Source organism: Phoca vitulina, unplaced genomic scaffold (genome assembly GCF_004348235.1).
Source record: "Phoca vitulina isolate PV1807 unplaced genomic scaffold, GSC_HSeal_1.0 scaffold20, whole genome shotgun sequence".
Lineage (NCBI taxonomy): Eukaryota > Metazoa > Chordata > Mammalia > Carnivora > Phocidae > Phoca > Phoca vitulina.
The window spans coordinates 30,848,491-30,917,586 of NW_022589723.1; the positions used below are offsets into that span (position 1 = coordinate 30,848,491).

General features: G+C 50.5%; 5 protein-coding genes across 7 annotated transcripts in view; 2 read left to right on the forward strand and 3 right to left on the reverse strand.

The window, feature by feature from the left end:
- Positions 1–796: 796 nt before the first annotated feature.
- SLC51B (solute carrier family 51 subunit beta) lies at positions 797–8,411 on the forward strand. The gene is made up of 4 exons (XM_032417965.1): positions 797–1,033; positions 5,574–5,786; positions 6,706–6,796; positions 8,140–8,411. Exons 2-4 carry the CDS (start codon positions 5,690–5,692, stop codon positions 8,336–8,338), a joined length of 387 nt encoding a protein of 128 aa, XP_032273856.1. The 5' UTR covers positions 797–1,033; positions 5,574–5,689; the 3' UTR covers positions 8,339–8,411.
- Positions 8,412–8,422: 11 nt separating this feature from the next.
- On the reverse strand, positions 8,423–21,873 carry RASL12 (RAS like family 12). Of its 3 annotated transcripts, none has more exons than XM_032417962.1 (5): positions 21,625–21,873; positions 19,443–19,499; positions 13,877–13,950; positions 12,990–13,180; positions 8,423–10,334 (listed from the first exon to the last, which is right to left on the reverse strand). In XM_032417962.1, the coding sequence occupies exons 1-5, from the start codon at positions 21,725–21,727 to the stop codon at positions 9,959–9,961; spliced, it is 801 nt and encodes a 266-aa protein (XP_032273853.1). In that variant the 5' UTR covers positions 21,728–21,873; the 3' UTR covers positions 8,423–9,958. The 3 variants fall into 3 exon arrangements, with proteins under 3 accessions (XP_032273853.1, XP_032273855.1, XP_032273854.1); XM_032417963.1 differs by having other exon boundaries at positions 10,012–10,330; positions 21,625–21,872; XM_032417964.1 differs by lacking the exons at positions 19,443–19,499; positions 21,625–21,873 and adding an exon at positions 19,285–19,415.
- A 6,620-nt stretch (positions 21,874–28,493) lies between these two features.
- KBTBD13 (kelch repeat and BTB domain containing 13) lies at positions 28,494–29,873 on the forward strand. The gene has a single exon (XM_032417321.1). The coding sequence runs from the start codon at positions 28,494–28,496 to the stop codon at positions 29,871–29,873; it is 1,380 nt and encodes a 459-aa protein (XP_032273212.1).
- Positions 29,874–46,983: 17,110 nt separating this feature from the next.
- UBAP1L (ubiquitin associated protein 1 like) lies at positions 46,984–60,825 on the reverse strand. The gene is made up of 5 exons (XM_032417358.1): positions 60,618–60,825; positions 55,086–55,667; positions 52,985–53,191; positions 48,372–48,473; positions 46,984–47,453 (listed from the first exon to the last, which is right to left on the reverse strand). The coding sequence occupies exons 1-5, from the start codon at positions 60,735–60,737 to the stop codon at positions 47,319–47,321; spliced, it is 1,146 nt and encodes a 381-aa protein (XP_032273249.1). The 5' UTR covers positions 60,738–60,825; the 3' UTR covers positions 46,984–47,318.
- A 7,727-nt stretch (positions 60,826–68,552) lies between these two features.
- Positions 68,553–69,096, reverse strand: part of PDCD7 (programmed cell death 7) — a 13,010-nt gene continuing 12,466 nt past the window's right edge. The window contains exon 5 of the mRNA XM_032417357.1: positions 68,553–69,096. This exon is cut by the window's right edge and continues 1,249 nt beyond it. The gene's annotated coding sequence lies outside the window, so the exon portion shown is untranslated.

Genomic DNA, 69,096 nt, shown 5'->3' on the forward strand with positions numbered 1-69,096 from the left:
CTGTTGGCTCCTTTGTGAAATGGGAACTCCTTGCTGACCCAACTCCAAAGGTTGCTGGAGATGCAAGGAGCCAGTGGGTGGAGAAGCCCAAAGCCCAGCAACAATCAGAATCTAATGAGTCTGGCCTTGCTCTGCTTCCCCACCAAGTCCTTCCCCCTACATGATCCTGTTCAACCTAGCCTAGCCCTTAAAAAGTATTCACAAGGTCATGACCTTCACTGTGAGAAAGCACAGGCTATAAAAGGCCAGGCTTGGCTCCCTGCTCTGTGGTTAAATATTGATAATAGCAGGAAATAGTGGCCTGGGGTGGGCACACTACATACCCCCTGCAACAACGGAACACCCAGTCCAAGGGTCCTCCCCCACCCATTCCCTGGGGAGTCTAGATATTTTTTTTCTTTTTCTTTTTTTTTAAAGATTTTATTTATTTATTTGACAGAGAGAGACACAGCGAGAGAGGGAACACAAGCAGGGGGAGTGGGAGAGGGAGAAGCAGGCTTCCCGCGGAGCAGGGAGCCCGATGCAGGGCTCGATCCCAGGACCCCGGGACCATGACCTGAGCTGAAGGCAGACGTTTAACCCACTGAGCCACTCAGGCGCCCCTAGATATTTTTTATTTACTCGAGGCCAACATAAAAGAAGGAAAGCTTGGAGCTTCTGGTTCTTTGGGATCATGAAAGAAGGAAAGCTTGGAGCTCCTGGTTCTTTGGGATCGTGAAAGAAGGAAAGCTTGGAGCTCCTGGTTCTTTCAGATCCTTAAAGTTAGGTGGAGCCAGTTTGCCATCCGGGGCCGCTCATTCAAGAGGTCATTCACCCTGGAGTGACGGAGGAGGTTCCAGGCCTGGGCGTGTGCTAAGGGCAGAGCTCCCAGATGGGCCCCACTGCCACAGGCTCGTAGCACTGCCCCGCGGGTGACAGCTGTGTGGGGTGCTCAGGTGCAGAGACCATCGGGTGCTCCTTTGAGAGAAGGATCTGGAAACTAGTGCTTGCTCTCAACAGCAGATCAAGGTGGGACCCAGCAGCGGGATCCAGGGTGAGTGTCTTCCATCTCCCATGGGGATGGGTGGCTCAGGGTCTTTGGCAGGAGTGACAGTGCAGTGGCAGATGGTTAAGCCCTGTGTAAAAAGCAGGGATCTCCCAGAGGGGCCTAAGGAGACAACTAAATGCAATGTGATATCCTGGATGGGGGCTTGGAATAGGAAAAGGACATGAATGGGAAAACTAAAGCCAAATAAATCATGAAGTTTGGTTAATAATTTTTTAAAAGCAGGTGTATTAATACGATGCTCACTCTAGAAGGAACCTGGGTAAGTGCTCTAAAGGAAATGTGTCCTCTGTTCTTGTGGCATCTAACACAACCAGGGAGGGCCGACTCTCCGTTCGAGACTTGGATTCATGTTGTCATTTGGGTTTTTTGTTTGTTGGTATATGTTTATTATAACAATGTTATACAATTTAAAACAATTAACTTTTTTTTTTACCATTAATAAACAAGGATTTATTTGGAAATTTCCAAACCTGCCAGAAGTGGCACTTGCCAAGCCCTGGGGTCCACCCTCCTACCAAGCTCCAAAGGGCAAAAATGGTCCTTCCCACCTCCCCCCTCACGCCCTCCTGCCCTCCACCAAGCACGCACACACAAACCTCAGGCCCTGCCAGAGAATCGGAGTCCCCTCCGAGGAGGCTCTACCCACCTGGGCTCAAGAGGCAGCCCCCTGGCGTCCGAGGGGATGATGGAGGCCAGAGCCACTTTGCATAGATGGAGGAAAGAAAATACAGAAGGATGCACCAAACAGGGCTCCCTGAAAACCCCAACTTATACCTGTACCAAAAAAGTGGTTCCCCCCTAGAAAAGCCTGCTTCCCACATAGTGAAAATACCCAAAGAAAAGGAAAACCCAGCAGCAAGGCTGGGCTGGTAGGCGTGGCAAGAACTTTGGTTTAGGAAGGCTAGGAAGAACATGAGCTGTGTCCTCTTCCTCACCCAGCGCCCCAGACCCAGCTTGGACGCTGGCCCCAAGGGGTCGGTAAACAAAAATGCCGGCAGGCCTGGTTCTGAAATGTCTCTGTGACAATGTCGAAGTACAGCCTCCCATGGACCCACTTGGGCCTGCCTCTGCCTGCAGGGGAGCTGGGGAGTGTCTCTGGCGAACCCATTTAAAGCCAAAGTATAACGTAGGTATAAGGCTTTGGGGACCAAGCAACAAGGAATCCTAGCACTACATTTATGAAACTATAGCTGGGGAGCAGAGGGTGACAGGAGACGCCCCTCACCCCATCCTTAGCCTAAGTGTCTGTGGCCCCACATTCCACTGTGGACAGCAGCCAGCAAATTTGTACACACCTCTGATTAGTTTCAATTACACTCTGTCTTGCTCACTCCAGCTTTTTTTTTTTTTTTTACTTTATTTATTTGAGAGAGAGAGCAGGAATGGTGAGGAGAGGGAAAAGCAGACTCCCCGCTGAGCAGGGAGCCCAATGTGGGGCTCGACCCCAGGACCCTGGGATCATGACCTGAGCCAAAGGCAGACGCTTAACCAACTGAGCCACCCAGGCGCCCCTCACTGCAGCTTTATAGGAAGTTTGAAGTTGGGTAGCGTCGGTCCTCTGACTCTGCTCTTCTCCTTCAATATTGTGTTGACTATTCTGGGTCTTTTGCCCTTCCGTATAAACTTTAGAATCAGTTTGTCCATATCCATAACATAACTTGCTGGGATTTTTGATTGGTATTGCATTGGATCTACAGATCAAGTTGGGAAGAACTGCGACATCTTATCAGTTCCATTAATTAAACATCCAAAATTGGACTGTTCTCCCAAAAGGTAAATACAACATATACAAACATTAAAAAATACATGCAAATACATCAAATATATATTCAAAATATACATACATTAAAAATATAATTACATGTATTGTTTCCATGAAGGTAGTGTATACTCATGACAAATGTATACAATACAGAAATGTTCCAAGTGAACATCCCATGTGTCTAGGCTCCATTCCACTTCCCCAGAGGGAGTCAGTGTTGGGTATCTTGACCTTCACACTCTTTTCTCTGTGGATCTGGGGCAGGGGGGGTCTGCATATGTGACAGGAGTCTATGGCCAATGTTACTAATTAATCCAGATGCTCCTGCCTCTGAGACTGGACAGAAAATCACAACCCTTCTTAAGGGCTCTGGACAGACAGTTGGAGCTGGAATAGCAAATCACATAGATTAGCCATTCCTGTAACTTTGTCCTTCCATTATTCTACATATATTCGGTAAGTCATGAGTAAGTAGGTAATATGCAGCCAAGTCCCAGAAAGTCTAAAAAAGATCTTTCTCCCTGATCTTCCATCTCTATCTTGACACACAAATGATGATTCATATATAAAAAACTTAGCTCAGTATTATATTTGTGTTAAAATATTTTCCCTCAAAGTCTATAGATGCTTCTTCAGTTTTCTCAGAGCATTTAGAGCATTGACACCTCTGATGTCAATCCTTTTATTAGTACTTTGCTTTTCTGTTTGGCTGTTTGCCATGCAGCTGTTTTGGGATGTTCCTGGCTGAGCCTCCAGAGGCTATTACAGAAGGCACATCAGAGTAGGGGCCCTTGAGATCGTCTCGGGGACCCTCCTATTCTCTTTCTGCTTTTGTCATTGTTATTAGTGCCATGACGTTTTCATGATTGGTCTACTCAAAACCCTTCTCCAGTTTTATTTCTTTAGTTACTCTCATTTCCATTCCTGCTCCCTTTTTCCTCTTCCCCCCAAGATAACTATCCTAATGTGTGTAATGTGTATCTTTTTAAAAAATGTGTTTTTGTAAAATATGTATTATTTTGTGTGCATATTTTGAATTTTCATAAATGGTATGGCATACCCCCTTATGATCCTTGGGCATAATTTCTTTGGGATACACACACACACACACACACACTCGGAGCGTGTTGCTGTGTTGTGGGTTGTGTATACTTACTTTGGGTGATCTGCGCTCGAGATGGCTGCCTGTCTACACTCCCTCTGTTAGTACCTAAGGCTATAGCCCCAGAGCCTCACCAACACACAGCATTATCTACCTTCCAAACCAAGTTCATCTAATAGATGCCAAGTACTATTTCATTTTTCTTTTAATTTTCATTCTTTTTTTTTTTTTTTTTTTTTAGTTTTCAGTCTTTTGATTACCAGAGAGATTGATCATTTCTTCATGTGCTCACTAGCCTTTTGGGTTTCCTATTTTGTGAATTGCCTGTTTACATCCTTTATCTTTTATTAGGGTTCCTGTCTTTTTCTTGTTAATTTGCAAGAATTCTTTGTATACTCTAGATATCAGTCTTTTCTTGATTTTGAGTATCGTTAAGTATCTTATCCCAACTGGAAATGTGTTTGTTACTTTATTGATGGTATTCTTCATTGAACAGATAATCTTATTTTCCCTATTATTTCCTTTTCTGTTCTTCAGAGGACCCAGTGATTTGCTTAGACAAATTAACCAGAGGCAGAGCCAGATGAGGCGCCAGCTCCTTGGCCCTCAGCCCAAGGCTCACTCCCCATGGCCTGCTGTCCTCAAGCTGGGAGCCCAGAGCAGCCGGGAGAATCAGCTGCCACAGCCTGGCCCTGGCCTGGGCACAGACCTGGGCTGTATCATACAGTAGCCTCATGAGCCTACTGAGCACTTGAAATGTGACTAGTCAGAACTGAGATATGCAATACGTGTAAAATCTACACCCAATTTCAGAGACTTGGTATGAAAAATGTAAAATATCGCAACCATTTTTATATTGATTACACTGAAATGAGAATATTTGGGTTATGTTGGATTAAAGGAAATATATTGCCAAAGTTAATTGCACCTATTTCTTTTCATTTGAACGTGGATAGTGGGATGTTTTAGGTTAAGTAAAAATAGTACAGGCAGTACAAGAATATGTCAAGATTTGTGGCTGTTTGGGGACGGACTGAGGTCTGGTAAACACCGCTGAACCTGCTTTGTTTTATAGGAATGGGAACAGGCTCAAATTAAGGAAGGGATTTATCCAGGGAGCATGAGTTCAGGCTCTTGTGTGGCGCCCGGCTCTCTGGCAGGTGCTAGCAGGTACCTCTCTCTGGCATTTTCCTATTCTCAGCTCCGGGTCACAGGTATGCCCATGTCCAGGAGAGAGACTGACAGGCCTGGCCCTGGTGGGGACACAGGGGCCTGTGAGATTGGCTGCCACAGGAAAATCAATGGCGAGAGGTGGGACAACTCGCTAAGAAACCAGAGTGACGGAGGGCACTGGGCTGCAGAAGCTAGTTGGGGATGCTGGACAGGCAAAAAACGGACAATGTTCCCCGCAAGGGTCCCATAGCCCGTCAGTGACTCAATCCTCCTCACTCCCAGGTCAACGCTCTTCTCCACACATAATGAATCTTACTAAAGACTTGAATGACTCCTACTTCGATGGTTTCTGCCTCTCCAGACTCCACCTGCCCTGAGTCCCAGCCGTCTTGGTCCAGTAACTGTGTGCCAGAGGAGAGCTGGGTTTGGGCAGTAAGGGAGGTCAATCTGGGATGGGATATCTGGTCATGCTCTCTGCTTTGTTTCAGGGGTCTTCAGGGCTTTGCCCAGAGGCCGGAACCTAGGAAGCCAGGAGGGCACCTGGGGAGCCAAGAGACCTAAGGATTTCGTTGGCAGAAACGTATCCCAACCAGGAGCAGGGGGCATGGACCACAGTGAGGGGGTCATCCAAGCCCCAGCTGGTACCACGGTGCCTCAGGAACTGCTGGAAGAAATGCTTTGGTTTTTTCGGGTGGAAGATGGTAAGTGGGGGGGATCGGGGAGGGGGCATATGGGCCTCAGCACAAGGAGTGGAATCTGGCTGAAATCCCCGACACAGTTGCCTCCTCCAGTACTGGCTGCACATTTCCCCCCAAGGTGGGGACTGAGGCTGAGGGGGGTCTTAATTCCCAGAGGGGTCTGGCCTCACCGCACCCTCTTCTCAGGGCTTGGTCATTCATTTTCTTCATTTATCGGATCGGTCACAAATATTCATTAAGTTCCTTCTGCGCACCGGGCACCGTTCTCAGCAGTGGGCTTACAGTCGTGAATGAAGCACAAAAGTCTCTGCCCTCCGTGCAGCACACATTCTAATGAGAGAGAAAATCAACAAGACAAACGACTAAAATGCAGAGCATGTGGGTGATGAGCAGTATGGAGAAAAATTAAGCACAGAAAGGGAAGAGAAGGGTAGGTATCACGGTCAAGGAAGGCCTCACCAAGAAGCTGACATTTGAATAAGGGCTTGCAGGAGATGAAATGATGAGCCCCGCAGATTATGTGGGGGAAGAGCATTCCTGGTAAGGGGAACAGCAAACGCAATGGCTCCAGGGCTGGATCCTGCCTCATTTTGGTACGGTGTGGACACATCTCATTATCCAAATTCAGATTGGCCACTTTATGTATTCTCTGTTGGCAGTTGTCGGACACAGTTTCACTGCCACCCCTTCCCCCCCCCCACTTAGATTAGGGCTTCTGCAGAGCAGAAATTGCCCCTCCCCCTCCCCCACACTGGAGGTCCCGCAGGGCAGGGGCTCATCTTCGTTAGTCTCTACAACACCTGGCTCACAGCAGGGGATGACTGATGCCATGAGCTGAGTCTGAGCCCAAGCCCCAACTGCTAGTGGGCCTGAGGGGCACCCAGCCTCTCCTCAAGGCTCTGTTCTGTGTGTCCTTCCCCAGCATCTCCTTGGAATTATTCCATCTTTGCCCTGGTGGGTGTGGTGGGCGTGATAAGCTTCGTCCTCCTGGGAAGGAGCATCCAGGCAAACAGGTGAGGAGCTGGTCTGGGGGTGGTCTCTGGGGGGTGAGGGACCTGCCCTCCCAAGGGAAATCTAGGGAGCGGGCATCTAGAGGTCTTGGCTAGCCACCCTTTGGGACAGCAAAATGCAGCCTTGTAGAATTTACACTTTGGTGGGGAGCCAAGTGTAGTTTAGAGTGACAGATGCTCAGTGTGGGAGATACAGAGAGTGTGGGAGCTCAGTGGTGGGATCTGGGGCCTTCTGGGCAAAGAGAGAAAGGGAGAGTGGGCTGAGGAAGCCTTCTAGACTGAGGGACAATAGGCACCAAGCTTGAGGTGCTGGAGGAGGAGGCCTGGCCCATATGGCTGTGCAATGTGACGTGGCATGGGGATGGAGGGAGGACAAGAGGAGGGAAGGACCCAGAATGTATGGGTCCCAAGGAATTCAGGTTCTAGCTCATGGGCACTGGGGAGCCAGAGGATAGCTTTGCACAGGGACATGAAAGGTCTGTTTTAGCAAGATTAGTCTGGATGTAGGATATAAAAGGAACCAAAGGGGTGTAGCTCCTAAAAATGTGACCTTGCCTTTCTTACCCTGTCAGGAAGCATCGCCCTCAGCAAGGTCAACTCAGGGACAAAGTGGCTGTCCATGGGAGCAGCAGACACTGAGCTGCTCCCCCTGTGGCCCGAGCAGATTCTCTGGGCAGTCAGCCGTTACCACAACTGGGTTCCTCCACAATGGCCAGGAAGCCTAGGGGTACCTTGAGTAAGACCACCTTCGGAGGGAGGACACTTGGGGGAGTTACTGGAAGAAAGGCTAGGTCTTGAACACCAGCTTAAGGACATGGGCAGTGGGGAGCCACTAAAGGTGCTTGAGCTGAGGAGTGATGTGTGCACACTGGGGTTTTAGAAACATGACTGCTGTGTGTGGGCTGGTTTGGAAAAGCAAGCACCTAGAAGCAGGAAGATTAGTTAGGAACTTCCTGAAGTAGTTTGGGGATGAGGTGGATGAGGGTGGGAATGGGATAACAAGGACACAGAACCCAGAGTCAGGAGACTTAAATGCATGTCCAAGGTATGTGCATCTTTGACCTTTTTGAACCCCATTTCACCTGTAAGGGGAGCAAGGGGTGAGAATAGTTGAGCTCATGGTGGCAATGAGGATTTGCTGAGATGATACACGGACGAGAATAAGCCATTTCTCTGCCAAAAGAACACCAAACTATCTGGGCTTTCTCCCCTAACAGTTCCCAGGACTGCCTACTGGATTTTCCCCTCCAACCCGCTAATCTACTTGGGAGACCCAGTCTTGCCCCCAATCACTCAGTACCCCAGCTCAGGGAACCCAGATTCAACAGTGTTTTCTCTCCTCCCAGAAATCAAAAACTCCTGGGGAAAAACAAACCAGAACTCCAAGACTTGGCTGAGGCTGAAACCAGAGATGACAATAACCTGAACATCCTAAGAGAGACTTTGCTCTCAGAAAAGCACAATTTAGCCCAGGTGGCAATTGAGTTAAAAGAGGCAGATGCGCCACTAGCTCTCCTTCCAGACCCACAAGAATCGGAGACCTAGTAAGAGTTCAGAGCCCTGCCCCATGTTGCCAGCAGATAAGATGAACGAACTGCAATCAAACTAATATTCTGTTATGGGGGAAAAAACCACTTTTTATTAAAAGGTTTCTGGAAGTGGGCATTTAGAATTGCATAGTTTGTTCGAACGGCCGTGTTCCAACACAAGCGGCTTGGAGCAGGAGCGAGAAATCCATAGTCGGCCTGTGGGTCAGGAAGCCTGGCTAGGACTCCTCGTGTGCTCTTGAGGAGTTCACAGCCTCCCTCTCACCTCAGCTTCTCCATCCACAGAATGGGGCTGAAGGCCGGGTTAGAACTGTTGTTCCTAATCCAAGGTCCTGGAATTGCCAAGAGCAGGATTCCGGGCTCAGAATCCCCTTCACATCCCTTTGCTCCTAGCAGAGCCCTCTCCTTTACCTGCGTATCTGCTGAGGGCCCACGAGAGACTTCCTTTGGGCCAGGGGCCCCAAGGTAAAGAGAGGTGTGGAACTGTGGAACTCCCTGTGGAGTTCTGGAAAACTGTGGAACTCCCTGTGCTGACAATGGGATCCCAAGAGAGTGTCCTGATCCTGTGTCTGAGCCACAGTGTTGTATCAGCTGCGGTGGTGACCCCAAATAATTTATGCAAAAAATTGCTTTCTGAACCCCAAATGCCTTAGCTTCTATCTTTCAAAAGTGGACTTAGAACACTCAGACCCACTGTCGAAGGTACTGGGTCCTGCTACACTAGACTACAGACGGCCTACTGTGTTTCCACCTACGAGCCTCAGGCCGGCAAACAGTGCCCACTGGGTGAGTGATACCCCCAGTTGTAGGCTCCCGGGAGTCCTGGGGGCTGGTCACTAGAGAGAATGACTTTGTTCTGCAGCTCTGATCATTAAACTTCAGGAGGCTGGTCCTGAGGGTCTGTGGAGAGAGTCCTGAATTTAAGATGGGAAAATAAGGGGGCACTGTCTCCTGGGGGAAAAAACATCGGAGGCTCCTTATCCCAGATGATCCAGAGCCCCCAGTCCTCACCGAAAGGTAAAGTACTGGAAATAGCCCTTCCTGGGAATTTTGCTTCTCACAGCCTGTCCCGTAGGATTATTTAAACTGTGGGGTTTGTTGCCTGGGGCTTCTGTGAAGTCAGAGGACAGCAGGAGGGCCAGGCTCAAGGTGCCTCCCCCCAACTTGTAGCCGCTCTGTCCTTCCCGTCCACCAGATGGTGCTATGACCTCAGGGTTGCTCCTGCGGCATGTTCTCGGGCCTACACTTAGGGACCATCCAGAGCTGTCCCCTAGGGGCCACATCTGGCCTGGCTGCAGCTGGAGCAGGAAGGAGTCATGGCACCACGATGGACACTGCAACTTCCTTCCACTTGAGGCTGACCCCAGGTCTCTGGGTTGTCTCAGTGGCTATTTCCCTTCAGGGTCAGGGAATGCAGTGGCTACCATGGAAACCAAGGCCTGGAGCAAGGAAGAGCAGCGTTCCTGCCTGTCCCTCCAGCTCACACAGTGAACTGGGTGTCCGGGACACTACTTGGTGCTGGAAGAGGGGTCAACTGTCCGCCAGAGGGCCGGGGCTATTGCTCCGTCAGAGGGAAAGCCCCGGCCAGCTGCTGAGTCCGGGATCCGGAGGGGTGCCCTCAGAAGATCTTGAAGCCCTTCAACAGGGTCAGGGTGGGCGCCTTGCGCTTGCTCTGGGCCCGGGATGACTTCACAGTGACCAGCTTGGCCTGGGCCACGGCAGGCATCTCCTTCAGGCTGACGGTGGAAAGCGTGCTGAAGGTACAGCTGGCCAGGCCATGCCGGGCGGTGAGCGGAGCCTGGTGGGGCAGGGCCCTCTCCTCGGAGATGAAGAGGGGCCGGGGCAGGGAATGCTTCTCCAGCTCCCGCCGCGCCTCCCGCACGGCCTCGTGGAAGACATGCTGCACGTGCTCAAAGTCCAGGCAGGCCGAGACCTCGAAAAACAGGCACCCGAACTTGCCCGCCAAGGCGGCGCCCTCTGCCTTGGTGACCTGCCTGGTGGGGAAGCAGGGCGAGGCAGGGTCAGGAGCGAGCGTCCAAGTCGGGGAGGCCCGCGCCTACGCTCGTTTCCCCACTCACGGGCTTGGTGACCTGCAGTCATCTCGTGAGTACAATGGGATAATGACATCTGCCCCGCAGGGTTGTTAAAAGAATTAAGAAAGTCCATTTGTATCGTGTGCCTGGTGTATTACCTGGCACAGAGTCTGTGCTCGATAAATGGTGGCTGATGTCTCCAAAGCAGAATCTAGGAACAAAGCGTGGGCAAGGGAGCAGCTTACTGGCTAGACCCTGCTTGTGGCTGGAAGAAGATGGTCATTCCCAGCCCTGCCTTCCTCTAGGCCAGCATGGGTCCTTGGTCAGGAAATGAGCCACCCTCAGCCCCAGCCTGTGGGATCAGCTCCAGAGAAAGGCAGTGGTCTGGACGGAAAGGTGTGAGACCACAGAGGAGGGGAGGGTGAGGCGCCTCGGGATGCCTGTGGTTGGCAGAGTTCTGGGGCTCATGCGGAGAGTTGCCTGCTCGTCCAAGGGAGGGGCCGGGGAGAGCAAGGGTGACATTTCATGGGAAGGAGGGAGAGAACGGGAGAGAGAACAACGCCTATTGTCAGCTTCGTCCTATACCCTCTTTCCTGACGGGATCGACTATTTAACTGGGGAGGTCCTTGAAGCTTCTGGCCTGAAAGCCATGGGAATCAAGGTGAGAGGAAAAAGACCAGCTCTTGGGTCGGTCAGATGTCCAGAAGAAGGAAGGGGTGGGGGTACCTGAGGTTTTGAGGCCAAGGTTCCACTGGCTGAATCTTGGCGACCACCTTGCGCTGCCATTCCTGGGGACAGTGGCACAGCCCATGAGACCAGTGGGTAGTGATGTGAAGAGGTTTCTGAGCCAAGGTTAATTTGGCAAGAGCAGGGGGGCTGGCAGTGGGCTAGCTGCCCGGGGGGAGTATCAGACAGAGAGTGACTGGGACAAAAAGGGCCAGGGGCAGAGCATCTAGACTCCCCACCCAGGGCTGGTGTCCTGTCTGTAAGCTGTTTCCTGAGGAACCGTTCTGAAGGAACACTTGATATTATTTGCTTTTATGACAAGCTTGAGTCTAAAAATTTCTCATTGTGCGGGCTTGAATTCATGAATTTTCAGAAACTAGCACCCCATGCATGCATACATGTGTGTGAATGGGGGACACACGCATGTCACATGATCCTCTCTTGTTCAGCTGCAGCCTGGTGACAATTTTATCAGCGATTTGGGAACCACTCTCACCCACAATTTACCATGCTCTAACCCACAATTTACCACGTAGCTGCAAGACAGTCCTGGGAGATACACCAATGCTCAGCTACAAGACTGACTGTGCATCAAATCCTGATCCACTACCAGACTGGATCAAAGAAGGAAATGAGGGTAAATGGCCACAACTTTCCTTCGTGAACTGAAGCTGCTCTGGCTGAGCCCCATAATCTTTGTTATTTGCTCCCCAACCATTTTTAGACAATCCCTGCGGCAGAGACTGGGATCAAAACAGTGGTCTAGTTTTTCCCCTCATACTGAAGATGGATTTACCGCAATTCAGTCTTCTGACCCCTCTTCCAGGCATCGTGGGCTCTGATTCCTCAAAAACCACCTTTCGGTTTTAAGATCACACAACTTCCTTCATTCCCCGGGATGGAATTTGTCTTTGTCTGAGGGCTTGATGGCCTTTGAAGGCTCCTACAGTGGCCCCTCTTCATGAGACTGCACCTCCCTTTCCCACTGCCCTTCTGATTTGTTCTGCACCAAAGGTCCCTTCCTGGCTTATCCCAGCCAATGGGCCTTTGGGGTCTGGGGAAGCAGGAGTGACTGGCCATGAACAGGGAGGGACAGATGGAAGATGGGTGGAAGGCACCAGACGTTGAAGGTGGACAGGCCACATAGGACAAATGTCAGTGTTGGGACAAGGGCAGTGGGATTACTCAAGTGGGAGTGTCATGCTTTCAGGGGCCAGGCAAGCAACTCGAATGTATGGAGAGAGTGGTGGAAAGCCATGGAGAGTGGTAAGGCCTGAGTCAGCTGGAGAGGGCATACCCCTCCTCAAAGCATTCCAATTCCAGGTCTTTTAAAATACTGTGCTCGCCAAGCAAAATGCTGCAGTATTTGCTGGTAATCTGCCCCCTGGCCCAGTCTGTGACCTCTAATTCAAGTCCAGCCCGTTCTAAGAGAAGCTGCCCTCAGCACCGCCAATGGTTGGAGTGAGTGTGGGGCCATGCTTGGGTGAGATGAGAGCTGGTTGGACCAGACCAGACACTTGACTCAAGGAGCCAATCACAGCCTTTCTTCTCAGAACTGGAATTGGGCACTGAATAATAACCAGCCAGCTATGGGGAGTGAGGATGGAACCTCATATAGACAGGCAAGAGAGGGTGAGGCTGAGAGAGACCACAAAGCCCCATGAGGATGGAAGCAGTGGCTTTTCTGACTTTTAGGGTCCAACCCGTGTGGGCCAGAAGCTCTTCCCTTCCTGCCCTGGCCTGTCTGGAAGGCCACACACACTGTACTCTTTAACCCAAGTTCGCAGGGATTACTTTCCTTAGCAGCCCAATAATCCCCGATGATGACACACAGCCTTTCCAAATGAGGCCAGTGGGCTCCAGCGAGGAGGACACACCGCCCGCGCTCACCTGTACTGGGCCATGTCCAGCTTGTTGCCTAGCAGCAGGGCAGGGGAGCTGCGCTGGGTCTCCTTGGCGTGCAAAGCGAGCAGCTCCAGGTAGCTGCTGCTGTCCTTGAAACTCTGGCGGCTGTCCATGCTGTACACCACCAGGAACGCGTGGGCCCAGTTCAGGTAGCGCTCACAGTTCCTGGGGGTGTCCTGGGCGAAGGAGGGAAGCCTCGCTGGGGGTAAAGGCCTTCACCTGAGCTGCTCCATCCCACCTCCCCACTCCCTGGGTCTTTGTATACTGTTCCCCAGCAGGGCCCTTTTCAAAGGGGCACTTGAGTGTGGATTTGGCTTGGTGTGAAAGGAGGCATTGTCTCGGGAGCCTCACTCCCACCACCCAGCCAGAGGCTCGGAGACCTTGGCCTCTGGGGCACAGAGCGAAGACTCTGGCATGGCTGCTAAGAGACCCGGCTGTCCCTGGGCACTGCTGGTTTGGGGTCAGGTTGATGGTGCCCCTGGGCTTCTGAGAATAATTGGTATCCAGTCCTGGCAGGGGGTGGTGAGAACAAAGGGGGAATGTGTGTACTGAGGGGACCTGGGCCAGGGGGGGCCTCTGCATAAAAGTGTGTGCCCCATCTCCGTATATGCATGAGCATCAAATCCCAAAACAGAGGATCTCAGAGCTGACGCCAGCAACCATCAGGTCTCCCCAGGCCTCGTCCCATCCCTTCTCCCTTGGCAAATGAAAAGATTCAGGTCCAGAGAGGTCAGTGCCTCATTCAGGGTCACATAGCAAACTAGAGCTTAACAAGTTTGCAAATTCCCATCTGAGGCCTCCACTCTGGGAGCAGGACTTCTCAGGAGGGTGCACTGACTCTCAGCTCTCCATGGGTAATGGGGGTAATTTACCAGGTCTGCAGTATCCATGACCCTCAGGTGGACAGGCTGGTGGTCCACTGTCTCCTCGGAGCTGTAGGTGTCCTCTGCAACAGATGGTCAGCCAGGTCAGAGGCAGGCCAGGCCACTCAGTGGCAGACTGGGTCTGAGTCCTAGCCTCCCTGTGCTAGACCCTGGGAGATCTATTCTGGGGCTGGCTGAGTTGGGACAAACTGGAAAGGCCTCGGCTCTCACCCAAATGGAGGACACAGACAGAACCTCCCACCCAGGAGATGCTGCTCTACCTGTCAGGGCTCACAGCATAAGAGGTCAGTCACAGAACACGCCACAGGGGATGGGATTGTGTTCTGGGTCCACCCACCAAGCCTCCAGGATGGAGTGTGCGGCCCACGGGCTTGGTTAGCAGCAGAGGCCTCTGGAGTTGCACTGCCAGCCCATCCCTCCCAAACCCCAAGCTTCCCCGCCCTCTTCCCTCTGACCACAGTACCCGGCCCGCAGGAAGCCCCCAGTGGGAGAAGGGATGGGGAAAGAAAAGCACACAACATATGGTGGGGTGTGTGTGTGTGTGTGTGCACGTGCAACTCCATTCAGAGGTCCCTAAGAAGGTTTACAAATAATCCTTATCAAAATAATAGCAGAGGACTCTAGTGTAGTCGAATATTTTAGGTTGGACATGTGGAATCACACCCAACTTCAGCTACCTTTTAGCCATGTGACTTGGCCACGTCATTGCTGTTCTTTTGAGAATCTGTTTCCTCCCTTTACGATGGGGATAACATGGGGCACCTGGGTGGCTCAGTCGGTTGAGCATCCGACTCTTGATTTCGGCTCAGGTTGTGATCTCGGGGTCCTGGGATCAAGCCCCGCTTTGGGCTCCACGCTCAGCGTGGAGTCAGCTTATCCCACTCCCTCTGCTCCTCCCCCCTGCTCTCTCTCTTTCAAATAAATAAAATTTTTTTTTTAAAAAAAAGTAAAATAGGGATAACATGATAACACTGGCTAAAAGTTTTCCAGATTTTACTCTGTGCCAGGCACTGTGCTAACGCTTGTCCCCGCACCCTCACAGGGCTGTGTGAGGACTGGATGGGCCCCTAGGCATGGGGCCTGGCCCACCATAAATGCCTGGTAAAGGACAGTGGGGATTGCGGTGCTCCGAAGTTTACAGGGCAGGTTCACATTCCTAGGTGATTTTTTTTTTCTTTTGAAATCATTTTAGACTCATGCGGATATTGCAAAATAGTACAGAGAGTTCCTGTGTGCCTTTCCCTCTGCTCCCAGCAATGTTAACACCTTACATAACCATAGCACAGTGATCAAAAGCAGGAAATGGACATTGGTAGCATACTATGAACAAACTACTGACCTTATTTGGATTTCATGAGTTTTCACCTTTTTTTTTTTTTTTTTTTTTGGTTCTCATGACCTCAAACCTGAGAAAGCACAAGTGGCCAGGCATGCAAAGAGGACCTCATTGTCATATTGGCCATCATTCTCCCTATCTCCAACCTCCCCCTATGCCACTGGCCCATGTGTGTGAGTGCACTTGGCCATCACCTTTCCCTGGGTGCCCCAGGTGACCCCAAAGAAGACCTCTCTGGGCAGAACTGGGGCTCTCTCTGCCTTCCTCCACCATCCGCCCCCAACCCTGGCTGAGTTCACAACCACTTGTCTCTGAGAGCCCCTGGCAGTCAAGCCAGGCCTGGACACATGCCAGGTCCACTAGCAGCCAGCAGGAATCACAGACAGCTCCCATCCCCAGCCTGTTTGGGGACGTGGATAAATAGCTGCTCTTATTCAAAGACAAAAAAAAAAAAAAAAAAAAAATCTAATGGAAAATATGCCCCAAACATTTAACTATATTTGGTACAAGAGGAGCTGCCCCTAGATGCCTACATCTTGTTCAGATTTTTCTTTATTTTTCTGCCAAAGTTGCCTGATGCACCCCTTTTAGTTGCTCCACACCCCCTTCCCCCACCCCCAAACAGGCACTGCGTCCTCAGTCCAACAAAAAATATTAGCCCAACGTTGGTCTCCTGGGGTTCCTCACAGCAAACAGCCTTTCAAGGTTACTGTTAGCTCCGCTGTAGAGAGATGAAACCCAGAGGAGGAGAGAACTTACCCACTGCCACACAGCACCCCATCAGTGGAAGGAATGTGAACTCGAGTCTTCTCACCTGGGCTACCTCTCCGTGGGGACCCCCTCACCCTCTGCTCAGGGGCCCAGCTGACCCTCCAGCTCTATCTGGGCAGAGTGCAGGGGAAGAGCAGAAGCCCCAGTCTAGGTGTGGCACACGCGTGGGTGAACTGGGGGAAGCCTCGCAGATCAGTTTTATCCAGCTGCCTCCCCCTTGGCAAGTGAGGTGACTGGAGATGGGGGGGGTCCTTTCCAAGTTACAGGAATGTCCTGGCGTCTCATCACCAAGTCCTGCTCTCCAGGGCATTCTGGGGTCCTTAACCACATAGGTTTCATAACTCCTACTTCTAAATAATATTCTGAGGACTTCCATGCTGAGAGAAGATTCTTTTCACAAACTATTTTCCCCTGATTTATGCAATGATAATCTTTTTAAAGGTGGTAAAGGTGCTCTGATCAGAGTGTGTGTAGGATGATGCCTCAGAAATGGTGTCCATTTCCTTGCTGGAGCAGGATGAGGGCAAGAGGGGTGAGAAGCCGTCATTCTGCCCTGGGCAAGCCAGGCAAGGTGCCCGCAGCTCCTCTGTGAAGGGATGCTCTCCTGGGGGCCCCTGCCCCTTCCTGGAGCGCCCAGCACAGGCATAGCCTTTCCATAGACACTGATTCTCTTAGCTCCTACCAGCTCTCCCAGCCACAACCCTTACTCAGACAGAGCACAGGCTATTGGCCCCATCTTCCAGATGGGGAAATGGAGGCTCAGAGACACAGTGCCATACAGACCTCTGATTCCAGGCCCTCTAGGGCATAAGGCTGCCCTTACGAGAAAGCTGCTGGAGTGGTACCCATCTTCCTTTGTACCTGAGGTTTTCCGTAGGCAAATCACTGAGCCCTCTGTGCCTCAATATCTTTACCTGTAAAATGGGGATAATAGCTGGAACTCTTCTTTAAAGGTTAGTACTAAAACCAAAATTCAATCTCATGTTTAAGAGCATGGGTCAGCTTGGGGTGTTGTGCCTCGTACCGCACTCCATGCTAGAAATGGGAATGAATAACGCAGGTCTCCACACTCAAGAAGCTCACTCAGGGTTCAAAGAAGAGCTTTGAAAAGAGAAGGAGCTGTTTTATATGTCCCGGTGGCTAGCTCTCCCCTTGGATGCTCAGACTTTTCTCCACAGAAAGAAAGCCTCCGGTCCCGGAGTCCCCACTATTGCTGTGGCCAGCCATGGGATAGTGGCTGGAATGTTCAGACGGTAAGGCAGAACTCCCAAGGAGTGGCACTGGCCTCCCAGAATGCTGAAGGAGAGTGTCTGGTCATCTCTCCAGCTGACAGGCTCTCAGACCAGGGCAACTGACCGCCGTGGAGCTGTTGCCCGCCCCCCCCGGACAGCGTGACCACGCATTCCACTATCAGGTCAGAACTCCAAAATTACTCAATCAGGAAGTCCAAACCACCCCTGCACTAGGCTATTCTGGGGGGACCCTGCAAGAAGGGTAGGGATTGGGGGTAGGGAGAAAGACACTTGGAGGCAAGCTGCCAGAGAAAATGCAGGATGACCATTTAAATTTGAATTTCAGAGAAACAGCTAATATTTTTTAGTGTAAGTATTCCCCACCTGAGCTAGGCAGAATTTGTCTTTTGAGGAACCATCCTTGGAAATCTCCATTTTTCCTTCCCAGACACCCCTCCTTGTATGCCTTTCCTTCCTACCTCCTCCCCGTCTTCAATTCCCCCACTCCGTCTGATTTCATGTTCTGGCCTCTCTCAACGCCTCCCCTAGCCAGCACACAATTACACCCTGTGTCCCGCTCCTGTGCTAATCAAATGGGGTCCCCTCAGACCTGCTGTGTGACCCTGGCCTGGAAGCCTCAGCTCCTTAGGCCTAATTCTTCCTCTGTAGCACCAAGGGGTTGGGTTAGAGTACAGGTGGTCAAACCAAGCTCTGAGAAACAAACTCCTTAGGGACTGTCAGTGAATCAGCTGCCCGGTACTCTTGACTTAACCAGGGGACCCCCCCCCTCTGTTTTCTCTGTTTGACACCGTGAGGTTCTATTTAAGATCACCTGGGAAGAAGGGCTTCTGCTACTTAGGGAAAAAATTCTAAATAGCCCTGAGGTCCCTTTCTGCTCCGACACCGGGATTCAATATTCCAGCCTGAACTGAGGGCTCCAACGGGCTCAGGGGAGGTGTCACAGCGCGTCCCATCAGAGGCCTACTGCAGGCAATGTTGTACTGTGGAGTTTCCAGTCTGTGCCCCATAGCCCTGCGTTTCCTGGGAGGGCCCCCAGGGGGTCCCACAAATGCTTTATTTAATTCTTATGAATGGAAAAAAACAATCCAAGACTGTAACTCCCCTTTCCAAAAGGCTAAGCATATCCAGACACTCCTCCTCATTCCTCCTACTGTTAGCTGTTTCTCTGAAATTCAAATTTAAATGGTCATCCTGTATTTTCTCTGGCAGCCTGCCTCCAGTATTTTTCTCAGGAATAGTTTACAATAAACAAACGTTATAAATGTAAACTTTAAGGAAAGAGGAAGGAGGGGCGCCTGGGGGGCTCAGTTGGTTGGGCCTCCAACTCTGGATTTCAGCTCAGGTCATGTCGGGGTCCTGGGATTGAGCCCCGAATCAGGCTCTGTGCTCAGCAGGGAGTCAGTTTCTCCCTCTGCCTTTCCCCCTGCTTGTTCGTTCTCTCTCTCTCTCTCTCTCAAATAAAATCTTAAAAAAGAAAAAAGAGGAAGGAAAACTGAACATGCATTGAATGTCTACTGTAGATCAGATACTAGGATAAATTTTTCACATGTGTTATTTCTTTAATGCTCACAGTAATTTTCTGAGATAGGTATCTTTATGCCCATTTTACAGATGAGGAAACAGAAGCTCAGAGAGATTAGGTTATTGCTTCAAGTTTGCACAGGCAGTAAGTGGCAGAGCTAGGGTTCAAACTTAGCTCTGATAACAGAGCATCCTTTCTTCCAATATACCATGATATCGCTGTAGAATAAGACAAGTTTTCTTGTGTGGTTCAAAAATGGGTCAGAAGCCAGTACCACTAAAGAATTTCTCTCAAGTGTTTTGTCCAGCTTTTTTGGAAAAGTACATTGAGTGGCCATTTTGAAGAATAACACTTAATGGTTATAGACGTTCTGCTATTTTTTTTTTTTTTTTTAAGTCTCACCATACCTCATATTTTAGGACAAATCAGCCTCTCGGTTCTCTTAATTAAGCCACTCCCCCAACCCCAGTTGTCTGGAGTGGGCTGTGGAAGGATGTCTTTCTGGCACTTACACCATTTTGTCCCATGGGCTGAGTCATCCTGGTGGCGCCTCCCCTCTGCCCTCAGATGATGGATCCTAGTCAGGCCTGGGCCCACCACAGTGTAGGCATGTGTGTTGCGGGGGATCCAAGTGGGACACAGTAGGAGGAATGAGGAGGAGTGGTTCCTTACCCAAGTTGGGGTCATACTCGCTGATAAACCTCCTGGTCAGAAACTTCACGGTCAGAGCTGCAGGAAGCAGAAAGAAGTTGGCTCAGTCTCCCCCTGCCGCATCTGGCTGCTGGCCCTGGAGGTTGCCCCTCTCATTTTAGGGAGGTCTTATCTAGCCTCTGTGACTCCTGGCTGACACTAAGCTCAGTTCTCTGGGGGAATGAGTCTGGGAGCTGAGGAGTTGGTTTGAGAAGCTCAGCAAAAACCAGAAATATGGGGAACCATGCCCCTCCAGTTGCATCCTAGCATTTTTTTTTTTTTTTTTTTTACGGCGAGAAAAGCCATGAGAGGCAAGCCTAAGGGGTGTTTATAAAGACCTGAACTGGGGGCACCTGGGTGGCTCAGTCGGTTAAGTGTCTGCCTTCGGCTCAGATCGTGATCTCTGGATCCTGGGATAGAGCCCTCAGTCGGGCTCAGCAGGGAGTCTGCTTCTCCCTCTGCTCTTCCCCCTGCTTATGCTCTCTCTCATTCTCTCTCAAATAAATAAATAAAATCTTAAAAAAAAAATACTCAAACTGAGGGGTCCAGGACTCATGTTACCTTAGGGTGAGCCTGGTGAAACTCAAACTGAAGGGAGATATTCCCCACCCTGGTCAAGTCATGAAGATTCTGAAATGTGGGGCATCTATTCCAGTTTTGGCTATAAGCCAAAGAATAAGAGCTGAGTTGATCAGTCTGTGATCCCTGGGAGGAGTATGAACACTCACGTCCCAAGTAAACACCCTCCAGTCCTTGGTCCCCTTTGTCTCAAGTCTTGACTCTGTCTTGGGCCTCAGGGGTGTCCCGAAGAATGTAAAACCTAAAATGAAGCTCTCCCCAGGTGGAATTCATTAATAGAACTCTGATTTTGTTCAGAATTTAGCCACATAGAGCCCAGGGCCAGCCAACTATTATGCTGGACTCTTAAAAAGTAATGTGATATTTTAAAGAAAATCCTTAAAATTCTTTCCCAGAATTCCTAACAGTGTCATTTTGCAAACTACTACCCAGGGAATACATACTTTAAAATTTAACTTCCTTCATTCGTGTAGTCACTGGCTAAACTGTACCAGTGACAGACTACAGACACAATTTGATTTTCAAAGGGAAGAGGGCAAATCTTTTCTGTAGGAAAACATGATTCAGAGTCCCCTCTCTGAGTCAGGGCGCTGGTTTCAGAAGTGGAGAGTAGGATCCCAGCGAGTCTCAAAGAACACTCCGGGGGAGGAAACTCCTAGCTAACAGCCCATGTTGGCCAGTCACTAATGGCAGTAACTGTAACACAGCCGGCCGAGGAGCCCCCTCTGCCGTCCTACCTTCAGCCCCCTGGTACTGTGAGTGGCAGGGGGGCAGGGGTGAACCCTTTCTCCAGGTCTCTGCCTGTGGTGACATCCTCCCCCCCTACCCACCTGGGCTCCACCTGGGTGAGAGCTGCCAGGAGTGGTTAAAGCAGAGTTCAGAGTTGGCAGAAAGGATCTCAGTGGCAACCCAAGATCTTGGTTCATCAAGAACAAGTCCCAGGCGCCTGGGACCATAGTCCAATGTGTTTCCAGAAAGTCACAAGAGGGGTCTGACTTGAAACAAATACGTTTGATAAGAATGCACACTTTGTTCTATCCCAGGGAATTGGGGTGAGCCCCTCCCTGGAAAATCCCAGTAGCCCAGTGACCTCTACCACCTCCCTTCATCCCCAGCCTAAACTGAGGAATAACAAGGCTGTGACTAAGCTCAAAGGGGCCTGGGCTGAAGATTAGTGCCTAACAGGTCCCTTTGGTGCTAGTCACCAGAGCTGACTGCTGGCCCCAGGGAGAGGAGATGGAAGGCCCTGAACAGCAAGGGAGAGATCAGCAGAGGACCAGGAGACACAGAGACAGGCAGAGGGGAGAGATACGTAGTGTCACAGACACAGAAGGAAAGACAGGTGAGGAACCCAAGACAGATGAGAGATGGAGGAGCTGAGGACAAACTAGAGAGAGAGCCAAGCAACAGAGAAAATGAGGCAGAGAAGAAAATCACGCTGTCTGACCCAACCCACCTGGGTGCAGGAAGCCCCCAAAGTCAGTGGGGGAGCCTGCCTGCAAACAAGTCCACAGCGTCCACACCCGCTCCCTGTCTCTCGGGTCCCAGCCCAACCCCTTCCCTTCCGCCCCCCCACCCAACTCACCCGACTTGCCGGCCCCGCGACGCCCCAGGATGGCCAGATTAACCTCGAGTGGCGCGCTCTGCGGCCCGCTGCCCGCGCGGGGTTTCCCGAACACCGAGGACATGGCGACGCTGCCGAGAGGGACACCGGTCCTCGGGAGAAGGGCCCCGAGCAGCGTGTCAGTCCGTCGGGGCCCTGCAGAACGAGCCGTGGGCTCCCCCCGCGCTCGCGGGCTCGGCCCCTTCGATGTCCGTGCCCGGGCCCGGCGTCGAGCGCCAAGCGGGCTGCGTTCCCGCGGCCCGGCCCAGCCCGGCGGGGAGGAGGAGCCGGTGGAGGCCGGCGGGCGGGGCCGCCCCGAGAGCCGCCGCACTCCTTGTAAGGGCTGCGGGAGCCCCCCGCGGGGCCCGCTCACCCCGCTCCCCACGCTGGGAGGGAGCTGCGGGCCGGCCGCGCACCCCACACCTGGGCGCCGCCTCGAGGGCCGGACGCTGTCACCGCCCGGATCGCCCCCGGACCCTGCAGGGAAGGACTCGCACGGGGAGAGGGAGGCCCGGGGTAGGGGGCTAGAGGGGAAGGATGTTTCCAGCCTTGTCTAAGCCTCCGCTCAATCTCTTCCCACCTGCAAGAAAATCCACTCCTTCCTTTGTTCTACAGAGCAGGCCCTGCCTCCTCCTCCGGGAAGCCTGCCTTTTTCAACTCCCAGCCTTGCCCTTTCTCTAGGTCACGGTCACAGCCAGCTCAGCCTTGGCACACAACTTCCCCCACCACATTACCCTGCCCTTCGGTATGGGGACTCTCAGGCATCATTGCAACCCCCAAGGCAGAACCCTGGCTCCTGGGAAGGAGCCTTAACCAACATTTCATGTTCAGTATGGGTCCAGCTTCAAGAAACTTAACCCATCTTGGATTATGGTTTTCTCCCTGATGGGAGCTAATGAGTTGCATGTGTTTGGCGCCTAGTGTGTAAATGGGGCATTTTATTCTAAACGCTGGCATTCTCTCTTGCCTATAATGATTCTAGGATTGGTGGATGAGCCTGGGAGGGGTCACCTGTCATTTCTTTTGCCACCCAGGGTAAATCTGGTCATGATGGACACAGAGCAAAGGGACCATGTGGGAAACGTGGACCTTAGGATCTAGTCCCAGCTCTTTCACAAGGTCACCCTGGGCGAGTCACCTCACTTCTTTGAGCATTGGTGTCCCCATCTATAGCACTAAAGGAAGGGGGAAATAAATCCAACATTCCATGATGTGATTCACGCCTAATAGTGATAGCATCAGGTCTGAGTACTTTCTAGAACCCAGTGGAGCCTCTCTTTTGAAATATACTCCAGGGCTAGAGTGGGGTAGGGTATGGGAGTCTCAGAGACCTCTCACTGCAGCCCTTCTCCCTCCAACACCCCCCCAACTCCTCCTCCTTGCCCCAGTTAATCTACCCACCCACGTGAAAAAGAAACCATGGAAAGCCAGATCAACAGGCAGAGAGTCTGGGGGTCAGAGCCTGATGATACTAACTTCTCAACCTGGAAGGAAAATTATTTTCCGGGATAGGACGTGAATACTGACTCAGCCTAATTGTATTTGTAGGAGATAATGCTAAACCAGCTGTGTTATTAAGACTGTAAAGTGTTGGGAAAAATTTGTTTACATTACACCCTCAGGCCAGAATCACTCACAGAGCTAATGCCCAAGGGTTTTCCTTTGAGTTGTAGGTGGGAAAAAAGTGGGAGTCAAGTTCCAGCCACCTTCGTGGGCTGGCCCCAGTCTTGTGAGGACAGACTGGTTCTGACTGGGGTTTATCGGGAGAGGACCAATCTCATCAGAGAATTCCTGGAGAGAGGGTAAACTGTGGAGCTCCGTAGGCCCAACTGGGTATAAACTTGGGCTCTGTTATGGCCCTGCTTGTGTGAGGCTTTAAAACTTTAAAACTCAGACCAACCAGTAAGATGGGCACTGCAAGGAGGTAGATTTGAGCTTGGTGTGAACCATCTGAGCTGTCCCTAGTTACAAGGGACTGTTTTAGAGGAAGTGAGCCTCCCAACACTGAAGGCAACCAAGGGGGTGACCACTTCAAGGAGGTGTTGTAAGGAAACTCCATCATGACTTGCAGGAAGGGATGATGTGACCCATAACTCTCGTCTAGGTCAGAAATTTAAACTAGTTGCCAGCTGGTTACTCAGGCCCTCAGCCTTGATGGCTAAGTGTCCAAAGTCTGCCCCTCCTATGAGGCTTGGGAGGAAAACAGTGCCAACCTCACAACTGCAACCAGTCCCTTTCCCCATCCTCAGTCTCCTCATCTGGGCTGCCTGTCCACCCGGAAGTGCCCATTGTGGACCCGAAAGACCTTTGGAATCAGCTACTTATTGTCAGACCACGGAATAAGCTACTTTGCTCTTCTGGGCCTCAGTTCCTCATCTTTAAAATAGGGATAATATTAAGGGTTAGAAGAGAAGATATGAAAGTGTCCCACCCAGAGTTTGGTCCATGGCCCAAAAAAGCAAAAGATAGTTTCCTCCACTCCCCCTGGACGTGAACAGCACATACTTCTCACCTCCACTCCTCCTGGATGTGAACAGCGCATACTTCTCACCTCCACTCCCCCGGACGTGAACAGTTCATACTTCTCACCTCCACACCCCCTGGATGTGAACAGCGCATACTTCTCACCTCCACACCCCCTGGATGTGAACAGCGCATACTTCGCACCTCCACTCCCCCCAGACGTGAACAGCGCATACTTCTCACCTCCACTCCCCCCCGGACGTGAACAGCGCATACTTCTCACCTTCACTCCCTCTGGATGTGAACAGCGCATACTTCTCACCTCCACTCCCCCCAGACGTGAACAGCGCATACTTCTCACCTTCACTCCCTCTGGACGTGAACAGCGCATACTTCTCACCTCCACTCCCCCCGGACGTGAACAGCGCATACTTCTCACCTTCACTCCCTCTGGACGTGAACAGCGCATACTTCTCACCTCCACTCCCCCCGGACGTGAACAGCGCATACTTCTCACCTTTACTCCCCCTGGACGTGAACAGCGCATACTTCTCACCCATCTACCAAGAAGCCACAATTGTTTAGCAACCAGTAGTTTGGACACTGAAGGTCAACAGAGAGGTCATTCTGCAAGGGCAAGTAGGCCAACCCTCCTTATCCCCTACCCCCAATCTTCAAGGCTCTTATAAGGGGCTCTGAGGTACTCAAAATGAAGAGGATGTGGCACCTGGCCCAGCAGTGAACGAGGAGATGTTCAATAGATGTGTCTGAAGTCGATGAGTGGGGTGTGTACAGGTCTAAACAGGTAGGGGCCTGTGAAGATTTCCAGATGCCAGATCCTACCCTTGCCACACACACTCTGGGGAGCCACTTCCACATAAAGCTAAGCTTTTGGGAGCCCTTTGTGATGATGTCACTGCATTCCCTGGAGGCACAATATGACAAACACTTCTGTGGCTGTTCAGTGACAAATTCAGGTTTCAGAGCTGAACAGAACCTTAAGAGTCAGCTGCAAGCTCCACTTTACAGATGAAGAACTGAGGTCTGGAGAGGTTGGGTAGCTTTTGCAAGTCAGTGGTAGTACCAGCATTAGAGCCCAGCAGGAATCCTGACTCCTAGTCCAGTGCTCTTCCTTGGGCCCAGGCAAGCTCCTCACTATGCTGTGTGCAGAAACACTGTCGTGGGTGGCAAGGCCAGGGGTCCACCATCAGGCTCGGGGCATCTCGGGGCTATGTCTCCTTTATCAGACTGCAGGCTCTTTTGGGACAGGGCTTGTGTCTCCTCCATCACACTGGGGACTCCCACTTAGGTTAGAGCCCAGGAGTCCACTTAACAGACCCCTTACTGTGTGCCAATCACTGTGGATAGAGAGACGAACAAAGCTGGGTATGCGCTCTAGAAAGGCTCAGAGTCTGACACAGACACAGTCCCACTTTCCTTGCTCCCACCCTGAACCTCGCAAGGTATGGGGGCGCAAAGTGGAGAGAGGGAGGTTGGTTTGAGGTCGGGCAGAGCCTGGGAACTCCATGGGCTGCCCACAGCCAGGATAGTTCCTTGTTCTCTCCAAGTCCCAGAGGGACGCTCACTGTCTGGGTAGAGGAAACTCTCACCAGCTGCAGACGACACCCCACTGGAGCCTTGGGAGCAGGGCCAAAGGGCTGGTCCTCATCCCAGCCTTAGAACCATGAACCCCCACCTTGGGTGGCCCCCTCCCCAGTGCCTGGCTGCTGAGGGGTCGGAGCTGGGGGTGTGCACAGTGTCCCAACCCACTGAAGCCAGTGCTGGACTTGTGAAAAATTGGCACTGGGAGCCAGCTTTAGCTGGGAAGAGTTGCTCTCCTTCCACTCCTCTCAGGAGAGGGCCAGGCAGTGGTTCTATCTGTTGTTATCTGCCAGTTACCAGGTGCCTGGAACAGACCATTTGGGAAGAAACTGTTCCCCTGGGGGTCAGCCCCTCCCCAACCCTGTTCCTTGGCTTGGGCCTGGCAGGAGGCAGCTGTTTCCCTGCCCTAAGAAAAGGCTAGTACTGGGCTGGGCAGCAGACATGGTTCAATCCAGTCCCACATCTTTGTTCATAACAGGGAAAAGTCCATGCCCTCTGTGGGCCTCCTTTTCCTCACCTGTGAAATGGGAACAGTCAGACACTTTCTCCCTACCCCTGGGGCCACCAGCAAGGACAGAATCAGGACTGGGCACCGCAGAGTCCACTGACCTCCAAGACAGGGACTGTCATGCTTTCGGCCAATGTCTGGCCTCAGGGAAGGAGAGAGTCTGGCAGAGGGCCTGGGATAGTATTTGTGAGGACTCCTGCCCACCCCCTCTATCTCCTCCTACTCTTCCTGTCTAGTCCCTGGGGCAGAGTGTCCCGGATATTTCTAGCTGCCTCCTCCAGGCCTTTGGCTTCCCAGGCTCATGCAAGTGGTCCCCATATCCCAGCCCTGCTTTGATGGAGTGAACTGGGTGGGAGTTCCTGGCAGAAGAAGCACATTTGTGTTGGGTCTGCAGATTCATACGCGAGGATCTGTGCATGTGTGTGTGTCCTAGGGGTGAGAGAAGTTCCCCTGCCCCCTCCCAACTCTGGCTCTGTCATTGGAAGCCACTGCATCCTCCTGAAGAAAGCCTGTAGTTGAACATGTCCTGAATGGCAGATACCATCCTACACGGGTCTGGGCCTCAGTTTCCCCGCCTGTACAATAAGGTGGCAGGAGAATATAATCACTAAGCTCCCTTCCACCTGACATTTTGGAAACCAAAGTCTTAGCTGGTCACCCAGGAAAGTTCTTTGCAGTAGGGAAAATGCCCTGGGGTGGGCAGCAGGAGGCCTGGGGCTGTCTGCCCCATGCTACACGACCCTGAGCAATTCCCTTTTTGGTCCTCCACTGTACATGAAGGGGTTAAACCATATGAGCCTGAAGTTCCTTCCAGTTGTGACCTCCTGGCAAGAGCTGAATACCCAGCGTTTGTAGCACAGACAGGAAGCAGAGCACGCTGGTTAGGGCCACATGCTCTATAGTCAGACTGGCTGCAAGCCAGTCCAGGCTCTGCCGCTCTCTGGCCATGGGACCTTGGGCGTGTCACTAAACTCTTGGTGCCTTCCTCAGTCTCTGCATCCATGAAATAGAAACTCATAGTTTCTGTAAGCAATACATGGGTAACTATGTAGTAAATGAAGCAAAATGATAGTATCTATTCATAGGATTATTGCAAGGACTGTAGGAGTCAAAGTGCTTACAAAAGTGTCTGACACACAGTGCAAGTTCAGTGTTAACTATTATTTCAAGAAGCCCTTCCCCTTCCCATCTATAGACATACGATCCCCTCAGCAGCCCCACTTACCTTTTCCCAAGGTCCAGAAAAGAGCAATGGATGGATGAGTGGGGAGTAATCAGCTTCCTATTCCCAAACCAAGTCAAGGAGTACTTCCACACTGAGAGGTTTATTGGACGCTCACCTGCTACCCTCCCATTTCTACAGAGAAGGAAATCAAGGCTGAAAAGGAGATTGAACTAGCTCAGAGTCAGGGTCACAGGTTCAAGCTAAATTAGAACCTGTCCCATGGGGCGCCTGGGTGGCTCAGTTGGTTAAAACGCGGACTCTTGATTTTGGCTCCTGCAGGTCATGATCTCAGGGTCATGGCATTGAGTCCCGCTTTGGTCTCTGACTTCAGAGCCATCTGCTTGAGCTGCCATTCCCAAGCGCTCGCGTGCACTCTCTTTCTCCCTTAAATACATACATCATAAATAAATAAATAAATAAATAAGTAAGTAAGTAAGGAAATAAAATCTTTAGAACCTGCTCCAGATGTCAGCCTGGTCCACTCTATCTTGCTCTACCTCTCCCTCTGGTGCCCAAGTACCTCGGGCCCCCCACCAATCAATGGGGTGGGCTAGGTATGAATCCTGTCCTTGCTTCTTCCCAGCTGAATGACCTTGCACAAGTCATGCAATTTCTCTGAGCCTCAATTCAAACACTTTATGACTATTGTCCCAATACCATGAGAGAGGTGTTATTATTGGTCACATTCTGAGGAAACAAGGTCAGAGTTAGGGCACTTGTACAAGAACATTACAGCCGCTTTCGTGCAGGTTAAAAGATGGAATCTTTGTAAGCAGCGCTCACAGTGCCCCGCATGCAATAGGTACTCAATACGTATGTAGTCACTATTGTTACTATTTCCCATCGGAAGCGAGTGACCCTGCAGGTCTCCCGACGCCCGCGGGCTCACAGCCATCCAGCCTGCCGGCCACCACGTCACATGAGCCGTACTATCTTTAGCCAGGGAGATATATTTATATCCCCCTGGAAGTTTTTTCCGTTCCGGGGGAGCCCCAGAGGCAGTGGCCGCTGAATCCAGGCCCCCCGCGGCGGCCCCCGCCCTTCCGGCTCGCCATGCCACGGGCCCCAGAGCTCCCCCCGGTGCAGGTGTGGGTGGGCGGCCAGCTCTTCCAGGCGGACCGGGCCCTGCTGGTGGAGCACTGCGGCTTCTTCCGCGGTCTCTTCCGCTCCGGCATGCGAGAGACGCGCGCGGCCGAGGTGCGCCTGGGCGCGCTCAGCGCTGGCGGCTTCCACACCACGCTGCAGGTGCTGCGCGGCGAGCGGCCGGCGCTGGCGGCCGACGAAGAGCTGCTGCAGGCCGTGGAGTGCGCCGCCTTCCTGCAGGCGCCCGCGCTGGCGCGCTTCCTGGAGCACAGCCTCACGTCGGACAACTGCGCGCTGCTGTGCGACGCGGCCGCGGCCTTCGGCCTGCACGACGTGCTTCGCAGCGCCGCGCTCCTCATCCGCGACGGCGGGCGCGAGCTGGCGGCCGAGCTGGCGCTGCCCGAGGCCCGCGCCTACGTGGCGGCGCTGCGGCCCAGCAGCTACGTGGCCGTGAGCACGCACACGCCGGCGCCCGGCTTCCTGGAGGACGCGTCGCGCACGGTGTGCTACCTGGACGAGGAGGAGGACGCGTGGCGCACGCTGGCCGCGCTGCCCCTGGAGGCCAGCACGCTGCTGGCGGGCGTGGCCACGCTGGGCAACAAGCTGTACATCGTGGGCGGCGTGCGGGGCGCCAGCAAGGAGGTGGTGGAGCTGGGCTTCTGCTACGACCCGGCCGGCGGCACGTGGCGCCAGTTCCCCAGCCCGCACCAGCCGCGCTACGACACGGCGCTGGCCGGCTTCGATGGCCGCCTCTATGCCATCGGCGGCGAGTTCCAGAGGACGCCCATGAGCTCCGTGGAGCGCTACGACCCGGCCGCGGGCTGCTGGAGCTTCGTGGCTGACCTGCCGCAGCCGGCCGCGGGCGTGCCCTGCGCCCAGGCGCGTGGCCGCCTCTTCGTGTGTCTGTGGCGGCCGGCCGACACCACGGCTGTGGTGGAGTACGCTGCGCGGGCGGACGCGTGGCTGCCGGTGGCCGAGCTGCGGCGTCCGCAGAGCTACGGCCACTGCATGGTGGCCCACCGCGACAGTCTCTACGTGGTGCGCAACGGACCTAAAGACGACTTCCTGCACTGCGCCATCGACTGCCTGAACCTGGCCACGGGCCAGTGGACGGCACTGCCTGGCCAGTTTGTCAACAGCAAGGGAGCGCTCTTCACGGCGGTGGTGCGCGGCGACACGGTCTATACGGTCAACCGCATGTTTACGCTGCTCTATGCCATCGAGGGTGGCACCTGGAGGCTGCTCAGGGAGAAGGCCGGCTTCCCACGGCCCGGCTCCTTGCAGACCTTCCTCCTTAGGCTGCCTCCCGGCGCCCCGGGGCCTGTGGCCTCAGCGACACCAGAACTGTGATCCTGGGCTGGCCTTTAGGAGGGGATATCCCGGAGTCTTCGCTGAGCCGTGGCTGGGTCTATAAGGCTGGCCTTCGGAGCTGCATGGAACTTCTGTCTCCCTGGTTGAGACACGCAGGTCTTGGGCCTTGTGGTGATCAGTCCAAGAAATTCAGAGAGTAACAACGAGGCTGGGGTCTGAACCCTCAAATTATTTGGGCTCTGCTGAGAGGTGGTGGGTCACAATGCCAGTGGAATGTGTCGGGGGTAGGATTTCAATAATCCAGGCTTGTGTGTGAATGGGCCAATAACTGAGCATGGCTAGGAGTGAGTTAAGTGGTGTTAATCCAACTGCCAGTCATTTGGCAAGAATTAGGCACCAGTACAGTGCTAGGTCTAATGTAGCTGTAGTTGCTAGAGGGGTCCAGAAAGCCTAGAGTCTAGCCCAAGACAAAGGTTTACGCACGCTTGTCTTGATCCACTGAGGGCTAAAGGCAACATGCAAAACAAAAAACTCACAATGGAATAAAACAGTATTGAAGAAATCAGAGCAAAGGGAAAATAGGGAGAGGAAAAATACGTAACTCCAGGAAGGAGGGTAGATAGTATACTGGGTGTATGAAGAAGACAGGCAGGATAATTGGCTGCTGCAGGGGAGGTTCAGACGGTGGAGACAGAGCTCAGAAGAGATGGGGGAAAGCTGGAACAGATGGGAAGAGGCTCTGCGAGCCCAGCCTTTAAGACAGAACAGCTCTGGATGGAGGCATTTGGGTGGGTGGGTGGGGAGGCTGGCATGGCTTGTAGAGACAATAACTGAGCTGAATCTGGAATGACTCCTGTGAGAGAGAAAGGGCTCCCCACACCCCTTCACAGGATGCGGACCGGCAGGGGAGAACTCAGTTGCAAGCCCTTGCCCACTCCCTTTTTGGCCATCACCCTGTGGGTGGTGGATTATTAACTTCCATGATTTTAGGTCACTGGAGGCAGGAGCCCAGTCCTGGCCAGGTCTAACTGCCTCCTCCTCCTCATTCTGCAGGTTAATTCTCTCCTCCAAGCCTCTGCTCCTGCCATTCTCTGGGCGTGGAATGCCTTTCCTTTCCCCCCACCCCTTTATTGGCTCTGTACCCACCTCCTCTGTGCAGGGTTGGCTGTTCCCGACCTTGGCATCTGCATTGCTCATTGGACCCCTGACTGACATCGTTCTGCATATGTGTGAAACTGTGCACGTGTGCAGATAGCAAGGGCAGAGATCCTGCTGTGTTATCAACTGACCTGGGCACTTCCCCACCTACAGAATCAAATGATGAGGTCCTGAAACAAACCAGGCCGTAGAGGCTGTCCTACTTAGGGACCTGGTGTAAGAGGAGGACTCTTGTCCCTCCTTTAAAATACTCCATCCTGATTTCTGGTCACATGCCTACCCTAGTCCTTCAGCTTCTCCATGCCCTGAGTGTCCCAGATGGTTTCCGTCCTCCAAGACCTGAGGCCCATGGGAAATCCTAGCCTCGTCAGAAGTATAGAATGCAGCATCAGCATGGAGCCTAGTGTCAGGGCTGCCCCTAGCTGTCTTTTGCCCTGACCTATTTCCCAAGCCCTGCAGACTGCTGCCCTCAGAAACCCAGCATCTGCTAGCCCTGGAGTAGCCTAAATCACAGCAATAAATCCTGACTTTGGCATCCTGTGAATAATGTGCAAAGTACTTTCACATCCGTCTTCCCGCTCCAGCCCTACCTCACTCCTGGTAGTTCGGTACCTTCTCTCCATGGCAGACACGTGAGATACGTGAGGCCCAGAGGCCAACCGACGTGCCCAAAGCCACTGTCCCCATGCCAAAGCACAACAGAGTCCCTCACTTTTTGATTCCGTCAAAGTATAATTGTTATGACATGTCAAAGGTTTATTTAACTCGTTAACAAAGGAACCAGAAGAATGGAAAGCTGGTTCAGAGGAGCATTTGAGAGACAGAGATTTGTGTCTTTAGTTGGAAAAGACCTACTGAAATAAGTTTGCTAGATAAGAGGTGAAGCTGGTTAATTTACAGGACAATAAAACCATAACTTTTGTGGTTCTGTACTGGACTAGAGACCTTTGCATCTTCACATCCATGCACATACCTATTTATACATGCAGCTACGAGTGAGCATGTAGCTTCACAAAGTCAGGACTCGAGTCAATAGTAAATTGTAAAATAGGTATTTAATTTTTCCAGAGAGAATTAAATAACTCTTAGCTGTTCAACCTTGCCCCACAATGATACTGAAAAGACAGGCAGTTCTTCTGCCTATGCCCAAGTTATGGATAGTTTTTCTTTCTTTTTTTTTAAAGATTTTATTTATTTATTTGACAGAGAGAGACACAGCGAGAGAGGGAACACAAGCAGGGAGGGGTGGGAGAGAGAGAAGCAGGCTCCCCCCCGACCAGGGAGCCCGATGCGGGACTCGATCCCAGAGTCCTGGGATCACGACCCGAGCCGAAGGCAGACGCTTAACGATTGAGCCACCCAGGCGCCCCTGGATAATTTTTCTTAACAGTTCAGAGCACTCTCTTCCTTGCTCACTCCTCCTGCCTAGTGCTCAACCCTGAGATTTGCAGTTTGAAATTCATCAGCTCATCTGTTCTCATAACCCACAGAGCTTTGTGCATGTCAGCTTTTGCAGCTGGCCGTGTGGAGCTGCCCAGACGGCCCGCGGGCTGCTGCGGTGGGGATGTTCCCTGGTCCGGAGCAGCCTTGGCTGAGATGTCTTTTATGCATAATAATAACACTATTCACAATGTGTTTTCCCACAGTTGACTTATTTAAGCTCTGTAAGAATTTTAAGTGGTAGGCAGCCTGGCAAAACCCCTACCCTTGAAGATTAAAAAAAATCCAAACTCCCAAAGGTCACGTGATGGGAAGAGGCACAAGTAGGAAGTAGCAGAGCCCCAGTCTTGAACCCAGGGCCACATGCTTGTTTTCTGGGGCCGCCTCCCTGCTTTGCTAACATTCGGAGATGGACAGGGTGTTTCTGCCAGTCTCCTTAACACTCCCCTCTCTGTTACTCTTCTCTCTGCACCACCTCTTCTTGGGGTTCACCTGTTCCCCTAAACCCAGCCCTTTCCCTCCCCCTGTGATAGGAAAATTAGTTGTCCTGGGTTCTCTTGACTTAGGATCTAGCTGGGATTCTAATGGCCAGCTTCCTGAGGGTGCTAATGACTTATGAAGGCCCTGAGGAGGGTTTGCACTTTCACACACTTTCCTCCCTCTCACGAAGTGTAGGGGAGGTTTTCATAATACAGCCTACCTTCTCTGGCCTCACAGGTCAGGCTCCGTGGTTCCTCCCACAGCCCACCATCCTCGGCAAGGGTGGTCACCATGTCTGTTTGCAGGTGAGGAAACCAGCAGAAAGCTGAAACGAGTCACCCAAAGTCACATAGCCAGTCAAGTGGAAGAGCAAGGACCCGGAACCAGGACTTGGGATTCTCAGCTTCTCATACCCTGGCACCCAGACTTGACCACTGAGTGGAAGGTGCAGTTTGGGAGGCCAAACCAGGTACGAGGCGGGGGCAGGGGGGGGGGGGCAAATATACAGAGACACTTAGGGGTTACTAAACCCAGAAGGCAGGGTTTAAAAATCTCTCCGTCCCAGCCCAACGCAGCAAGGAACATTTTCCTGAGCCTCCATGGTGGCCCTGCAGCCCAACTCTCTGGAGCTCTCTCCAGTCCTCCACACAATTTCTCCTTGGCCCCGACTCTGGAAGCCTTGTGCCCCAAGCTTTCCTATCCCTGGAAATTATCCTGTTGTGGTTATATAGCCTGCCTGACAGAGGCAGAAGGAGAAGCCAGAACTTCCCACACTCCACCCAGGGCCTGCTTCCCTGTTTGCTTCCCTTTAGTCTGCTCATGCGGCAGCCAGAGCCATCCTAACGAAATGCCAGCCAGACCTCATTGCTTCTCCATTCAGAGCCTTGGTGGTTCCTCATTTCACTCGAGTGAAAGCCCAAGTCCTTTCAAGATCCCCTCCCTCAGTTCATCTCTTACCACTCTCCCCCTGGCCTCATTGCTGTTCTTCAAACACACCAAGCACACTCCAATCTCAGGACCAGGTGTGCCAGGCACACCTCCCTCACTTAGCCCCCTGGCTGACTGCCCACCTCCTACAGGCCTTTGCTCAGATGTCACTTTCATTCTGAGGACTTTCCTGACCCCCCCTCCCCCTTAAAATCTACCTTCCCCTTCTTTGCAGTTCCTACTCCCTTATTTTCCTCCATAGCATCTAGCATCATCTACCATGCTATCCTTCTTTAGTGTCTATTTCTTTCACTAAAACTTGAGCTTCACAAAGGCAGAAATTTTTGTCTGTTTACCAGGACCCAGAACAGTGACTGGAACATAGTAGGGGCTTAATTATTTATTTTTTTAAAAGATTTTACTTATTTGACACAGAGAGAGAGAGAGCACAAGCAGGGTGCAGCGGCAGGCAGAGGGAGAAGCAGCCTCCCTCCCCGCTGAGCAGGGAACCCAATGAGGTGGGGCTCCATCCCAGGACCCTGGGATCATGACCTGAGCCTAAGGCAGATGCTTAACCGACTGAGCCACCCAGGTGTCCTGAGGCTTAATTATTTAATGAATGAATGGTGCTCAGTGATGTCAAAAGAATGAATGAATGAATGATCTATCAGAGGAAAAATTCATTGAGGCTGTCAGATTTCAGAGGAGAGGGGTATCATTTCGGGCAGGGGGTGGGGCTGGGCAGGTGATCAGGGAAGACTTTCAGGGGGAGGTGATGAGCTCTGGGGGTCCATAGTACTTCCAGGGAAGAGTAGGATCTGAGAACAATAGCAGCTCATAGGTCACTTCTCTGCCTCCAGTAGAGGGGAGGAGACTGGAGTTGGAAGTGCTAATCACCCTATGAAGAATCACTCCTCTTGGCGGTGGAATACGCACAGGGCCGTCTGTTTATTTTCCTTTGGCCCCAAGCAGCTGGGCCTCTTTTTCACACTAATTGCTTTGCTTCAGTTGCTGTCATTTGCCAGGAATAGTGGCACATTAACTGTGCTGGTGGGAGACAACAGATATCAGCAGACAGGCCTCCTCTGAGCACCTGATCATGGGCATGGAATGTGGGACCCCTGTGGAGGGGTCCCTCAGGGCTCATCCCCCAGTGTCCTCTGCAACCCTCATGATTCGGCCCCAGCTGGAGTGGGAAGCATGAAAAGGAGGAGCCCCCCTCGGTGGTGACTCAGCAACTAACAAAAGGTAAAGGAGGCCTTTCGTGGGGCTGCAGAGTCTTGGACCAGGGTATAAACATTTCGTGCAACCCCTCCTTTTACAGGGGGAAAGGGAAGTTCTGGGGAGGGAAGGCCAGTAACTTGCCTGGAGACAAGCAATGAGGCCAGGGGGAGAGTGGTAAGAGATGAACTGAGGGAGGGGATCTTGAAAGGACTTGGGCTTTCACTCGAGCAATGCTGCACACCACCCTGAGCTAAAGCCCACATCTCTAGAATCCTCTTTTCACCACACTGTGCTGCATCTCTGTGCATCTCTGCAACCGGGCCTGCCTTCCCTGATTCCGGATCTTCATCCTTGTTCCCAGCAAGTCTCCCCCCTCTGGCGTCACATTCTTTTCAGCACTGTGCTTTCATTCAGCCGACAGAGACGAAGGAATTGAGCTCTAATGGTGGCATCTGGGCACCTGGGCCCTTCAAATCTCTCTTACACCATTTGATAACCCTAAACATGGCCTGATGCCATCGGCCTGGTATGCTTCTCTTTCCAGTAACATATTTCCATTCTACCAGCGGACTTCCACAAATGTGCGTAACCCCACAGTCCTGACTAGAAGAGTCCTGACTGTAGGTGCTCAGGGAGGGAGCTCACTAGTGGGTTGGCGTGGAAGGAAGGGATTGAGGCTCTGCAGAGGGCCAGCTCTGTCTGCCAGGCAGCCAGCTCATCTTGGAGTCCAACCCCGGCCCTGACAGTAACTGCTCTGGGACCACAGCTGAGTACCTTGAGCTTGCTGACATAAAAGTGTCTCAAGTCCAAACAAGGAGGACAGTTCCTGCCCCGGAGGATTGTTAGGAGAGGGAAGTGAGAACCTAGGGGCCAGCATGCATTATGCCCACCTTCCATGTTCCTTTCTCCACCCCCTCGCTTTATCGGGACCCTTTCAGTGAGGCAGGCAGGGTTGGGACGAGCCGAGTACTGTCCAGCAGTCCGTGCACTTATCACCCAGTGAGGATGCAGGACGGCAGAACGCATCAGCATTAGCTTTGGCATCAGGGGACCTGGGCTCATACTCCAGCTCCATCACTTGCCAGCTGTGTCATCTGGGCAAACTTGGTTTCTTTATAAAAGGTTCATCATGATAAGACTTACCATACACAGAGTTGTTGTGCGGATAGATTATGTGAGGCGCTAGTAGCTTTCCCATTAGGGAGGTAGGTTGGAACCTGCATGGAAAGAGCCTTGAATGCCGGGCTAACTTGGGCCTTATTCTGTAGGAAGTGCAGATTCACAGCAGGTGTTTGAGGTGGTGAATATGGAAGCCAGATATCCTGTTTCTTGAATGCCAGTACCAAGCCCCTCACCTTCCCCGTGCTTCACGGCTCCCGTCTGCTCTTCCAGATCCATTCTCCCTTTCTCGTGCTCTACAGCCCAGGAGGCTGCCCTTGGGGGTTTATCACTGGGCTCCCTTGACTCCAGGTCAGATGGGAGACACTAGCAGAAGGTGAGGGGTGGGGGGGAGTGGGAGGTCAGGGGACTTTGTTCCTGTCCCTCACTGATCTTTTCCCCTCTGCGGCCAAAGTCACAGCTCCTCTCATTCTCAAAGTGACCGCCTCCCCTCATTCTCCGGGCCTAGGAGCGGTGAGAGTGTCTGTGTCATTGGCCTTGCACTATCCTTATAGTAGCCTTTCGGCCTTTGTAAATAGTCCCTGATGACCGCATGTGAATGTGCTGTCTCTTTCCTGCTGAGATACGTGCCCTGTCCCCTCTGGCCCTCATCTTGATAAGGGAAATCTGCGTCCTAAGATGGCCGACCGAGCCAGTGAGAGAGTCCCAGTTCTTGCCCAGGGGCTCCTCCGGGTTCTTCTCCCTGCTCTGCTACCCGCGCGCACCAGTCCGGGTCCTTCTCCCTGCCCCGCTTCGCACACGCGCCAAAAGTGCCAAGTATGCGGAAGTAGAAGTGTATAAATTGCCCCCCTTGTTTGTGCTCGGGCCTCAGACCTTTGGAGACCACTCTCCTCTAGGCCCGCTGGTGTTAAATAAACCTCCTATCCTCCAAGATCTCCAGGTGCTGCTTGGTTCTTCTGTCGGGCGATCCAGGCCAGGTTCCCTAACAGTCTCTCTGGGCCTCTGTCACGGAGTGGCTAGGTTTGGGCACAGCAAAGGATACTGGAAAATGTCCATCTCAGCCCCTTGGCCTGATTACACGGTGATAGGAACCAGAAGAACATCTTACCAGAAGGGGTGGTGCCTCTGGTGTCTGGAAGCTAGGGCCTTGCCTCCCGGGCTACTCGAATTTGAGGGGAAAAAAGTGACCTTTAGAAGCTCTCTGAGGAGTGGCTGGGAACGGAAACAGAACCAGACGCGTGAGCTTGAGGGAGCACAGCTTCTGTGATCTCCTCCCAAGGGACCTCTAGGTGGGGCCTGGTTCTCTATGGCCCTGGCCAGACCCGACCTTTACCAGGTTTAACCAAGGGGTCCCGCAGGATACAGGAGAGCCCTGGAGATCCTCACCCCAGGCCCATCCCTGCCACCTATTTGCTGGGTGATATTGGCCTGGCTGTATTACCTCTCTGAGCCCCGCTTTGTACCTGTCATTGAAGACGTTAGTCCGTCTGGGGCACATGCTTGTTGCGTGGTGAGGTGAGGGAATGTGTGTGCCAGGCCCGCGGTGAGGGAGCCTGGATACTCCAGCTTCTAGCTCCGACTTCCTGGATTCTAACTCTGGCACTAGTACCTTCTGACCATATGGCCTTGGGCAGCTGTTAACTTCTCTGAGCCTCAGGTGGCATCCGTGGATGAGGACTGTTGGAGGCGAGATAGGACACAGAAGGAGTTTAGGACAGCGCGAGGCCCCCAGCAAGTGTCAGGAAACCAGAAAGCCCCCTGCCCTTAGGTAAGGGCAGTGGATTGTCTTGCCAGTAGCAGTTATGTGGCTTCAGGTGGAAAAGGTAATTAACGGCTATATGGTGTGGTTGGGATTCCCAAAGAGGGGCTTTGGGCCTTGAAAGCATCTGCCACCATTGTTTCTGGGATATAACCCTTTGACCCTGCACCATCTTAGGGACATAGGCCAGCGAAGGTGGAGGGGCAGGCAAGTGAGTCCTCTTAGCACATACTGAAACGTGTCAGCCCGATGATCCTTGGCCCCAGCACCTATAACTCGAGGCCCTGAACCCCTGGGGAAGTCCACACACTTAGCTTCAGAAACCGTGACTTAGCTTGAACCCAGAAAATAGTCCTGGACTGCTGATAGGCCATCTCCTTGGTCACCTGTCCTCACCTAGCCTGGGGTTGGGATGGACAGAGACGGGGGTGGTGGCTTCCTTGACCTGTGGCACCCACTCCTCTCCTCAGAGCACAGCCTGGTCCACCACAGAGAGTGTGGTCACTGCTTCTGGCCTGTGGTTGTCTCTGTTTGTCTCTGCTCAGCTCTGCTGCCATCTAAAAGGGGCCACGTGCTCCCCAAAAGAGCACATCAAGGGGTCATGAACCAACTTGGACCTCTGTCCCTTCCTGGGGGACTAGGGGCCTTGTGCAGACTAGCACCGGGACCCTCCCAGCAGCACCAGGGCCCGCATGTGGTCCCTCCCGGCTCTGAGAGGCAGGGCACTAAGGGATGGGCACTGGTTGCTTTTGTCCCTTGCAGTCGCTACACTGATGGTGTTCTCCCAAGTACCCAGAGCCTCCCTCAATACTGTCCGATGAGTACTTCACCTGGCAATTCGGTGAAACCTCCGTGGAAGCCAGTTACCTTTCAGCAGGGCCCACCCCTAGGTGGGCTAACTTTCATGGGTTTCTCTCCTTTCCTTCCTCCCTCCCTCTTCATTCAGCAAACGCTTTGGAGCACATTCTCTAACCACCGGCTGTGCCAGGCATCGGGCTCAGAGAGACGAGCCAGGTTCAGCGCTGGTGCCCACTTTGTCACAGAGAAACGAAGGAGGTAGCCCCTTCGGCAGTTAGAGGACCACAGGGTAAGCCCCCTGATGGAGATAAGCCCCCTCTGTGAGCACCATCCTCCCACTTCACAGTCCTAGACCTTTGTCCATGTTCCCAGAGCGATGGGACACTCTCTGCCCCATTTGGTGGCTGCCTTTACTCAGGTTCTCTCGTTGCATCCATCAGGGTGCTGTGGCCGCCAGCAAGAGCAGACACCCTCGGCCAGGTTCAGGAGGACAGGACTCTTTCGGGAGGACTTGGGGTGGCCCCAGGCTCCCCGGGAAGGCCAGAGCACCTCGCTGGGGAAGGATAGGAGCCAAGCAGCAGCGAGGGGCCCCCAGCAGCAGGAACTGCTTACGGCCAGCCCTCTGGGGCTGCAGCCCGAGCGGGGTTGCTCAAGCTTCCGAGGTCACACCGCAGACTCCGCCTGCGTGCCTCCTCAGGTCAGGGGAGGACCGGGCATCTTGACTGACAACAGATGGCCCACAGCTGGGGGAGGAAAGTCTTCCAAGTTCACTGGGTGTCACTTAAGAAAAATGGGGGGATGGCCTTGTGGCCTTAGAATAGAGTAGGTTCAAGGGAATGGAGTAGGCGGCCGTCCAGAACACTGGAGCGACCACTGTGGTCTCCCTCCCAGCATCCTTGCGGGCTCCACTGTGTTCAGGGCTGCTCCCCAGCTGACCAAACTCCTCCAGGCCCAGCCACAACCATCCAGGCACACTGAGGGGTTCCCCATTCCCCGCCGGCCCAGGTTGTCCTGTGCCTGGGCGACTTGCCTGGAATGTCCCTCCTTCACTTCTCCATGGGAAGAACCCCACCCCACGCCCCCGGCCCCGCCAGACCCAGCTCAGTTGTGCCCCCTCCCAGACCCTTCAGCCAGGCTCATGCTCCTGCAGCCCGGGGTCTCCCCTCCGCCTAGAGGCTGCCCATGCCGCCCCAGCACCAGTCGTCCTGGGGCAGCTCCCGTCTCCCTTCTCTTCCTTGTGCTCGGCACAGGGCCTGCTGAGGCTCATGGGATTGTTTGGCTGCTGGGGGTACTCAGAGTCTGGGATTAAGCCATGCCCTGGGGCTAGTCTGTCCTGGGTCCAGGGCCACCTGGCTTCCATCCTTCTGCCTTCACCCAACACCCAGTTAATGTCTCTGCAAAGCCTTAAAACATTCTTTTAATGACAATAAATAAATAAATAAATAAATAAATAAGATCATAGGTTAAAGATCTTGAGCAGTAAAACAGCAGATGACGCCGTGTGGGCAACTTCCCAGAGGACACAGAACACACACGTCTCCTGAGCGGGTGGCCTTATAAGGACAGGTTCAGGAAGAGAATGGGCAGGAGGCAGGGCCACCAGCCAGGAGAGGAAGAGGCTGGGATGGGGGTGAGCGCCCCACTGCTGGGTTGGGAGCCAAGACAGCAGGGGTACTGGCTGGGACCCAGTTCTGCGGGGGAGACCTCCAAAGGCCCTCAAAGCCCGTCTGTCCTTCTGCCTTCTGAAACTGCCATTGTCACCAGCACAGGCGTGACCCGCACTCAGCCAGCTGCCGTGCTGACCCGCACTGGCCGGCTTAGCATGGTCACCCTCCTGCCCCAGGACAGGCCATTTCTCATTCTTGCCACCTTCCCTGACTCGTGGGTCCTGCAGGGCCTGGCACCCAGCTAGTACGCAAGAAAGGTTTGTTGGGTGGAAGAGTTAGTAAGTGAATGGTTCTTTGGTGGTAGTTTTAGCTTATCAACTGGGTGTAGCACCTAGAAGTAGGGGCTGTATCTTCTCAGAGACTAGCACAGGGCTAAATGCATGGGAGACACTTCTCCAAGGATCTGGTGGTTCTCTCAAGTAGAACCGAGTGATCAGGTCTTGCCCTACTCAGGATCACCCTTGTCCCCAGCATGCAGACATACACATCCCACAGACACTCCACGTAATGCCTACGGCGGGGGTTTCACTCCCCACCTGGGGACAGTGGGTGTGTGTGTGTGTGCGAGAGTTTCTGGGAGAGTCTAGTAACAAAGCCCTGGCCGTTAGGATGGAGAGTGAGGAGAGGTGTGGACAAGGAGGTCCCATGCCGGGGTGGGGGTGGGGGGCTCTGGAAACCTCCCCATCCTGCATTAGCTCATTTCCAGAGCTCCCTAAAGCCCCAAATGCTCCTTGCAGCGAGAGTCTTACAAGAGCCCTGAGTTGATGGTCAAATGAAGAGCTGGGAGGGTCACCCCCTTCCGTTTGCCAGCTTTTACTGGGCCTCTAACCCCATCATTCAAGAGCCACTCTTCATGAGTTAAGCCTTGCCGGCTCCCTAAATCCTCTTTTAACAGGCAAAAAGTGTTCCCTGCTGGGACCAACAAAGGAATTGTCTAATCACCAGATAAGACAGGAGGACAGGGCAGCTAGAGGTCAGCGTGGGGAGAGGGGCCTGGGAGGAAGTGTGGAGGGAAGGGAGCTAAGAGAGGAGGAGGGCCCGGGCAGGGGAAGCTCCCGACTTCTCCACTTGATCCTTGGAGGCCAACCGTCACCTGAGGGTACCACCACCGCCCCCCCACCCACCCACGAGCAGAAGGGTCAGGGCTGAGAGTTGGCTCTGGCAGCCCCTCAGCTGGCGCTGTTCCTGGTGCCAGGAGAATGTTGTCAGCTGCCGAAGGCTGACTCTTGAAGCAAGAGCCCCAGAGGCTCCTACCAGAGGCGGGAGAGGGGGAGGGGCGTGGAGCCAGCTGTCAGCCTGAGCCCGGTGAGCTCCCAGCCTTGCCTGAGACCTTGACCTCTGGGTAAGGCCTGCTCCGTGGCCATTCTGTTCCAAAATAGAAATGTCCCTTGTATAAAGAGTAAGGCAAAACACATCAAAACTTCTAAAGTGACTGCTTGAAATTCCACCATTAGTCACGTATTATTTTGGGTTACGCATTGCCCCTCTGCGGTACATTGAATAATGGTCCCCTGAAGACATCCATGTCCTAATCCTTGGAATTATGTTACCTTACATGGTAAAAAGGACTTTGCACATGTGATTAAGTTAAGGATTTTTAGATGGGAGATTATCCTGGATTAGCCAGGTGGGTCTGATGCAATCGCAAAAGGTCCTTATAAGAAAGAGGCAGGGGGTCAGCCCACTAGAGGGCATTGTGCACATCCCCCAGGAATGGGAGCGAAGAACTTGAGATTTCAGCCTGAAATAGTTTATGAGACACCACCCCGACACCCCACTCCCATCAGAGTCAGGAGGCCTTCAGCCTATTGGCACTGAGCCTCTGAAGGAACCATGTTGGGTGGGGACATGGTGGGGACACAGTAGAGGAGACAGAGTATAGGGGAAAGAAATGACAGCAAGAACCAGGGCAGAACCTGCTTCCTTCTGCATCCTTGGGCCAGGCCTTGTCTGCCTCCTGGTGCCCTGGCTCCACCATCCTCCTGGCCTCCTCTCCGAGGGCCATCTTGTTTAGACCCTGCCTTCAGGTAGCTAAGTGTGTCATTGCTGCTCTTTCAGGGGGGCCACCAATACAGTCACTTGACCCTTAGTATTAGCTGTAAGGATTGTCCTTCTCTTAGGATACTCCCAGAATCCTCTGCTCTGGCTTCCTTAAACCCTGCTGACCAGAGAGGCTGAGTCACAGGGGCGGGAGGGTGGGGAGGAAGGGGGAAATTCTCCCAGGTTTTCTGAGTTCGATTATAAATGCTAGAGATTTGTTAACCTTAACAATGATGAGGGGGATGAGAGGATGATCAGAGGAAAGGTAGCAGTGTTTATAGAACCAAGACAGGGTATAAATCTATATAAATAAGTAAATAGCTACTAGATACCATGCCACAAACATCCTGTGTTCTAGCTCATTCAGTCATCCCATTTGGAAGTTTCAGTATCTGTATGTTATAGATAAGGAACTGAGGCACAGAGAGGATATGTGACTTTCAAAAGGTCACACACACACACATACACACACAGGTCACACAACTAGTTAATGATAAAGCTATAGTTTTAGCTCAGATCTAACTTCAGAGCCCAGGCCTTTAACTACCACACTGTTCTATCTCCTAAAAATAGTTTAAATTTACAACGTGCCCATTGATGCCCCATTTTAAATCAAGCAATAGTTTCCTAGGAATGGGAAGTTAGGAGCAGGTGGGAGAAGAATGGGAGGAGCCGTGTGGGGAAGAGCCTGCAAGGTGAGTGAGGGGCCTACCAACTGGTCGCCTCTAATCAAGGGGACTTAATCAAGTGGCAGACCAAGGCCAGACTACCTTAATCAAAGTACACAGAGCTTTGGATTAAACACTGCTTTTTAGAAATTGAACTTGAATTTTATTCTTTTTCAAGTGCAGTTTTATTTTTGACCAACTTTATGCCGTCTCGCCAATGTTCTCAAATAGTTTTGCATTGCCTGCAAGTTATTCAAAGCCATTTTAGGGCCAAAGCATATTTTTTATGTGATTTCAAGTTGGCAGGCATCGAGGCTTAGTGGAAAGCACCCAGGGGCTGGACAGACCTAGGAGTCCCAGGTTCTGGTCCCAAACTTGCTGTTTAGGCCTGGATAGGCCTGCAGAAGTCCTCACTGCACATTCAAACAAGGTGTCTGGTTTGAAGCCATGAAAAACATGGAAGATTTTGGTTTTCTACGGGCCTCAGCTCCAGGTCCAGTCCTGCTCGCTGGATGGAGAAGGTTGAGAGGTCTTGATTCTGTGGCAATTGCTCTAGGTCTTTGCACAGGGCCAGCTGGGAAGGGCAAGGGCACTGGAGTCTTGGTTCTGGCCTCTGCTTGCCTGAGTCATGGGCAGCTCCCTCAGCTGGTCCCCTCAATCTCTGGGGTCCTCCAGAGGGCAAGCCTGCGGTGACTGGAGACAATTCTGGTCCCAAACTGGTTTCCAGTCCCAGGAAAGACTGACAGGTTGTCAGAGCAGGAGGCTTAGATCTGCTGGCCCTGAGGGCCACACACACTGGCCGTGGGCCCAATATATTGAAGAAGAATCCCCAGAGGATGGGGCACCTGGGTGGCTCAGTAGGTTAAGCATCTGCCTTTGGCTCAGGTCATGATCCCAGGGTCCTGGGATCGAGTCCCACATTGGGCTCCCTGCTCCATGAGGAGTCTGGCTTCTCCTTCTATCCCTCCTCCCCACTCCCTGCTCATGCACACACTGGCATAAAAACAGACACACAGATCAATGGAACAGAAGAGAGAGCCCAGAAATAAACCCATGCATATATGGTCAATTAATTTACAACAAAGGAGCCAAGAATATACAATGGGGAGAGGACAGTCTCTTCAATAAACGGTGTTAGGAAAATGGGACACCACATGCAGAAGAATGAAACTCGACTGCCATCTTACAGCATACAAAAACATTAACTGAAAATGGATTAAAGACTAGAATGGAAGACTAGAATAAAGACTAGAATGGAAGACCTGAAACCCTAAACCTCCTAGAAGACAACATAGGTGGTGGGCTCCTTGACATAGGTTTTGGCGATGATTTTTTGAATCTGACACCAAAAGCAAAAGCAACAAAAGCAAAAAAACAAAAACAAAAAACAAGTGGAAAATAAAAAGGTTCTGCATAGCAAAAGAAACCATCAACAAAATGAAAAGGCAACTACTGAATGGGAGAAATATTTGTGAATCATATATGTGATAAGGGGCTAATATCCAAAATATATAAAGAACTCATGTAACCCAACAGCAAAAAATAAATAAAAATAAAAATGGGCAGATCTGAATAGACACTTTTTCTTTTCTTTCTTTTTTTAAAGATTTTATTTATTTGAGAGAGAGAGAGAAGTGTGAGCTCACACAAGTGGGGGGAGGGGCAGAAGGAGAGGGACAAGCAGACTCCCTACCAAGCTGGGAGCCCCTACACAGGGCTCCATCCCAGGACCCCAAGATCATGACCTGAGCTGAAGTCAAAGGCTTAACCAACTGAGCCACCCAGGTGCCCCAAATAGACATTTTTCCAAAGAAGACATATAGATAGCCAACATGTATATGAAAATATGCTCAAGAGCATTAATTATCAGGGAAATGCAAATCAAAACCACAAGGAGCTATCACCTCACACCTGTTAGAATGACTATCATCAAAAAGATAAGAGATAACAAGTGTTGGCGAGGATGTGGAGAAAAGGAAACCTTGTCCAGTGTTGGTGGGAATGTAAACTGGTGCAGCCACTGTGGAAAACAGTAGGGAGGGTCCTCAAAAAATTAAAAATAGACCTACCATATGAGCTAGCAATTCCACTTCCGGGTGTTTTTTTTTTTTTTAAAGATTTTATTTATTTATTTGACAGAGAGAGACACAGCGAGAGAGGGAACACAAGCAGGGGGAGTGGGAGAGGGAGAAGCAGGCTTCCCACTAACAGGGAGCCCGATGCGGGGCTCGATCCCAGGACCCTGGGATCATGACCTGAGCCGAAGGCAGATGCCCAACGACTGAGCCACCCAGGCGCCCCAACTTCCGGGTGTTTATTCAAAGAAAACAAAAACACTAACTCAAAACGATAGATGCACCCCATGTTCACTGCAGCATTATTTACAATAGCCAAGACATGAAAATAACCTAAATGTCCACAGATGGATGAATCGATAAAGAAACTGTGGTATATATACACAATAGAATATTACCCAGCCATAAAAGGAATGAAATCTTGCCATCTGAGACAACATGGATGGACCTCAAGGGTGTTATGCTAAGTGAAATAAGTCCGACAGAGAAAGACATACCATATGATTTCTCTTATATGTGGAATCTGAAAAACAAAAACAAAAACACAAAAACCCAAGCTGATAGATAAAAGAGAACAGAGAACAGATTAGTAGTTAGGAGAAATGGGTGAAGGAGATCAACAACAACAAAAGCAATTAAAAAACAACAACAACAGATTTTTAAAAATCCCCAGAGAGCTGCTTATAAAAACAAAATAGATCCCTGGGACTGCCAAGTTGGACTTTCTAAATCAGATCACCCAGGAGTAGGACCTGGGCCTCTTTAACAAAGTCTTCAGGGGATTCTTAGGGATAGCAGCCAGGTCCAGTCTCTCCACTTTTCCAGGGGAAACTGAGGCCCAAAGAGGTCTTGAGCCAGTCAGCAGCAGAAACAAAATAAGAAATTAGGTCTTCTGAACCACAGTTAGATGTTCTTCCCACACTAAGACCAGGAGCCCACAGGACTGAAAAGAACTGCCCACCATTTATTTGTTTTAATATTCTTAAAATCAAAGTTAATATTGCATATAGTATAAAGAGTCAAATACAGGTAGTTTTACAAGGCTTGGATGAAAAAACATAGTTCCTTGTCCATGCTCCCCCATCTGCCCCTCCCCAGAGGCAATGACCTTCAACTTTTCCAGCTGATTGTTTTAGTATTGAAAGAGACCAGAATGTCACCCCAAAATATGCCTGTGTGACATAAAAATTATTTTGAGTTGAAGGTAATTAAGAAGTAGCAAATGCAGAAAAAAGCTCTCTCTACCCTTCCCCCACATTTTGCCTAAAGGCAAAGTATAAATTCTCCTTTTCTGGAGACAGATTCTTATCAGCCCAGACATGCTCCAGAGGAACCAGCCAACAAACCTACTCAGTTGGTTTGCTTCCTGTTATTTACACAGCCCCCTCCCCCCAACAACTTGCCATCCCTGGAAGCCCAAAACAGTTTCCTTTGTCCTGTCATTTCTCTACAGATTTATTGTTCTTTGTTGAAGCTGCTATACAAGCCAGAGTTCTAACTGCTGCTTTGAGTTACTTTTCATTGAGGTTTCTCCCACATGATGTGTGCTACATGCATTAATAAACTGTTTTTCTTTTTTTTTTTTTTAAGATTTTTATTTATTTGCCAGAGAGACACAGAGAGAGAGGGAACACAAGCAGGGGGATTGGGAGAGGGAGAAGCAGGCTTCCCGCGGAGCAGGGAGCCGACATGGGGCTCGATCCCAGGGCCCCGAGATCATGACCTGAGCCAAAGGCAGACGCTTAACAACTGAGCCACCCAGGCGCCCCTGTTTTTCTCTTCTTAATTGGTCTTTTCCATGAAGAGCCCCAGCTGAAAACCTAAAATGGGTAAAGTTTGGCCTCCCCTACAGTATTTACCTCCACCTTTGGCACTGTTTGCATTTTTACAATGAGCGTGCGTCACTCTTGTGTAAATTTTTTTTTTAAGTTTATTTATTTATTTATTTTTAAGTAATCTCAACACCCAACGTGGGATTCAAATTCACAACGCTGAGATCAAGAGCCACATGCTCCTCCGATTGAGCCAGCAGGGTGGCCCTCTTACGTAGTCTTAATAATCCAGTTACAGTGGCTTGCCAGGACTGGCACAGGACTGGGATGCACAGGCATTGTGGAATGCGCCAGTGCTCACTGGGCACAGGCTACCAGCTCCTCCAGCGCTTGCTCACTGTGGTTGCCGTGGACCAGCAGCACTTCCTTGATCCGGTCCTGCTCGAAGCCCATGTCGCTGAACTGTGCCCAGAGGCGCAGGAACTCACCTGCCTGAGGAAGGGGACTCTGCCAGGTCAGCCACCTCCCTGTGGAGCCCTCTCCCTGGTCCCTACTGTATCTACTCCCACAAAGCTATGGACTTCCCGAGCCAGGTAAGCCTGATCCTGGGCAGCACCTGTTTTTCTTCCTGTACCTCGGGGTGACATGGGCTTGCATCTCCCTTCCTGAGCCAAGGAAGGCCTGGCCACTGGCTCCATCCTGGCTTTACTCCAGCTCATTCCTGACTCCCTGTGCTCGGGAACTGGGGCGGAAAGCAGGAGGCTACATACTGGGGCCCAGAGGATGCACAGCCTGGGGTCTCTGCCCGAGCCCCAAACCCTGCCAAAGTTTCACGCAGTGCAGCCTCTGCCCTCCTTCCTCCTCTGGCCCCAGTGCCTGAAAAGTCCCTGCTTCTCCTCCCTCCTTTCTCCTTGGCATCCCTCCCAGCCCCCTGTCCTTGCCTCAGCCTCTGTGGAGAAGTGCTCAGCAGAGCTTGGGCCAACAGCACGCTGTGGACAGGTCATGTACGCTGGGCACTCAGAATGTACCACTGGGCCCACAGATGTCTGCCTTCTGGGTTTCCAGGTAGGCAGCAAACTCCCTGAGTAGAGTTTATGCATCTTTGTGCTGTGCATGGCTCCTCTCTGGGTGTCTGACAGAGTGGGCATCCAATAATATTTGTGTGTTAATTCGGCTAAATAAAGCAAAAGCCTTGCCTCCTGTTTCCCTCCCCACCTCTTCTCCTCCCCTTCCCCACGCTTCACCTCCCTGGACTGTCTCCTCCTCTGCAGGGCTCAGCAAGCAGGCTCTATCCTGATGGCCCCCAGGCTCTGGTTCCGGCACGGGTGTGCCCCTGCACACTAGGCTCGTGTGTGCACCCCCGCCGCTCCCCTCCCCTCCCCCTGGGTCTGGGCAGGTGGCCCTGCTGACCTGGCTCTCGGAGAACTGGAACATCTCCATGGCCTCCTCCACCAGCCCCTCCTCGTAGCCTTGCTGCAGCAGCCGGTCACAGGCACTAAGGTAGCCGAGAAACTGGGCCACAAGGGGCCCAGCGCAGGGGTGGTAAGGGCATTGGCAGGGGCAGCAGATGGGGCAGAGGAGGCACCCTGGGGGTCTCAGCGAGGCCTGGGCTCAGACCAGGCTGCCGAGTCAACCCACTACACACAGAAATGGCCCCAGAGACCCTGTGAGCTAACAGAAGAGGGGCAGAGGCCTCCCCTGGGGACCTGGGGGTGGGTGGACAGCACATTCTTACCAAATGTCCCCAACCGGGGGCTGTAATCCAGGAAAAGGACTGTCAGGGTGAGCTAAGTGTTCCCAGACCCTACGTGGGGGGTGGGACTGGCTGGAAGCACAGGCGCCTCACCCACCACCCGTCCCCGTCTGTCCACCCTCCCTCGTGAGCACCCACCAGTGTGAAGCAGCCTCCTCAGCACCCACACCTGGGCAGCCCCACCCTGTCCCTAGACACATGCATGTCTGCCATCCAGGCCCATGTGAGCCCCGGTGCTGGAAAGGGGAGGAGGACAGAGGAAGATACCACAGGGCTGGAAACCTGTTCAGGTCACTCCGTGCTTAGTCACCAGGAGCTGCTTTTGCCCTCAGGATGAGGTACTGCTCCTTACCGGGGCCCAAAGACCTGCCCCCCCTGCCCCTGTCCGTGGCCTCAGCTCCCCCCTCGGCAGCCCCAGGCCTTGGCACATCTGACTCCCTCACCCCTCTTCCCTGGGGAGCCTCTGCCCCAGTCTCCACTGGGGGCCTTGCCTGTGGGCTCTGAGAGACTGTGCTACCCCGTCCCGTGCGTACGACTCTGTAGTCGCTCTCCTCTCTCAGCGAGGGAAGGGCTGTTTCAGTCTTGGTCACCACTGTGTCCCCAGCACCCACAGAAGGAGCTCAATAAATGTATGCTGTGTTCCTAAGATGAATTAAGAACTACCGTCAAGGAGCTCACAGCCTAGGGGGAGAGGAACCAGATATGGGAAATCCTGAGTGCCAGGCAAATCAAGGCAAGACTTATAGAGAGTCAATGCCAAATGAAGGCTCCAGACCACAGGAATTATGGGTACAGGTGGAGAAGCAACAGGGAGGTTCCTGCAGACCTTCAGAGCATGGATCATACAGATGAATGCTTTTCAAACTGCTTTAGCTTCTGAGCTGTCCAAGCCTCAATAACAATAATGGGAAGGTCGAGCTGCTCTGGGAAAACTGGGGGCAGGAGCAGGGGAGCCAGGGGTCCAGTGCTCCTGCCTCAGGATGCCTAGATCTTGCTCTGAGCATATTTTGTAAACCACCCAGCCAAGCCCTCCTTGCGCAGTGGAAGAAACAGGTCCAAGCAGGGTGGGCAGCTTGCCCAGGGACCCAGGATGAGGGCCTAGGTCATCTGACCTTTTGGCTTTGTCCATCCAGGGCCCAGTGCTGGAGGAGGGGCTCTGAGCTGCCTTGAAAGTAGACAGGATTTCCAAAGGTGAAAACAAGAGCAAGTCAAGAGTGGATGGTGGCTGCTCCCTTGGCCTCTTGGCTCAAACACAGCAAAGGTTCTTGGCCTTGGTGCCGACCGCAGCTACGTGGGAGCCTTAACACAACTACCCAGAAACCACTGATGCTGGCCTCCAGAGGCTCTGATATAATTGGTCTGGGAGGCAGTCTGGGCACTGGGATTTGTATAGCTCTCCAGGTAGTTCTGTGCAGCCACGGCTGAGAACCGCTAACTCAAAGGACAGCTGACCTCGATCCATACCAGTAGCCCCATGGCAGGCGACATTTCAGAACCACCTTCAGATCCTTAACACGATAGGCCCTTGGGCACACTCCAGATCCACTGACTGGGATCCTCCAGAGTAGGTCCTGGGGATCTACAGTTGTAGAGACTCTGCTGCTTGGTCAGCTTTTGGGCCTACGAGACTATAGAAGCCAGCAGGTCTGCCTCAGGCCCCAGGGTGGGTAAAGATGTCACCTTCACACCCCGGGATGGGGCCCTCAGCAGTCATTGATTATAAACACATATTCCCCCCTCCATTCTGTGAAGAGGGAAAGTGAGGTTCAAAGAGGGGCCCTGAGGTGCCTGGAGTCCCATACCAAGTCTGGGCCTGGCCTGTGGATGCTCACACATGTCACCCATGATGTCCTGAGGCAGCCAGTGGGCACATCAATCCTTGTGGAAGGAAGGAAGGAATGATGGACAAAGCTTATCTTTTGTATCTCCTCCTTTCTCCCTGGATCTTCTAACTGCTCTGTCTCTGTCACCTGATGCTCACCTTCCTGGGCCATCTGTCAATAATTTCTGGCCAGAAAGGATTACTATAGTGTATATCCTTTAAGCGGTGCGGGGGGAGGGGGGGGAGGAATCTGAACCCAAAGGAGTTGCTCACTTAATGGTGGAACTTCACAGAATAGAGGGAAATAATCACTTGGTGGGGGAAAACAGATGGAGTCATCCAATGGCTCTTCAGGCCCACACCTCAGGGCTTGGCTCCTGACTGACCACCATGGAAGAAGGCCCCCCAGAGATCCGGCTGGCCAGGCAGGTGGTCAGTGTATATCTGGAAACACAATGTTCCCAATGCGGTGGGATTCCTCCAGCCCACCCACGGGGAGCCCAGTGACCCGTGCTGGTTCCGACTAAATCTTCAGACCCCCACAATGATGGCGTGAGGCCTCAGCCTTGTCACAGAAGCTAAAGGGACTGGGGGGCATGTCAGAGCCCCCACCGTGGCTGTGGTCCTTCACAGTCCTCCTGGCCAGCTTCTTGGCCCAGGTTCTGGCTTTCAGCAGCGGCCGAAGGTGGGGACAACTTTAGATCTACTCTTAAATCTCAGATCGGCCTGGGGTGCTTCCCTGGAAGGTTCTCACACAGAAAATGAGAGAAAAGTACCATGCAACAAAGATTCAGAGTCAAACCAGCCTGGCCTCTACCCTGGCTCTTCCATTGATTTGGTGATATGAACCTCCCTGGACTCGGTTTCCTCATCAGCAAAGTGGGGAGGGACAGTAGTAGCAACCTTGCAGAACTGAGAAGACCTAATAGAATATTCTCAGATTGAGGGCCTGGCACAAAAAAGGTGTTCGATGAATGTCAGCAACCATGTTGGAGGTTTTCCTCCAGGACAAGGCATGGACTGATGAAGCCAGAGGAGAGCAGAAGCAGGAGTGGGTGGGGAAGGCAGCCAGGTGCATTTGCCCACCTCCTCCACCTGGCAGCAGCACATCCTGCTTCCGCTCCAGGATGAGAGTCACTCTCCTTCTGTCCCTCCCTTATCCAGGAGCAGGCAGCTCTGGACCTCAGGGACCCGACATATGACAGTCATCAGTGATTACGGAGAGAGTATCCAAGCCCTCTGATGGTGATGGGGCAGGGACGGAAGAAAGGAAGAAGTGCCAACTGCCCTGGGGCCTTTTGATACCCGCAGCTCAGTTTTCCAACCAAAAGAGCCCGCATGTTCAGAAAACAATGGGAAGCCCAATGTGACCTGTGACCTTCAGGTGCTGGAAGGGCAATCAATGTTGCCTCTTGCCCCTACTCATAATCCTTCCATGCCTTCCTTTTGTTAGTGGGTCATTTGTAAACCTCTCAGCCCAGCCTTCAAGGTACCCGCAATCTGCCCTCAATCCCCCTTCCCTGTCCTATCTCCCACCAGCCTGCATCATGCACCCTGTACTCCAGCGAGACAGGTCGTATCAGGGCCTCCTGAACCCTTCCCTGCTGCCTCCACTCCTTCGCTCACACTGTTCCTCCTGCTTGGAATATCATCCCTTCTCCTTCCTTCAAATTCAGATTCATCCTTAAAGTCCAGCTCAAGAAGTGGCACCTCCATGAAGCCTTTGCTGATCACTGGAATGTCCTTGTGCTCAGTTAAGAATGGCCATACATTCTTCCCAGCCCCTTCCACCAAGAGGAGGTTTCCCCCATAGCTCCTCGCTGCATCTGAACACCTAGGAAGTGCCCAGTAAATACTGCGGACTAGGTGGAATGGATGGATGGGTAGATCAAAAGAGAAGGAGATGGATATGAACAGGGATAAACTGCTCATTGAGGGAAGTGGTTAGTGCTCTGTCGTCCCTAAGGTAGCCAGCAGCCACATGTGGCTATTTTAATTTAAATTAATTACAATTAAGTAAAACCAAAAATTCAGTTTCTTAGTCACACTAGCCATATTTCAAGTAGCCACATAAGGCCAGTGTCTACTGTATTGGACAACCCAGGTATAAAACATCTCTCTCATTGCAAAAAGTTCTTTTGGGTATCTCTGGAGAGATTATCGGCTGCCCAAAGCTCCAGTCCCTTGTGCTTGGGGCAGAGACTGGAACAGGAGTAGAATATTAAAACTCTCCAAATGGCCATGGGGATTCCTGATAAACCCTTATGGAGAAAATAGCATCAGGGTCTAGAAACTTGCTCATAACCCTCAACAATTAATGTCAGGCTAAGGTTCTGCTTCTAAAGAGAAGGAAACAAAACTTTTTCAAGTTAAAGATAAAAACTACTTGGCTACTCATCTGGTTCCAGACCCACAGCCCCCCTAGCTCGGGGTCCCTCCTTCACCTACCTGGCTCAGGCTCTGCCGCCCCGTCTTCTGCAGAGCCCCGATGGCCCTATACAGGGGATATCCCAGGGCGACCACTGGCCCGATGAGGTCTTGCTCCTCCTGGCTCAGGGCAGACAGCAGGTCAGCAGAAGCAGGGTGTGATCTGCAGGCGCTGAGATGCTGGGGCATCCCCCCAGGAGGTGGCAGGCAGGTGTACGGGCTGAGGGACTGAAATAGACAGGCTGGATGTGTCAGTTACCACTGGAGGTGTCACCTGCTGGGCAGGACATTTTTCCACAAGAGAAATATGATAGGTCCATCCTATTATCCCATTTCACAGACATTGAAACTGAGGTTCAGAGAAGTTAATGACTGGGGAAGCAACACACATTTGGGACCTGAGCCCTACTCAGAATCACATTCAGTCTTTTTTACCCCACACCTTAGTGAGGGGAGGAGCAGGGGTGGGTCTTCCTCCTCCTTCAGGTTGGCTGGGCTGGGGCTGGGCAGGGCGTGGAGCTGGGTAGGGACTGGGCACAGCTGTGTGCTGAGGAGACCACACTGGCCCTAGAGTAAGGAGGGTGGCTCAAAGGCATTTCAGTCAGTTTGGCCAGCATCACCCCTAACCCATTCCCCATAAAGAAGCACCCATCTGGCAACCCTGACGAGACCGCCCTGTCCCCTCCTCCCCAGGGAAAGCCCAGCTGCTGCCCTGGCTCCTGGGGCAGAGTGTATATGTGTGACATGAATTGTCCACCCATCCCTATCTTTTCAGGGGTTTTCCTGCCATGACCTTACCCTAGGTTCTGCTCTTGACCCCCAAACTGGAAAATATCCAAATCTTAGGATCTGAGTCTACTCCTGTGACCTTAAAAATGATTCTTAGCTGTTCTCTGCCTCAGTTTTCTCCTCTGCAGAACATGCGCCCCATTGCCCCCACAGGCTTGTTGCTAGAGTTAAATGTAATCTGGACCAGGAAAGAGCCATCCTGGCATCAACGTCTGGCCCTAGATGTGGTGCGCCTGTCCAGGTTACAGCCTCTTCTCTGTGTTTGCTCTAAGCAACTGTGTGAGGTAAAGTGGCCCAGGGATAGCTCAGAGCAGTTCAGTGACTTGCCAAAGGTCACACAACCGTGAGTGGAAAGAGCCAGACTTCTAGTTTGTTTTTGGATTTAAATTTCACCTGGGCCTTATTCTGTTGCTTCTCCTGGCCTAACTGTAGGGCAGCTAGGGGGCAGAAAGCTGTGCCCAACTGTCACCTTTGGCTCTCAACCCTGACCCACTCCATCTGCTCCAGATCCAGCTTTTATGGAGTTTGGTACTTACATAATTTGGATGTCTTAAAAAAGGCACACAATTATGAATATAAAATTAGATATAAGGCCTTGGAAGAGGCAAAGTAAGGGGTCTGAGGCTTAAGCTTCACTGGTTTCACTTTAAATTCACTTCTGCTCCCAGTTCTTCCACAGGCACATCCTCTGTCCTGAAGCCTTCCCAGTCTGCAAAAACTGTCCCCTCTCCCTCAACACCTGATCCCTCCCACTACACAGTGCTGCCTTGTCCCACAAGCCCCTTGGCCAACTCTCCTTGTCCTGTGGTTTTGACCTGTCTCTTCCAACTCAGTGCCCAGCAGGAAATAACTGCTCAGGGAGTATCCTTTGATTGAGCCTCCAGCTCACCCATCCTACCCGAAGCCTTGCTCTGTGGGAAGCCCTTGATTTGAGTCACATTCATTCATTCAACGGATATTCACTGAGCACCCCCTAGGGGCCAATCTGCTGCTGGGTGCCCTGGAAACAAAACTGAAGGCCCTCCAATCCCTTGCCCTAAAAGAATTCATACTGCATGGGAAGAGACAGACAGATACCGGATAATTACAACTGTGACACGTACCCTAATAGAAGCAAAACAAACACAGCGTAAAACAGGGAATGGCGGCCTCTGAGCAGGGACTAGTCTAGGCCAAGGGCCACAGGAAGGACAGCATGGTACAGGGCCAGATGAGAAGAGGAAAATGCAGGGAGGAGGAGAGCAGAGAGGAGGGAAGGAGGGCTGCGGACCAGGCGGGGAACCCAGACTACTGGGCTGGGCTGCGGCCTTGGTGGAGTGAGCAGGTTCCTTACCGAGACCGTGGGCTTGTGGCTCCGCAGCGCGGGCATGGCGCCGGCCGTGCAGGGCCGCGGGGGCGACGCGGGGGCGCTGGGGAGCGGGGGCGCGGGGCCCGCGGGCGGCATGGGGCCGGGGCAGAGGCTCAGCGCCCGGCTGCGGATGCGGTGCAGGAGGGCGCGGGGGCCGGCGGCCAGCGGGCCCTCGGAGAGCCGCCGCCGTGCCCCGGCCAGCTCCGACCTCACGCTGCGCAGCAAGTCCAGCGAGCAGCGGGGATGGCCGGGGCCGGGGCTCGCAGGGGAGCTGGACGGGGGGCTGCAGTGACCTGGCTCTTCCTCGTTGCCAGAGGTGGCTTCTTCGTCGTCGTGGTCCTCGCCCTGGTTCTGTTCCTCCTCCTCCTGGTTAAGCCGCTGCTGGGGTCCGGCCTCAGGGCCCATGTCTGCAGCAGGTGCAGGCACTAGCTCGCGTTCGGGGCCGATCAGCAAGAGCCAGGCGGGAGGGGCTGATGCCATTCCCGCAGCGTCGCACTGGAACGGGCAGGGTCCCCGGACCACGGCCTCCGCCCAGAAGAGCGCTCTCCTCTCCAAGCTGAAGTCGTGCTGCGAGGAGAAGGCGACGTGAGGCTCTCCGGGCGCAAACCAGGCCCAAGGGGCGCACCCCTACCCCCTGGCCTCCAGGGAACCGTTTGGCCAAAAACTTGCCAGGCCTGGGCAGCTTCCGATTCTACACTCCAGGCATCCATCACCACCCACCCCCAGCCCCAGTTTAAGCTAGCACTGGGGTCGATGGATAGCCATACAATTGAATGGTTAACTCGGCCTGAAGGACATAATGAGGAATAGGTTAATAGAATGAAATGTAGTGAAATCCAATATCTAAGTCCCTTTGCCTTTCAGTATGTAATTGAACGATAGCAGCTTAAAAAATGTCTCCGAGAAACCTTGTTCTTAGCAAAGAAACTTTCACTTGAGCCCAGCACCATTTGCCAGTGAGGCACACAAACCTCTCTCTGGAATAATACCTGCCCCCTTCCCCTTTGATGTCATCAGAGGTTACTCTGAAGCCCAGGAAATGTAAAAATCACTAATCTCTGTTAAACTCTACTTAGTACGTTCTAGTGTTATTTCTATTTCCAGACTATGAAAATGAGGCTCAGAATCTTTAATTTGCTGGAGGTCAGATTGGTGTTGAGTGGCTTGAGCTGGGATTCCTCGGGCCACCCGACAGTAGTACTTTCTCAACTACATTATCAGGCCACCTGAAAAAACAATCGGAGCTCACATAAATAATCTAACTTGAGAGTTTAGAAATGAGTAAAAAAAATATTCATCTGTTGCCTACCTTTAAAAATAAGATCCAGAAATACAAAACTCCGTTAAAAAATGTAAAATTGTCTAAAAGGCAATTTCAACGCTTTGTGATGGCCAGTGAAGGAAGAACAAAGGTGGGGGAAGTGGTATTTGTGGGGGGAAGGAGAGGCAGGAAGACAGATACTCAGACACTTAGATCACAGGCATTGTCCCCTCCTCTCCTGACATGACCCTAGGCTGGGGAGAGGAGCCTAATGTGGCTGTTCCAGCATGGCTCCCTGACTGAGTCAGTGGCCGTGTCTTATTCCTCTCTGCATCCTCAGGGCGCAGGCAGGCCTGGCACAGAGTGGATGCTTGTAAGTATGTGCAGAATGAACGGTTGGATGAAGAGATTGGAGCAAAACAGGCAGGTTGTGAAGGACAGAGGAGGGAAAAAGACCATGTGAGGGGTGATACGGCAGACGTGGAGAGAAAGAGACTAAGAAGGTTTCGAGACAGCCAGCGGGACTCAGGGGATGAAAAGGTACAGAGACCCAAAACAAATACCAACATGTACGATTTATGGAACGAAGCAAGATGATTCTAAAGTTCGTATGAAAAACAAACAAATCAGAAGAGCCAGAAAAACTCTGGGCACAAAAAGCTAAATAGGGGGGACTGGCCCTACTAGCTGTTAAAATATTGTAAAATGACAATAATTAAAACTATGGTGTTGGCACAGATGCACGTAGAGAATAGGAAGTCCAGAAATAGACTTTAATATCCATGGGGCTTTGGTAAATAATAAAGGTGGCATCTCAAGCAATGGGAAAAAGAGAGACTAGTCAATAAATGGTGTTAGCTAGCTGGAAGAAAATGAAGTTGGATCCATTCTTATGTTATACACAAGGATGAATTCCAAAAGGATCAAAAATTCAAATGTATGATATGAAACCATAAAAGTACTAGGAGAAAAGCAGAAGAGACATGCTTTATAACCCCAAGTGCGGAAAGCCTTTCCAGAAGCCATAAAAGTACAGATACACACATGTGCAAAATCTGCACGGCAAATATACCACAAGAAGCAAGGTCAAAGACAGATGACAAACTGGGGGGAAAACAGCACTCGCAGCAGAGATGAAGGGCTAAATTTACTAATACAGCAAGTGCTAGAAATAGATTGGAAAAAGACCAACAGTTCAACTGGAACATGAGCAAAAGCTATGGACAGTCCACAGAAGAGAGCCACACAGATGGCTTCTAAACACATGAAGAGTTGCTCAACTTCACTCATGATAAGAGAAAGGCAAATCAAAACTACCCTGAGATACCATCCGCCTATCCCTCAGCAAAGATCCAAAGTCTGAGGACACTCTGTTGGGAGAGTGTGGGGGGGACAGGCCTCTTGTAGAGTGCTGGCTGGGATGGAAATCAGTATGACCCCTATGGAGGGCAATTTGGAAAAATACTTAAATTCAAAAGGACATGTGCATATCGTCATTCCCTGCAGCATTGTTTGTCACGGCAGAAGCCTGGGAAGAACTCAAGTGTCCATTCAAGAAAGTACAATATATCCATGTAATGCAATGCTACACAGTGAAAAATGAAACTGAAGAAGCTTTTTATGTACCTATATAGAAAGATCTTAAAATATATGAGATAAAAAAGTCAGGAATAACAGTGTATATAAAATGCTACCTTTGGGGTAAAAAGGGAGGAAATAGCTGTACTTGCATGTCTCTACACACATAAGCATCCCTGGAAGAATACATAGCAAATGAGAAACAGATATCCCCAGTGAGGGTTGGAGCTGGAGAACTGGATAGATGGGAAGGTGTCAGTGGGAGGCTGTTCGCTCTCCCAAGGCCTTCAAGCTGCCTGTGGGCCACACTGACCACCCCCCTTGCTTTTGTACATAAAGTGTTACTGGAACACGGCCCTATCCAGCCACTCCTTTCCAGAACTATGGCTTTTTCCCTAGAGCAACAGAGTTGAGTAATTGCCAGTTTTTACTACCTGGTCTTTTACAGAAAATGTTTGTCAACCCCTGCTCTATACCCTTTTGTAAGCCTTTTCTTTCTTTTTATTTTCATTTTTAAACTATGCGAATGTATTTTTTCTCTAAAAATATTTTTTTGTTAGGGCAATTCACTCTAATTAAAGGGAAACTATGAAACAATCAAACACAGACTTGCCAAGGCTTTAAGTATGGAAGGAAGGGTGAAGGCAGCAGGGTGGGTGGGGTGGACATGGGCTTTGGGGTCTGACAGACGTGTGGGAATCCTGCCTGTGTCACTCATAAGTACATCAGCTGGGTGACAGCTTTGGTTTCCTGTGCCGTGGGGTAGGAACACATGCCTGCTAAAAGGGTTATCATAAATATGAGAGAGAAGAGTGAATGTACACAGAGCACCTAAGCACGGGCCTAGTGCACAGCAGGTCCTCAATAATAGTAGCTGTGATTATTACTTTTTCCGTTTAGACCACTGTTCTAAACTGTCCTAGGTTCACCTGGTAATCTAACCACTATCTGTAACATCGTTGTTATGGGAAAATGTATTCCAGGTTCCAAACACTGGGAATACAGCCCGATGAACTCAAGAGGACTTACCAGGAGAGGCTGTAAATCATACTTGGAGTCTTACGCTTCTCTGTTTGTTAGATTGGCCCAGCAGTGAAAGAAATGGAGGCCCAGGAAGGGAAACAGGCTCCAGGGAGTACAGATACCCTCGCTGAGAGTAGTGGGCAGAGCTAGGGTCAGCACCTGGGCTAGGACACCAGACATGGACTTGGCAGAAAGGTGCCCAATTCTGCTTCTAAGAAAACTAACTTTCAGGATAACTTCTTCCTGGCTTGGCCTGAGCTCAGCGGGGAGGGAAAAGCTGTGATAATCCACCTCCACTGGAGCTTAGCCAAGCGAATTCCTCTGCCCAACGACACAGGCCCACGGTGAAGGCTGCCTGGGAAAAGTGACTATGGGCCCCTGGACACTGTGCTCTGGGTTTTACAGAGCTGATTTTCCTTCTGGAGACCTTGGTCCTAAGGGTCTGCGGATAAAGCAAAATGGCACTGAGTCTCCTGCTCCCGGGCCCCCGAGCCACTCAAGCCCCTTCCTCCTTCGTGGATTGTACTTTCTGCACCTGACTTCCTGCAACCCGGTTTTCTGCCGAGGAACCTTCCCCGTCCAGTGTCTCACGCTCCCATCCTGCTCTGAGCTAATACGCAGCGATTTGGAGTTAAGACCTGGGGTTTAGTCTTGCCATTGCCACTAACGTTGGACAAACCATTTCCCTTCTCTGGACTTCAGGTTCCTCATGTGCAAAATGAGTGAGGGCCGCCCTAGATTCTCAGAACTTTTTACAAAGTACCCTGCCGACAGTGGAGAAGGAGCACATAAGACTCTGAGAGGCCCGACACCAGTTCCACAGTTTTTGGCAATCTTGTTCTTTCATTTGTAAAAATTCATGTGAATTCTGCATCCTATCTCATGATCTATCTGTGTTATAATACAAATGCAATAGGTTTCCCCCTAAACCTCCAAGTAAACTTGACTCTCGTTTATCTTGAGGGTGTGCGATACCAGATACCACTGCATACACTGGGTGCATATCCCAGTGTGTGAGCTGTGGGGCATGAGGTGTTTCAAGGGCGCCTCCAGGGCAGATGTGCTTTGGGTCTGTGGAACAGTAATACCTTCTAATGTGTCTCATCTAACTGCATTTTAACAGAGGATTCTAGAGATAGTGTCTTAGTTCACGGGAGTGATTCTAAATGGTAGAATTTTAGACATGGCAGCAGGCTGACAGGGAAAAGAGGAATTGGAGTATCCTTGCAATGACTCTCAGTCACTTCCTATAGGCAGCTTCCTGTTATCCTAATCATTTTTAAAATAAGACCCACCAAATAATCCCCATCACCAGCCTTCTTCATGAAACACCTTTTCCCCTTGGGTTATTTCCAGAACTTTCTAGAATATACCACAGATGGACTTGCTGCCATTTATGTATGTATGTAGGTACATATGTATGTATGTATGCATGTAGGCTCCACACCCAGTGTGGAGCCCAACGAGGGGCTTGAACTCACAGCCCTGAGATCAAGACTTGAGCTGAGATCAAGAGTCGGATACTTTAACTGACTGAGCCACCCAGGCACCCTGGCCTTGCTGCCCTTTAAAATCAAGGAACAAGGCCTATGAGTCTCAGCATCAGATCTACAGACCCAGAGACAAGAGACAGATGGACAGAGAGATACACTTACCATAGAACCCAGCAGAAGCTCCCTGCAGGCTGGGACACTGAGCTCTGTCCCAGGAAGGGGCTCTGTGCCTATCACAAAGCCATTGGGCACCTTGAAGGGGACGCCATCAAGGGCATTCATTCTGTCAGAGGAGTGTGGAGATGGCTGAGGGCAGGCTGCCTGGTGGCAAGGAGAGAGCGTAGACCTGAGGACCAGGCTTGGTCTCAGATGGCCTCACCACTTTCCTGTGTGCTGACTTAGCTGAGCCCACACAGCCAGGAAAGAAAAGGTAAAGTGGCTGGTCCTGCATAGGGAGGAAATAAATAAAAACGAGAGCATTCAAACTAACAGGAATTGACTATTTCATGTTTAAGTTTTGTTCTAGACCACTGTTTCCCAAAATGTGGCCTACAAAACTCGTTCTAAAGTATGTCATCAAAAAAGTTTCCAGCCAAACACGTAAGGGAAAAAATGTCAAATTACACAAACTATTCCAGAAAAGAACTATTTCCTAACTCGTTTTGATTTCAGCACCACCTTGATACGAAATCTGACAAAATTAAAGGCCAATCTCTCATAAACGTAACTGCAAAAATCTCAACAAAAATAACTATGTATAGAAAAATACAACACTGCTGGCTTGAGGGTTGAGTTTATTTCAGGAATGAGAGACTGGCTTAATATTCCAAAATCAATCAGTGGGAATAAAGATAAATGTCAATAGAATGAAAGTGAAAAATTATATGATTATTTTTGTAGATGCAGAAAAAGCACTTGATAAAATCAATACCCATTCATGATTTTAAGAAAAAAACAATTAGCAACTTAGGAAGAGAAAGGAATTTCCTTAACTTAATCAAGAATATCACTAAAATATCTAAAGCAAACATCCCACTTAATGGTGAAATACTGAAAGATATCCCCAAGACTGGAATTGAGACAAGGATGTCCCCATCATCTCTTCTGTTCAACATTGTACTGGAGGTACTAGCCTGTTCAAAAAGAGAAGGAACAAAAATAAAAATATAAGGATTGGAAAGAAAAAATAAAACTACCATTATCTGTAGATGACATATATAGAAAATCCAAAGGAATCTATGAATAAAACTCTTAGAATTCGTAAGTTGATTTAGCAAGGTCATTGGGTATAAGGTCGATATATAAGAATCAACTATATCTCTATATATAAACAACAAACAATGTAAATTTTGTCTTTTAAAAAGGTCATTAGAGGGGCACCTGGGTGGCTCAGTTGTTAGCATCTGCCTTCGGCTCAGGTCAGGTCATGATCCTGGGGTCCTGAGATCAAGCCCTGTGTCAGGCTCCCTGCTCAGCGGGGAGCCTGCTTCTCCCTCTCCCACTCCCCCAGCTTGTGTTCCCTCTTTCCCTGTGCCTCTCTGTCAAATAAATAAATAAAATCTTTTTTAAAAAATGTCATTAGAGGGGCGCCTGGGTGGCTCAGTCGTTAAGCATCTGCCTTCGGTTGGGGTCATGATCCCAGGGTCCTGGGATCGAGCCCCGCATTGGGCTCCCTGCTCCGCGGGAAGCCTGCTTCTCCCTCTCCCGCTCCCCCCTTGTGTTCCTGCTCTCACTGTGTCTCTGTCAAATAAATAAATAAAATCTTTAGAAAAAAAATTTTTTTAAAAATTAAAAAATGTCATTAGAGAATAAAATTTTAAATAAGGTACCATTTCATATTATCAATCAAACACCTAGGACTCGACAAGTTGGGTTACATTAAAGAACTTCCATTTATCAGAAGATACCATTAAGCGAGTAAAACAACAATGGAACAAAACAAAAACAAACAAACAACAAAAGACATAAACCAGAGGGGGGAGAAGATATTTGCAGCACACGTATCTGACCAAGGATTCATACCGGATATATACAAAGAACTACAAAGCAATAAGAAAAAGACCTAGTACAAAAATAGGCAAGAGATGTTAACAGGCACTTCATGAAAGAGGATATCCAAATAAACCTCAAAGTTGTTTAACCCCATTAGCCGCCAGGAAAATGCAAAACAAAACAATGAGATACAAACACACACACACACACACACACACACACACACGCACAAATTGTTAAAAAAAAAAAAAAAAGCCTGACAATATCAAGGGTTGATGAAGATGTGGACATCTGGAACTCTCCTGCACTGATGGTGAGAAAGTCAATTAGCATTAGTCAATTAGCTGAAATCTAAGAATTAAAAATTAATTCACACATAGCTTCTGGGCCTTTTGGCTAAGAGCAAGTATGTATCTGCTAGTTTAATAATATTCACAACAACCAGGGATTTTATTTGTTAATGTATTCTAAACCAGATTAAAGAAAGATTCTGACCACATTCTGGCATTTTGCATCCCAGGGCTTATCAGGGAGCTGCACCAGGGAGTATCTCTGGCTTAATACAATGTCATCCCTACCAGGATGTTGCAAAGCCCTGTTGCGAGGGGTCACTGGGGTCATCCCCATGCCTACAGGGGAACATCATGTGAAGAGGCAGAGTAAGTAATCTGAGTGCAGAGAGGTCAAATGAAGCCAGATGGGCAAATCCTTTAATTCCCTCATCTCTGCTGTCTGCCCACTCTTGTCTGTGTTTTACTGTATGTAAGACTCAAAAGGCTTCTCCATCCCATGCCAGGAGAGTTTCCCAGCACACTGGGAGTGGCTCTCTACGCTACAGGATCAGCCAAGTCCCAGTGTGATCAGTAAGTTGTCTGCCCCATCAGCCTGTTCCAACAGGGGACCTCTGAAGCATAGGGAGTTGTAGGGGACATAGGAAAGTTAGCAAATTTTGGCATTCTCAGATTGATCATTCACATTCTCAGCTATCATTAGAATTCTGAGCTATGGGGGAGGATCATAGTTTTGTTGAGACCCACGTGTGAATTGCCTGTCCACTGAGCAGGTACAGGGCCACCCTCTTCCTCCCTCACCTCTGACCCAGCATCTGCATCCTAATAGATATTCTTTACTCAGCTCTACACTTGTTTCTGGAGTAATTTAAGAGTTTGAGGATTCTGGAAACACCTCTCTTAAGAATAGCAAGGGCTACAGTGTAAGACATGATCTAGTTAGAACATACTCTAAAATGACAGTCATCTCTGCTAAACAGAAAATGAGAAGTACAAATTATGAAGTGATGATATTCTTCAAAGGAAAGAAAGTATTTTAGGCCTTATGGGGATTGGGGAAGCTTCAGCAAGGATGGGACCTTCAGGGTAGGGGAGCGGCCTTTGAGCAGGAAAAAGGTAGAGTGGAGAGCATAACTCCTGCTTGAGATAGGGAGCAGAGGCAGGGCAGAGTGCAGGGGAGACCAGCTGTGTGACTCAAGTAGATAGTTTGTGCTGGGAAGCAGCCTGCAGTAAGACTGAGATTGGGGTAGAGCTGGGGAGGGCCCTGAATACTGACTCCATTCAGTAGACGGTGGAGAAAGCCCTGAAGGATCTGAAGGCGTGGGCTGAGGGTAGGGGAGTAGGGATACTGGCAAAGCCAGTCTGTGCATGCTTCAGCAGGCTGCATAATCCAGGACCTCTCCATGGGTCTGTGCTCATTTGGCTGAATCAGAGCCTAGGGGTGAGAGGCAGGGCAATTGGGGGTGGTGGTAACTGGTCTACATGGAGCCCAGGCACTGACATTAGTACTATTTTTTAAAGATCTCCATTGTACTCTCTAAATGACTTCATCCTTGTCCATAGTGTCAGTAATCTATGTGCCGATGATTCACATATTAAATTCTCCAGTTCTTCTCTGAGATCAAACTCCTAAACACAACTGCCTACAAGGCATCTCTTCCAAGATTGTCCTCAAGGGTGCCTCAGACGCTACATATCCAAAGTGAATTCCTGGTGTTCCCCTCCCCCAAACTGTTCCTCCTCTTCCAGGATTCCTTTGTCTCAAGGGAGGTCTAAGGTATACAGAGGACTCCTGCCCGACACTTTCTTCCCCTGCACCACTGCCCATCTCAAATCCCTGCCACGTTTTCTCTCTTAAATCTCTGGAATCCAGGCATTTCATGCTACCTCCACTGCTAACATGGGAGTTCAAGCCCCCATCATCTCTCACTTGGACAACTGGTGTCCACGTATCCTCTTACGTCCTAATGTTATAATTCTGTTTCATATACTGGGACAAAAGTGATCCTTTCAAAACAGCAAACTAAGCCAGTTTCCTGCTTAAAAGCCTCCAGTGGTTCCCAGCTGCTCTCAGAATAAAAACCAAACTCCTGACAAAGGCTTCCAAAGCCTTGCAGTGTCTGGCCCCTACTACCTCCCCTCCTGTCTTACTCTAGCCATGCTAGTCTTCAATTGCCTTGGTCTCTTGGACCAACACAGGCCCTTTGCATATGTTATTCAAATTTTTGCTACCTTCTTCTTTGTCTCTTCTGTACTAGTTTATAGCTGTTCATTTTTCACAGCTCAGCTGAAATATCATTTCCTCAAAAAAGCTTTTCCTGATCCAACCCCCAAACTTGGGTAGATCTACCCAGTACAGTGGCTTTTAAGATTTTTTTATTGTGACCCATAGTATGAAATACATTTGACTTTGTGACCTAGCATAGACATATGTAAACTGAATAACAATTCTTACCTCTACTATATGACATATAGATATTTTCCATTTCACCTAAATGCATTACAGAACTCAATTTGGAAAAAAAAGGGGGGGGGGCCTAATCTTATAGAACCATACCTTTCCTTCAAAGCACTCAGCACATTTTTTATGACTGTTGGATCAACTAACTGGATATTAATCTATCCTCCTCAAAACCTGTATGAGGGAGTATTTGGTATTTTGCTCACCATTCTAGCCCTCATACTTAGCAAATTCATCTGAGCCTTAACAGGCATTTAATAAATATTTGAACAATGGAAAATATAAATCATGACTAACCACTTTTTCTTTGTAGTAGGTATCACAATTATAACTATCTGTATAATTAAGCTTCTCTACTCTAGATTCTAACTCCAGGAGAGCAGAAATCCTGTCTTTCTGCTCCTTTTTAGGTCTCCAGCATTTAATATAGTTCCTGGCAAATGGTAAAAACAACTTCTCAAGGGGCGCCTGGGTGGCTCAGTCGTTAAGCGTCTGCCTTCGGCACAGGTCATGATCCCAGGGTCCTGGGATCGAGCCCCGCATCGGGCTCCCTGCTCCGCGGGAAGCCTGCTTCTCCCTCTCCCACTCCCCCTGCTTGTGTTCCCTCTCTCGCTGTGTCTCTCTCTGTCAAATAAATAAATAAAATCTTTAAAACAAACAAACAAACAAACAACTTCTCAAGAACACAGTTCAAGTCCTGGTATCCATCTTCTGGCAAGCACTGAGTTAACGAAGTTGAGAGGTATCCACTGCTCTGCACAGTTATGCACTCTAGCACCAGTGCCTCAGAGATGATCCTTGCTTCAGAGACTATGAGAAACTCCGTTGATTCCAACAGGCAAATGGAACCTACACTGGAAACAAATTCTTCATAAATAGCCCGATGTGCTAAGTCCGGAATTACTGTATGGGCGTATCCAAAAGTTAACAGTTAGGGGTGCCTGGCTGGCTCAATCAGAAGAGCATGCGATTCTTGTTGATCTCGGGGGCATGAGTTGGAGCCCCATGTCACTGTAGTGATTACTCAAATAAGAAACTTTAAAAGAAGTTTTAACAGTTAATTATACAGGAAGAGTTTATTGGTTGTAAGCATTAAAAGAAAAAAAAAATTTGGTTGGAAATGCCTCATGTAATCTCTAGTCCCTAAAATATATCACTGCTCATACTTCATAGCACTCACATTCCTTCTATATATTCTATATTATTTGAATGGAACAAAACATACTTTGTACTTACCTTGTGACTCCCAGGATAGCTTCCCTGTGGACAAAACATGTAGAAGTAAATTGCTACAACCGATGATATAATCCCAGCTAAGCTTCTTGATAACACTCTTGCACAAGTCACATGGACACAGGAACATGAATGGATTTAGAGTGATTACCTTGATTGGCTTGTAGCAAATCCTTTGGCCTCATAAACTCAGCCACTTGGGCTGAACACTCTTAGTATTTAACATATAAACTAATCTCTTTATTTCATTTTCTAGCGTTTCTTGTACTTCTTAAAAACAAATGCTTTGTGTTACAGAGTATCTCACAAATCCAGGGTCTCCTCTACTGGGAAATAAGACAAACAATATTCTTATATACAGGACATGATGAATCAACACATTTCTTGTTAATCTTTGATGAGTTTCTCTATTTTCATTAATTTATGTTCAATATAAAAATATAGGTATAAAAAAGACATGATTTAGGAAAGGTCTGCTGGCTCAAAAGGACCGTAGTTCCTAGTTCTGACTGAAAAGCATAAAAACCAACTAACAAGAACCGGCAAGAACGATGACCACCCCTATCATGCAGAACGTGGTGTATAAATACCTTTTCCACTGAACAGGAACCAGGGGTCATTGGAGAAATGACTGCTGCCAGGTTTGGGATAGGAAATGTGAAAGACAAACTTAGAACAGAATACTGGAATTAGTGGGAATTCAGGAACTGAGTTAAAGGGGCTCCCACTGACCAAAGGTGAGGCAATTGATGAAGAAAATACTAACAATGGGTTGGAAGACAAGTATGTTTAGATCTGAGTTCATAATGATACTTAAAATTCACTGGTCACCTTTGGAGGATGCAAGGGGTCCAGTTCATTACTTTGAAAACTAGTAAAAAAAAAAAAAGGAAATACTTATTTGCCTTTCCTGTACAAATTGTACCCTAGGGTAACCAAATGATTGATGAGGGGATGTTTCTCTTTTTAGAAGTATTCCAGCTGGGGCACCTGGGTGGCTCAGTCGGTTAAGGGTCTGCCTTCCGCTCAGGTCATGATCCTGCGGTCCTGGGATGGAGCCCCGCATCAGGCTCCTTGCTCAGCGGGGTGCCTGCTTCTCCCTCTGCCTGCCGCTCCCCCCTGCTTGTGTGCTGACAAATAAATAAAATCTTTAAAAAAATTCCAATCTATATGTGGTCAAGAAATGTGTACACTCTTGTGTACTGTGCTGTCCAGTAGAAATATGTGATCCATGTATGTAACTGTACATCTCAATTCAAACTCAATTTCAATTCAAATTCTCAATTTCAATGTAGACATGTATGGCATTTAACCCCAGGTGGAAAAAAACCATTCCCTCTTTCCTCGTGCCCAATAGCCATATATGTCTACCCTACTGGACAGTACAGCTCTAACCACTGAATCATAGGAAATATGGAGAAAGAGGAACATGCTGTCACAAGAATGCAATTAGTAAAATCCAGACTGGAAACTCTTCAGGAAAAAGTGACCCAATTTCTTCAAGTAATAAATTGTAAGGGAGAGACAGAGTACAAGAGTACAGAGGAAGAAGAAAGACCTACAGATTATCAGAAACTTGAGACATCATCAACCAGTAACAATGTATGGATTGCATCTAGAAGTTAATTTGAACAAAATGTAAAACACATTTATGAGATATGGAGATCTGAATACTGACTGGCTATTTGATGATATTAAGGAGTCATTCATTTCTTCCATTGCAATAATGGCACTATGGTTAAGTTTTAAAAATATCTTTTAGAGCTACACCTACTAAATACTTATGAATATAATGTCTGGGATTTGCTTCAAAATAATCCAGAGTGGTGGGGATACAGATAAAACAAGATTGGCTATGAGTTGACAGTTATTTGAAGCCAGATGCTGGGTATATGGAAAAAATTATACTATTCTCTTTACTATTCAATGTTGGAAATTTTCCATGATAAATTAAAAAAGACTGTGGTTAAAGATTACGATGACACTGTCCGTATTCTCAGAAGTACAATTCATTAAAGACACTATGTCTTTCTTTCCAAACCCATTAAGAACCAGCAGCTGCTGCCCCTACCACCACGCAAGGCAATAAACCAGGAAAAACTTCTAAAACAAAACCAAACAAACGACAAAAATAATGTTTACTTTATTAAAACTTTGCAGAAGCTGAATGAGGAAAGAGGGAATGGTTTTTTTCCACCTGGGGTTAAATGCCCCTTGGGTTCTGAGTTTTCCTGAATCTCTGCTTCACACTCTTGCTCCCAATCAATGTAGATGTCTTAGTGACAAGGCTGCCTGGATACTGAACACATCATACAATTCATCTTTTATTTCTACTCTTTCTGCAGCTCATCAGAGAGCAAACGGTGGAGATTTATAACAAAAGGACACACAGGCTTATGGGGTTATGTGAGGCTAATCACATTAGATTTTAAGGTTTATGAGCTTAGGCATACACTTTGGAGTGCTGGCCCTCATATCCTATCCATTAACTCTGAAATGCAGAATATATAAATTTAACAGTGCAGATTCAACAGAAAAAGAACAAAGGTGTTAGCATGCTACACCCCAGAGCTTCCAACCACATGAAATCATTTCCAAAGTTGGTGTCCTTTCCTGCTTACCCAGAGTTAGATTCCACAAAGTTTGGTGCTTGAGGTTCACCTCC

Bases quoted from the DNA above. Each gene is read 5' to 3' on its own strand.
- KBTBD13 (XM_032417321.1), top strand. From the start codon at position 28,494: ATGCCACGGGCCCCAGAGCTCCCCCCGGTGCAGGTGTGGGTGGGCGGC.
- RASL12 (XM_032417962.1), bottom strand. From the start codon at position 21,727: ATGTCCTCGGTGTTCGGGAAACCCCGCGCGGGCAGCGGGCCGCAGAGC. The intron at 19,500-21,624 runs GTGAGTTGGGTG...TGCTTCCTGCAG, and splicing joins TCGCGGGGCCGGCAAGTCGG to CTCTGACCGTGAAGTTTCTG. The intron at 13,181-13,876 runs GTAAATTACCCC...TCCTTCGCCCAG, and splicing joins TCATGGATACTGCAGACCTG to GACACCCCCAGGAACTGTGA.
- SLC51B (XM_032417965.1), top strand. From the start codon at position 5,690: ATGGACCACAGTGAGGGGGTCATCCAAGCCCCAGCTGGTACCACGGTG. The intron at 5,787-6,705 runs GTAAGTGGGGGG...GTCCTTCCCCAG, and splicing joins GTTTTTTCGGGTGGAAGATG to CATCTCCTTGGAATTATTCC. The intron at 6,797-8,139 runs GTGAGGAGCTGG...CTCTCCTCCCAG, and splicing joins AGGAGCATCCAGGCAAACAG to AAATCAAAAACTCCTGGGGA.
- UBAP1L (XM_032417358.1), bottom strand. From the start codon at position 60,737: ATGAATGCCCTTGATGGCGTCCCCTTCAAGGTGCCCAATGGCTTTGTG. The intron at 55,668-60,617 runs GTAAGTGTATCT...TTCTCCTCGCAG, and splicing joins AGCTTCTGCTGGGTTCTATG to CACGACTTCAGCTTGGAGAG. The intron at 47,454-48,371 runs GTCAGCAGGGCC...CCCCTTCCTCAG, and splicing joins TCCAGTTCTCCGAGAGCCAG to GCAGGTGAGTTCCTGCGCCT.